The 70,568-nt window shown below is 39.9% G+C and overlaps 4 protein-coding genes, 7 non-coding genes and 1 pseudogene across 11 annotated transcripts; 7 read left to right on the top strand and 5 right to left on the bottom strand.

Moving 5' to 3' along the window:
- Positions 1 to 28,772: 28,772 nt before the first annotated feature.
- Positions 28,773 to 36,312, bottom strand: znf346 (zinc finger protein 346). Its single transcript, XM_084940772.1, has 7 exons — positions 36,203 to 36,312; positions 34,542 to 34,645; positions 33,771 to 33,866; positions 32,658 to 32,805; positions 32,341 to 32,568; positions 32,110 to 32,209; positions 28,773 to 30,523 (listed from the first exon to the last, which is right to left on the bottom strand). Exons 1-7 carry the CDS (start codon positions 36,258 to 36,260, stop codon positions 30,322 to 30,324), a joined length of 936 nt encoding a protein of 311 aa, XP_084796898.1. The 5' UTR covers positions 36,261 to 36,312; the 3' UTR covers positions 28,773 to 30,321.
- Positions 36,313 to 36,661: 349 nt separating this feature from the next.
- On the top strand, positions 36,662 to 36,734 carry trnav-aac (transfer RNA valine (anticodon AAC)). The gene has a single exon. It is a non-coding gene; the product is annotated as a tRNA-Val (tRNA).
- Positions 36,735 to 37,394: 660 nt separating this feature from the next.
- Positions 37,395 to 37,467, top strand: trnav-cac (transfer RNA valine (anticodon CAC)). The gene has a single exon. It is a non-coding gene; the product is annotated as a tRNA-Val (tRNA).
- Positions 37,468 to 38,175: 708 nt separating this feature from the next.
- On the top strand, positions 38,176 to 38,248 carry trnav-aac (transfer RNA valine (anticodon AAC)). Its single transcript has one exon. It is a non-coding gene; the product is annotated as a tRNA-Val (tRNA).
- A 2,126-nt stretch (positions 38,249 to 40,374) lies between these two features.
- On the top strand, positions 40,375 to 40,447 carry trnav-aac (transfer RNA valine (anticodon AAC)). The gene has a single exon. It is a non-coding gene; the product is annotated as a tRNA-Val (tRNA).
- Positions 40,448 to 40,946: 499 nt separating this feature from the next.
- On the bottom strand, positions 40,947 to 41,828 carry LOC146379492 (uncharacterized; annotated as a pseudogene).
- A 2,307-nt stretch (positions 41,829 to 44,135) lies between these two features.
- trnav-aac (transfer RNA valine (anticodon AAC)) lies at positions 44,136 to 44,208 on the bottom strand. Its single transcript has one exon. It is a non-coding gene; the product is annotated as a tRNA-Val (tRNA).
- Positions 44,209 to 44,369: 161 nt separating this feature from the next.
- Positions 44,370 to 47,430, bottom strand: LOC146379490 (15-hydroxyprostaglandin dehydrogenase [NAD(+)]-like). The gene is made up of 7 exons (XM_084941111.1): positions 47,410 to 47,430; positions 47,158 to 47,305; positions 46,963 to 47,068; positions 46,589 to 46,686; positions 46,399 to 46,475; positions 45,353 to 45,510; positions 44,370 to 45,241 (listed from the first exon to the last, which is right to left on the bottom strand). Exons 1-7 carry the CDS (start codon positions 47,428 to 47,430, stop codon positions 45,106 to 45,108), a joined length of 744 nt encoding a protein of 247 aa, XP_084797237.1. The 3' UTR covers positions 44,370 to 45,105.
- A 2,357-nt stretch (positions 47,431 to 49,787) lies between these two features.
- On the top strand, positions 49,788 to 49,860 carry trnav-cac (transfer RNA valine (anticodon CAC)). The gene has a single exon. It is a non-coding gene; the product is annotated as a tRNA-Val (tRNA).
- Positions 49,861 to 50,725: 865 nt separating this feature from the next.
- Positions 50,726 to 50,798, top strand: trnav-cac (transfer RNA valine (anticodon CAC)). The gene has a single exon. It is a non-coding gene; the product is annotated as a tRNA-Val (tRNA).
- A 2,140-nt stretch (positions 50,799 to 52,938) lies between these two features.
- Positions 52,939 to 58,862, top strand: LOC146379487 (15-hydroxyprostaglandin dehydrogenase [NAD(+)]-like). Its single transcript, XM_084940771.1, has 6 exons — positions 52,939 to 53,527; positions 55,139 to 55,262; positions 57,254 to 57,360; positions 57,450 to 57,546; positions 57,710 to 57,786; positions 57,901 to 58,862. The coding sequence occupies exons 1-6, from the start codon at positions 53,435 to 53,437 to the stop codon at positions 58,051 to 58,053; spliced, it is 651 nt and encodes a 216-aa protein (XP_084796897.1). The 5' UTR covers positions 52,939 to 53,434; the 3' UTR covers positions 58,054 to 58,862.
- A 2,796-nt stretch (positions 58,863 to 61,658) lies between these two features.
- Positions 61,659 to 69,637, bottom strand: LOC146379486 (15-hydroxyprostaglandin dehydrogenase [NAD(+)]-like). Its single transcript, XM_084940769.1, has 7 exons — positions 69,388 to 69,637; positions 67,179 to 67,302; positions 66,381 to 66,487; positions 66,069 to 66,165; positions 65,894 to 65,970; positions 62,018 to 62,175; positions 61,659 to 61,874 (listed from the first exon to the last, which is right to left on the bottom strand). Exons 1-7 carry the CDS (start codon positions 69,478 to 69,480, stop codon positions 61,742 to 61,744), a joined length of 789 nt encoding a protein of 262 aa, XP_084796895.1. The 5' UTR covers positions 69,481 to 69,637; the 3' UTR covers positions 61,659 to 61,741.
- Between the last annotated feature and the right edge of the window lie 931 nt (positions 69,638 to 70,568).

Raw genomic sequence — 70,568 nt, 5'->3', positions numbered from 1 at the left:
CATGGGATTACTATAAATATAAGTAGTAAATTCCATGACTAATTCAAGACTTTTATCTATTGAGGGTAAAACTAAAGCAGTTGTTCAGAGGAAGTAAACAACAGTAGAATTTGTCCTGTGGAGACGAAGAATACATTAAAATATGTGTATTTATATTTTTTCACTCAACAAACTCAATGCAGCTGACTCAAAGTCAATAAGTAATGTGACCCTGAGCACACAGTGGGAGCATTCTGCATCCAAGTGTGAAACAGAAAGTTGGCATCATAAGCAATGTCAGGATCATGTGTAGAACCGATGGTATGATGTAGCAAACACATGGATCATATACCGTGAAGAGCTCAGATATTCATGGGAAGCTTGTAGTAGAGCTGCTATTTCTTTGTTTTGAAAGCAACCAATATAGCTCGTTCATGTATATGACTTGGAAATCTCCAGGGTGCCTTTCTTTGGAGGGTTTACAGCATGTCCAGTTGGGAGGAGACCTTGGAGTAGACCAAGAAGCTGCTGGAACAATTATGTATCTCATCTGGCCTGAGAATACCTCCCCTAGGAGAGCTGGCAGTGAGACAGATGTCTGGAATACCCTCCTTAGCCCGGAACCTGAAATCAGATAAGCTGAAGAAAATGGATAAAAGTCTTTGAATTAGGAAGACTGAGTAAATGTGATCTTTAAGAATGTGCATTGTATGTCTTTAAAACATGTCTATAGGGGAACACTTCAGCTGGTCAGAAAAATCTCTGTCATCCACTCTTTCACAATTCATAGTTGCATAATCCCCCCTCCCCAGTTTCCATGGCTGAACCTTTCCTCCTCTCCTATCTACATCTCTTCTTCACTTCTTCACAGTCCCTCTCTCTCCTTCCGTCCTGCCCTCCCTTATCTCCCACGCTTCCTCCATGCCAGCTGTTGTTTTGAAGGCTGTGAGTGGAAGGTCTGTAGGTCAGGACCTGGGCAGGACCTCTACAGTCATCAGCCTGGATATAAGCAGCCATTGTAAGCGGAACAGAAAGTGCATGAGTCATTCTAAAACAGCGGTCCCCAACCTTTTTTGCGCCACGGACCGATTTATGCCCGACAATATTTTCACGGACCGGCCTTTAAGGTGTCGCGGATAAATACAACAAAATAAAACTAGTACCAGTACCGAAAAAAAGAAAATTTATTCATAACACACGTGAAAAGACCCAGGAAAACCGAGTTAATGATAAAAACAATAACAAAATAACGCTGAAAACCGATAAAAACCCTGAAAACTATACATTTCACACCTGAGCCTCAACTCTCGCGGCCCGGTACCAAACGACTCACGGACCGGTACCGGTCCGAGGCCCGGGGGTTGGGGACCGCTGTTCTAAAAGATTACTTGTTGTTGTTGTTTTTTTTTTTGTTGTTTTTTTTTTTATTTCTATTGCATTCTGATTATTCTGATTTTCTTTTGAGGGTGTTTTACACATTCTAAAAAAGGGACTAAAGGTATGTTGTGATTCAGGTGGTGCATGTTTTAAGGTTTGGGTTTTTTTTTTTTTAGAAAGCAATTTAGAAAGCATTTTATTAAATATACTACCATTAATCAAGCATAGCATTAGTGCAGGCATGCCAGAAGGTCAAATTCAGCTGCAATCCCTCTGATCAGCTTCCAACATCTTCTTATGGCTTAGATGATATTGTTCTGTACTTCCAATTGGCAATGTTCACATACTATTTAAGTTTACAGTATAAGGTTACTGTATATCTGCAAGCCACATTGCAACCCTCCAACAGTTTGAAAGGCAGGGAGGTAAGGAAGAACTGAAAAAGGAGCAGTGTTTACAGTGTATAACTAACAAGACTAGACTGTAACTACAATCAAATACAACTGCCTTCAATCAACTCAACTGTGAAACACACATACAAACCACTACACAACAAATATGCGCCAATTTCTCTCAGGAAAAAGGAAGACGTGTTGGTGTACAGGAGATAGTAGTCCACCACGTTACATGACAATACTTTGATATACAGAGGAGTTCATAGTCGATTTAATGACAGCAACATGGTCATATCCTGTGGTTGCAAAACAAACCCAAACCATTACCCCTCCAATACTGTGCTGACAGTTGCTTTGAGATGTTTGTGCTGATATGTCATGTCTGATTTTCTCTAAACACTTGGTCCACTTTAATATCGTCATTTCAAAGGACATTGTTCCAGAAGTTTTATGGTTTATTCAGCTGCAGCTTAGCAAACCTAAACCACTCTGCTATGCTCTTTTTAGAGAGCGGAGAATTTCGTCTGCCAACCCAAGCCATACTTGCTCAGTCTTTGTCTAATTGTACAGTCATTAACTTTAACATTTAACATGCTAATTGAGGCCTGTGGAGTCTGAGATGTAGTATTTAGGTCTCTGTACAGTTTTTCTGAGCATTGCACAGTCTGACCTTTTGAATTTGTACTTAGTGTTTTTCAGGATTGCATATAGTCCTATTTTTTCTGTAGTGATGTTTTTTAAGCTAAAGGTGAATTGCCCCAACAGAAAATCACTATATCCTGAAAAGGCGCTTTCTGACTCTCAATGTGAGCTTTGTCCTCAGCATCAGGGTGGAAAAGGTGAGCCTGGCCTGTCTGAACATTGAACTTTGAACCTAGGGTCACATGTCCCTCGAAGCTATTTGGAGGCCCAAATCAACATATAGCAGCTGGAAGGTCTCTATGTCAAAAAACAGTAAGAATACAGAACTTTTGTGAAAGTTATTCCTTGGAGGTCTAACCCCAAAGGTGAACAGAACAATAATGTGTTTCCCCTTAATAGCATTTTAGTTTGACATGGTCCCAATTTTCCCATCCATCCGGCCTCTGCTCGATGCTTTCTTCTTCTTTGGAGAGGTCACAGTTGCTATTGAGACCCAAGATGTGGCATTGTAACTGAAAGTCTTGAGCTTACAGCACTTTAAAAGGCAGAATTATAAGAACTGAGAAACAAAACATTAAGAAAAGTTTCCATCCAGACTGAAAAAATGTCTTCCTCACTATTTGAACATTTTATGTACTTGACCAAATACATCTGCCTAAAATTAGTGGTAAGTTCAGAACAGCAGAGGCATGATTTTAATGTAACACTGGCATATCTTGAAAACTGTGACTGTGACACATTGAGTATTTGAGTATTTGTCATAACCTAACAGATAAACTGGTGAAAAGTCTGACTCATCCCCAGTGGGTGTTTGTCACCGATTCTGTTTAATTTTTTAAATATAATTTTTATGGACAGAATTTTTAGGCGGTGGAGCATCTGCACTTTGATGTCTTCAGGATCTCATCTTTGTTTTTTGTGGACAAGGTGGTTCTGTTGGCGTTCATCATTTGGTGACCTCCACCTTGTATTGGGGTCATTTATGGCAATGTGGTAGAGCTGAATAGTTTACCACTCAGTCTACATTGCTGCTCTCACATGCTCTGGTTAGTTATTAAAGGAATGAGATCCAGGACACAGTGAAAATCTCTTGGCTGGCCTTGGAATGCCTCTGTGTCCCCCCAGATGAGCTGAAAGAGGAGAGGGACATCGCAGCTTCTCTGCTTTGGTTGGCTGGCTGGTGAGATGGATGGAGGATGGCTGGATGGATGGATATCAGGTAAGCTATGACAACTCAGAAAGACAAATAGTGGCCTTAAATGGTGAGAATCTGAAATGATGGAGGATTGAACTGAGATGCTGCACCAAGGGACAGTATATGCCAGAAAGCCAGAGTCCATGAGTGAAAACGTGGAGCTGGAAATGAGCGTACTAGGTCCCCTTTAATTCGGCCATTACATAGATGCAACGAAAGAGGAAGCTTCCAACACACGACCCAGAAGCCTTCACTATAATGACCACAGCCTGAGAGTTCTGAATGGGGCTTAGACTTAAGTCACTGAGCACAGTGGTATGGCTTTGCTGCTTGACTTGGCCATATCCTGACGCAAAGACTGCTAGGAAAAAGGCATGACAGAATCAAAACATTATGGGGATCTGGGAGGGATTTCTTTTTGTTCATTGTTCACTCTGGGCCCCGTGGCTTGACTTAACAGCTTGAATTGAACTTTTTCTCGTCACTTCCTTCCACTGGTTATTGGACCACCCAGGCATTCAATTGATTATGTTTAATTGCCTCTGATTTCCCTTTTAAATAAACACGCAAAGTCAAAATTATTTTGTCTTCTGTTGGTCCAGTCACACTTTGACATTTTCCAAATGAATATAAATTCCTTTTTTTTTAATGCAGATATCACCAGACAAAGAAATGTTTGTCAGAAGACCTTAGCATATAAAGGCATGTGACTTCTAGGCTAAGACGGGGTTAAAGGTCAAGGCTTAGCTCCCTTTGTCTGACAGAATGACCTCATCATCAGTGCAGCTCGGGCTTTAATCTATACTTCAAGAAAGACAGAATCACATGGAGAGCGTTAAAGTTCACCAGAGCTAACGCTGCACACAAAAATAAAACAAAAACAAAGCACTGGATGTTGCCATTGTTTATTTCGATCATTCTAATATTTCTATCATGACAGCAATAAATAAGAGCTGTTTATTTAGAATTAAGCTTCTCCTGTGTAGTTTTGGGCACATCCACCACCTTTCTCACGATCATCTTCACCCCATGAGGGAAGATTTTGCTTTGAGCTCCAGAGTGAGGCTGATTGATGGTCATTTTCTTCCATAACTGTTGGCATGCTGCACCAACAGTTGTCATCTTGTCACCAAGTTTGTTGCTGATGGTCTCGGTTGAAGGTTGAAATGGAAGAAATTGATTGATTGCTTGAACAATCTTCGACATGTGCTGAAAGTAGCTGTTATAAATGCACTCTGAGCTCATTTAGCTACATAAAGAGGCTGCAGCTAATTTAAAGAAGGTTGTAGATTTAAGCTTAACCTTTTTGACACCAGTGTTACAAGATTAGCTGACCAATACGACCAGTTAAATAGGCCAACTGAGTCACGAGGCTTTAAAGCGGATGTCGCGACAAAATGATTTTTGTCACCCTGATGTGTAAGGTCGCAGCAGATGGAGGTAAGCAGAACTGATAACACACTGAGCAGTTCAGCTTTTTGTAGTTGCCATGGTTTTGCATTCAGATAAATATATGCCATCATGTAGTTGTCAGAAAGCCTCTATCTGGTGTATTTACAAAATGAATCTCTCGCAGGAGGAGACGCATTTTTCAGGAAACCTTTCTGCAGTGAAACCTGCTGGCTAATTTAACTTGTTTCCTATAAGGTACAGTAGTGCACCATCATCTGACAGCAAAAGGGTCAGCTGGGGTGTTTGTGCTCCTTGTGCCTGTGTGAGTAACTCCAGGTACTCTGGTTTCCTGCATGTTAAATTAAACGGTAATTCTAAATTTGCTAATTTGAGTGTAAATGCTTGTCTGTCAGAGAGACAAGCTTGTCTTGGCTGTACCTACATCCCCCTGTATGTTTTATGACTGTAGGGTAATTCCTAATAGGCTTAATTGCCTTGATGTCTTAGACTGATGTCATGGAAGCATAGACATGGTACTGATGCCACAATTCCAGTCTCAGGTGCACAGACTTGCACCTGGTGGCGCCACCTCTGACATATTTTGGCTTCATTTATTACAAAGTTTAGTCATTCCACAAGCAACACTCAGACAACTATTAACTGTTGTATAGACAAGTTAAACATCTACAACTCCACTGCATTAGCTGCTGCAACTAAAGAACAACTAACACTAATGTTTCTGTGTTAGTCTGTTTTGATTTCTCCAGCCGTACATCTGGTTTCCTCGTTTTTGTTTTTTGTTTTGCTTTGTATTGTCTCTTATATCAATCTGGATATTCCAGAAGTGTTCAGGTTAACAGTGTGAAAAATGTCTCACCAGACTTCTGTACTACTGTGCTACGTTAGCTGAATAACACACAATATCCTACCAAGCTGCTAGCAGTGGAGTAATGTAGCTGTCAGACTGTGACTGGGAATTTCTGATTATAATTCCTGCAGGAGAAATTCGGTTATATTATAAGGGAATTTGAATTCAAAGCTCTTACTGTAAAACAACTTTAGACATCCCACTAAAATGAATGTGACGTACCTCTGGTTTTCTCAAAATGTTATTGTGTTTACTTTCAAAATAAATTGAAGTTGTTTAGATTTCAGTACTGTGTCCTTCTGGTTTTTGTTACAGACTTTGGAATCATCCAAGACAATACAAACACTCTGACGCGTGATGCCAAGAGACCATCAGTTTTTTCCCCGATGACTGATACTGTGGCTTGTACTGAAAGTCGAGGCTGACATCCTGCTATGAATAATGTGCTAATTAGATTTAGCCTCTGGTTGTTGCCGTAATCAAATCTATCCGGTGCTGCGGGCCGAGAGGCTGAAACTTAATCTCAAGTCCAAAATATGCACTCGGACTGTTTCTTCAGTCTGTTCCCTCTCGGCTTCTGGCATGCTGCACTTAATGCCCACTGCAAGTGTGTATGTGCAAGAATACTATACACGCGTATCTGTTATTGTGAGCGTATGGGGACTATTTGGGGGGGTTGGTTTATAAGTACAGAGTTTTATTCATGTGTACTGTGGAAAAATACTACTGTGTTGTACTTTGTTAGCCATGAATATGTTAATCAGTTCCCAATAAACTAATTTATATTGAACGTGAAATAGTTTATCAGAGAGAACTTTGGAACTATACTAATGCTTAAAGGTGGACTCAAATTTTAATATGTCTTGGTTTAATAGACACAAAATATAAAGGTTACAACTATCAACAACTATCTGTCCAGCCCTCCTCCAAAGTTTCTTAAAGTTTCTTCTATGGTCTTATGCTCAGCTCACATGCATGCGTTCCATTTGTCTAACCAGTTTCCATTTTTCTTTTACATTAGAACAAGTTGCTGTTTTCACTCATTTATAAGTAGTTTCTCAGTCTTAAGCGAACACGCATTTCCTCTTTATTAAGGTAGTTTTAATCATCTTCGATAAAAATCTGCAGTCTCTTATTGGGGACTTTGAATTGTCCCCGTTGGCCGCAGATTCAACAGGCAGCAATAGAGAGTGACAGTTTACTTTGTACTTTCCTCTTCCTAGTCATTTGATAAAAGGCAGACTTCTTTGTCAGACAGAGGTTTATGTTCTGCAGTGTTTCCTTTTACAGACTAGAGCAGTTCAGTGTGCAAGGCACAGTAATGCATCCAATAGTAATACATCCAGTATATATATAGTTTTTTTTATTATAGCATAATTATTATTATCTTGGGTGAAGAGTGGAGTATACCAAAAACAACGAAGAAGAAGAAGCAATGACTATAACTGAGTAGAGCTGGTTAGAGACAATATATCAGAGCAGAAAAACTAAGAAGTTAGTGGAGTAAAGAATAAATCACAGCCCTCTGCAAAGGCCTTCCCATGCCTTCCACCTGTTCCTCGTGCACAGAGCTGCTTCCTGATCCGGATGTGGGAACGTGAGAATATGGATGACTCTGCAAGGAAAACAAGTTCAGTTTTTTTAATGTGTGGAGTCTCTCTTATTATTCTCCGGATGGGTTTTGTGGTGGAATGCAGCAGAGCTGAAATTATGAAAAGACTTGCTATGCCTCTAATATCCCAGAACAAAGAGTGTGCTCGCTTTTTGTGTTTTTGTTGGCTTGTATTTTCTTGTGTGTTTTGCTGTCAAATGCAGTTTTGGGCTTCCTGTTTCGAGGACATAAAGTAGACCTCACAAATTACCAGTTGACTTTTTCCTGTTGATTGCCATATTCCATGTTTTTAAAAAGAAAAAATACAAATACAGACAGTCAGTTTCTGAAGAACAAATAAGTCTATAACAAAAATATATCAAACAATGCAGAGAAAAGGCAAAAATGATTATAATAAAAGGTTCTACATAAACTTTCTATGAAATATTCAATTTTTTTGGGATGTAACTTTTGATATTGGTGTGCGATGAGGGGTTGTTAGGAATGTCATCATCAGCTGCAATTAAATGTAAAAATACTGTAAGATATTATATGTCCAAAGCTGCACAGCTATCCATCAAAACATCCATCCTTATCAGGGTCATGCAGGGACTGTAGCCCCTCCTGGACAATTTGCAGAACCATTTGGATTCACACCTATGGGCAATTTAAAATCACCAATTAACCCCACTAACTGCATGTCTTTGGTATGTGGGAGGAAATTGGAGTAGCTGGAGAGAACCCACACAAACAAAGGGGAGAACATGCAAACGCCACACAGCTGCTAACTGTGATTTCCAGTTACAGCTATATAAGCTCTATTTTTGAAGAATGGTTTATGTGTAAAGAAAGATATTGCAAGGCCTTCAGACAAAGAGGAGTAGATAATGAGGGGCAGAGAGCAGAGGGATTGCTGTTTCTATTTTTTTTTTTACTGGAACTGGGGAGGGTGAAGGGTTGAAGGTGGTGGTGATGGTGGGAGGACCAGATTATGCAGAAAACCACTTCCAGAGGAAGTGTGTTTTAATGCTGACAGGGTTCCTGTGGAGGCTGTTATGCTAATCTGACCCCCTTGTTAAACACTGCAGAACGTCTCCTATGGAAGAGGGGAAATGCACTATGAAAACCTACAGCTGCGGCCCACAGAGAGAGAGGGGGGAGAGAGAGGACACAGAGCACTGGAAGCACACAGGAAGCAAACACGGCGTGTTTTTATCCCTTCAGTGCCAATGCTTCTACACTCTTACCCACTCTGACCCATCCGAGGGGGGGTTACATCTTGTTTTCAGAGTGAATTGCATCCGCCCTCATAACACCCACACCGCTCACAGACACACACACACAAACATGCACACTTAACCACCACACCAGATTTTACAGCTGGATGAAGAGTATCAATGGGTGCAGTGAGTGAGCAGCCAGACAATGGACACCGCGTCCAGGCCAGCATGCCAGCCCAGGATTTCCTGGCTTAAACCACAAAAAAAAATCAGACTTTTCCGGCTGCAGAAAAAAAAAGAATGAAACTCTTGTATGTACCAGAAAAACGAGCATGTTGGGTAATCCCCACAATCCAGGGAAGTGGTGTTCCTATCTGCTTGGGGGGTTTAAATGAGCAGTTAGCGGGGCAGATATTGTAGGTAGTTTGTTTTTGACTGTCACTGTGAGTTACTGGATCGGTTTGCCTGCCCCAGCGCCGGTCAGATAGGGCCGTCTGACACAACAGGGCTTAAAAAATCCAAACAGAGCTGAAATGAGCGGTGACTTCAAACTCAAGCGCCACCCTAACATCAAACGCTTTGAGTCTGACCCGATCCTCGCTTTCACTGTCGCATGAGCCTGCATGGAAGCTGTCAGGCCTCGTTAATGGAGGGACACCCACCGCCAGTCTGTCTGCCGTCCCAGCCGTCTGACTGTCTGGTACCAGTTTTCTGTGCACGCATCTTGTCCCTGAAGTTTCTGGAGGGCAAATGTCAGCATCAGGGAGGCTGGAGCGGGGATGAGGGGAAGGGACCAAGCGTAGATTATCAGTTTGTCCCAGAACAGATTAGAGCACATTAGCCAGCAATGTCATCTTAAAATCTTAAAACCGTACTAGCACATCTGTATGACTGGGTTTGGCATTTGAAGAATTTACTATGAGGTCATTTGCATTTGCACGTCATTGCACTAGTAAGATTACAAGCCGTTTTTGAGCATTTGATCAAGACTTAAGCTGCGCAGACACTTTGCCGATTAAGCCCGATTTTAGCCTTAGATGGGTCACCCCCCACTAACTTTAGAATCCGGTCAGTCTGTAAGATTAGTTGATGTTTGACTTGCATTTTAAGGATGACACGATTGTAAAAATGCGCTGATTGCCTTCCTCTTCAGGTGCTTCCAACTACATATTTTCCTCTGACCAAACTTATACTCACTGCTGCAATCACCTTTGTTTTCCTGTAAAGTCCTGTGATCTCCTGATGAGCATGACATTGGGATTCCCTCATCCTTCCTGCCCTCTCATTCTCTCTCTCTCCAGCCCCTTATCCTTTACTTCCTTCTTGTCTTTGCAGGGGAAGATAAGCCTCTTATTGAGGGGGTTTAGGGAATTTGAGTGGCCCACAAACTGTTTACAACATACTGCTTTAAAAAAAAAAAGTTTGTGTCTGAGAAGGAAACAACAAATTTGCCAAAAGCCTGGAGGATTTTCTCTTTTCTTGTGTCTAAACTATAAAGAAATTCAAAGTTCTTTCCTCCAAAACCTGATACTGGTTTTTTTTTTCACTTTTTTAAAATAATGTTGCAGATAAAGGAAGGAGTGAGTAACCAAAGAACTGCTGAACCACATGACAGCTGACCGGCACTGGTAAAAGCTGAAAAGACCAGAGCAGCTTCTTCCTCCTAGAGTATAAATCCAAGCTTACAGGTGGCTCAGTCTCACCCCGGGGAGGTGAAAACTCTCCTCTGAGAATAAGGAGGCAGACAGGGGAGGTTTTTGTGCTGAAGGGAAACGAGAGAAGCCGCCGATTATCAGCACCAAAGGCAAAAAGATCCCTTCATTCCTAAAACCCTCAAACAAGGCTCTGAAGTCTACCATGCTCTTTTATCCCTCCTGATTTGAAACACAAAAGCGTCTCATGAGTGTGACTCCGAGGGAGAGCTGGAGATGTGGAGAGGTATATTGTGAAAAAAAAAAATCCTAATCTCGCTCTTAATTTCTCAAAGTACAGTTGAGTGTTTTCCTTTTTTCCCCTACCTTCATAGAGACTTTTTGTTGAGTGATAACGGGAACTTCAGTGTTAAAGATAAATGCAGGAATTCAAGTTGACTCGCTTGTTGTTCTGGGATGTGGAAACTCTTTCAGACGTAGTTTAATCATCGAGTCCGCAGGTGATCAAACAGGTCTGACAATAAAAAAAAGTCAAATCTGGCAGGAGGACGGAGAAAAATCCGACTCTAACCAACCAGAGTGAAAGCTGAGGCATCGAGTGGATGAAAAACGAAGTGGGACCATGTTCCTTGCATTTGACTCTTATTATAACGATTTCATAGTTAATATATTCAAAATGAGTTTTCTGTTTTTTTGATGATTTTATTTCCTTATTATTCTACTGCGACTTTGTTACTTTGTTACATTAACGAGTCTCTGGCTTCTGTTTATGTGTTTTACACTGATGAATTTAGATCTTTGTGTTTTCCTCAATATGATTATCAATGTTTCAGCATTTCCTTATCTTAATTATGGCTGTTGTTCCTTTGCTGTTTTACTTTTAGTTGTTTCCTTGTGTCTTATTTTGAGTTGCACGTCCTCCGCTGTCTTCACTTTTTTCTCGTTGTCATCCTGTGTCCCAACACAGGGAACCAGTCAGTTCCCTGTGTTGTCAGCATATCTCTGGTCTGTGTCGGTGTTAGTTCCTTTTTGTGAAGCCCCAGTGTTTTGGGTTAACTTCCTCGTGTTTTTGGAGTCTGGATTTTCTTAGGAGTTTTTTATATTTTGGATATTTTGGAAGGTTGAGCTGGAGATTTTCAGATTTTCATTGGGAGTGAGCAGGATGGACAGGTTTAGAATTGAATACATCAGAGTAACAGCTCATTGTGAGCAGTTAGAGAGACAAGCTGAGATGGTTTGGATGTGCAGAGGAGGGATAGTAGATATATTGGACAAATGATGTTGAAGATCGAGCTAGATAAAGATAAAATACAAAGGGTCCAAGGGTTAACTGTACTGCTCACATGCTCACAGTTGACACTTTTACATAAACTATAAAAGCTGGAGTCCACCTCAAAAATGAACCCAGTGTGCTAAACCTGTTTTCTTTCTATTACTAAGCCAGATTAATTGGTTAACAAGGTAAACTAAGCATAAAGTCACAGTTTTCAGTATCATGAAGGTGGCTCTTTTTTCACATCCTACTTCACCATGGCAACATATGTTGAAGACATAACCTGATGGGGACCACTGGGTTTCCATCCATTCATCCATCTTTTTAACCACTTAAATTAAAGGTCATGGGGGGTGTTGGATAGAAGGCATCCCAACTGTCTTGAGGCGAATGGTGGGGTACAGCCTGGACATGCCACTTTTCAATCACTGGACCAAACATCCTGTAGCATATCATTACAGCTCAACTTCAAGAATTCAAAAACACTCCTGCGACTTTAAAATGACTGTTTACCTTTATCATTCTTTCCAAACTGTGTTTTTGAGTTCCTGAAAAGACTCTGCAGGTTTACTTGGACTAAGAATCCAATCATCTCTAATATAGGATATTCGATATCTGTGGTATCATAGGTATCCATTTATGTAAGGGGAAAAAAGCAAAACATCTGCATTTAAAGAACAAAGGTCATTCTATGGAGGGGAATGTTCACATTATGCACTAAGAAAAACAGATTTGAAAGAGGAGTAAAGGAGACCATCTACATCCACTGTGTTGAAGAGAAGAGGCGGCTTATGACACCACCTATCAGCCACCTACAATGCAGTCTTGTGATCAGTTCCCAGGTGCTTCAACCCCCCACTCATACCTTGCCTCAAGTGACCTCAGGAGGCCATATGATGGAGTGGGGCGATGTCTCACAGTGCTTTCACCCTTAACCCCTGGTGATGGTAATGACCCATGCCTTTTTTCACACTTGGCTCATGTGATGACGCACATGATCAATACTGGGTCAACAACCCTCAGGACCACATCCAAGGGGACGACCCCCACTAGGGGTTAAATACCTTGGGTTCTCCACCCTTTGTTTTTAGAACTGAAGACGCCCCTTGGATGAGACGAGAAACGTTTTCACAAACTTGAGTTGAGAACCTGCAGAAATCTCTGCATCTGTAAAGTTTTTCACAAAGGAGAACCTGCTTTGTTTGTTTTTTAGACATTATGTATTCACCAGATGACTCTAAATCATTTTACAGGACTACACATGAAGGACTGTGCAGTCCTTTTTATATATTTAAAAGTTCCAAATCTCCAAATTACATTTTCATGTGTTAGCTATAAACTGTGAAGTCCTGCTTTCACTTAAAAAAACATATTTATTTAGATAGGAGGATTTTTCTCTTATTTGAACAGTTTAAATACTTCTTCTACAAGACAAAACAACCTGCTTATGTTATTTTCCACAATCTAAGTCTTGTTGAACTGAGGATTTGATTCATAAGTGGCTTCTCCAGGTATTTCGCCAGCATTTAATCCCTCTTCCAGGAAAATATCTCCACCCACAGGTGAGGCAAAGATGCCTTGTGCAGTGAGCGGATGTCCGCAAACCATCAACCTGAAAGCGGGGAGGGAAGTGAACCATGGGTCTTTAAACACACAGAGGTCAGACAAAACAAAGGTGTTGTATTCAGGTGAGGCTTCATTTCACCACAGCATGTTTAGGGCTTGACTAAACTCTGAGCTGCTGCCTCCTGAAAGAAAGCCATTGTACTGTGTGACTCGAGAAACCTGCCTGCCTCTCCTTGTGATTGTTTTCACTTTCATCTAGTACTAATCAGTAGGATGATAAAACATGCCAATTTTGAAAACCCAAAGTTACAAACTCTATTTAACTGTAATATAAATTACCCTTCTTTAATACAAAAGAGTCTGTATTTTAAGTTTGATCTACAAACTAAGTAAAACGAAGTTAAAAAAAAAATTACTGTAAAATCCAGTTACAGTAAATTTACTATAAGTACAATTATATATATATATACTGTAAAAAGATTTTAGAGTAAATTACTGGAATCCGGCAAGTTGCTTAGGGTACAGAAATAATATCGGTATGCTGCAGGAACGCATCCTTTGTTTTTTGTTTTTTTGGTGAACACATTTTAATGGTGTTCTCTTTTTTACTCTTCAAGCACTCACTCACTCACTCACTCACTCACAGGAATGGACATATATTTTCACGTATTTATCCTCAGAGCCTCACTGGTCATATTAACTGCCGTTCAACCTCGCCTGGGATCTGCTTCACATTGAGAAGATCAAAGCCTGCAGTTGGGGGGAGAGCTGTAAGGCAGTAATATGTTTCCACAGGGGAGTCCTCTCTCTGGGAAAGAGCAATAGGTTAGAATATCAATGAGACGTGCCCGAGAGCGTAACCGCTCACCTGTTGTCTGACTGCGGCTTTGGCACTGTTTCTCTGCGGTCAGGAGGCCGCCTCAGTTTCCTCTTGACTTTGTCTGCCCCGTGTTTCCCGGCAAACAGTTTTGACACTGAATAAATCATGAAAACAGGGACTGAACTGACTGAACAAGTGGAGCAAAGTGTATCTTAGGGAAGGCAGACCATGTTATTAATGTCTACAAGAAGAAAGAGAAGCAGATAATTAAAAACAGTCCGAACTATACACAGTCAGTTAGTACATAAAGTGGTGTCAATTATTTAATTAATTAACAATTTATTGGAAAATTAAAATTATTAAAACACACATTGTGTGAATAAAAGCAACTACAGTTAAACACTGATGTTTTTAAACTGCTTTTAAATTGACATTAGTTGAAGCGATTACTATTTCAAATAATGTTTTTTACAAATAAAAAACATTTTGGCTGTTACCAAGTTTTGTAGCAAAAAGTGATAATAAAAAAAGATATCCACTGATGCTCGCTAACTTGGTTGTTCAGATACATTAAGTAACTATACAGCTATATTGCACTGACACACATATTTGCTAATTACTGCTAACAAAGTCAGGTTAGTTAGAATTTTACTCGCTAAAACTAAAATACAAGCTTCTTAGACTAGAATCCTATTTTATTTCGTATTTGTCAGATATTCCCAATGAGGGAACAAAAGCACAAATGTAGTGGTTCAGTGATTTTAGTTAGACGAGGTCAGACGAAGCAGACAGCTGCCAACCACAGCTGCTTTTGTCAGCATACTTAAGTCTTAACAAAATTCAAATCAGTGAGTTATTGTATGATGTACGGTTGCTATGGCATTTTTCTCCTTTACCACAAGTTCCAAAACGTGTTTTAATACGGAGGCATTTTAACACCATCAACCACGACACAAGTGGCTGTTAGAGGAGCTGCACTGTTTAGTCATGTTGTTCAAATAAAATGTACCTATTTAACCTTTAAATCAAATATAGGTGATTTAAGCTGAGAGATGTCTATTAAATGCTTATTTTAGCAACATAGTATCATTTGTGGGACCTAAAAATCCTTTGAAAAGTTATAGTCTGCAGGCTAAAACTTTCAAACACACATTTTTGCTTCAGATTTCAAAATTTACATATTCGGCATGTACATATTCAGCAGATAACTTCAATTCTAGCTATAAAAGGCTCTAAATCTAAGTCAGAAACCTCAACATCTGGTAAAATGTAGCACGGCATGTCAGTGTTAATCATCAACCATCCTGTGGTGGACAGAAGTTAGTAAAACTCGTCTCTCCCTCCTAGAAACAGTCCTGACAAATATGAGACAGGAAACAGAAAACGGAAACATTCAGTTGATCCAGCTGTTTTGTCCCTAGCTCCCCTTCCTCCTCCTCTATCTACATCTGTCTTACACCCTTCTCCCTCTCTCTACCCCACATATCAAGTATCCGGGTGGGGAAGAAGTGGGCGAAGAGGAGGAGGAGGAGCAGGGGGTCGGGGTTCAAACAGGTGTCTGCTGACAGCCCCAGCAGCCTGTTGGATGCAGGTTTTACCTCGTGCTCCCAGCTGCTCTCTCATGCACACACAAACTACCACCACCATTTGTCCATCTGTCACAAGAATTAGATCTAATCCACAGGAATTTTCTGATGCCATAGAGGGAGAGAGGGTTGGTGTGTGTGTGTGTGTGTTTGCATATATGTCTTCTTGTGGAGATATGAATCTGTTTACTGAGTCACCATATTGGAACAAAAAGAATGTTCCCATAATACCAATCACTGATTATTTACATAATGTCCTCTGAAAGGAGGAAATGCTACTTTCTCTGTTTGTGTGCGAGTGTGTGTGGTTGAGAGAGAGAAAGTGTGTGTACTGTCAGGGGGGTTGTAACGCGACCACCCAGCCACCTGCAGTAGATGGCTGAGAAATCTCAAGAAAAAGAAGCCTGACTGTAAATAGAGATTTCTCACGTGATGTCATGCGCACATTGAGAGTTGCCTCCCATATTTGACGGGATACAACCAACGGTCTCGAGGAGAAAATGTGTATTCTCCAGCTGGCTGGCGAGCGGTTGCCGAAAGTTTCTGGCTATCACTGAGTGAAATAAAGTCACAAAGAGGGTGCTGCACTACAAACCTTTTTTGTGATTGCTTTGGTCGCTGGAAGATTGCCACAGTCACCTGTAGTTTGACTGGAAGACGCCAACTTGTCTGCAAACACTTGCCAACCACCAGCTGAGCTGTAGTAAAACCTGAAAAAAAATGTGCCAGAAACCGGAAACAAGTAATATTTACCTTAAAAAAAGCCAACACATTTCAAAAAGGGGTAGCTTTTGCTTTGAAGGCAAACTCCTTTGTGTCATGTACAGTTTCACTATGCTTAGAGAGCAGCTGGGGAATGTTTGTTGACAAGTTGGTCTGTCCATGCAAACTACAGGAGACTGCAGCAGTCTGCAAGCAACCAAAACTCTTGCAAGAAACAATCAAAGTGGTCATGACTCAACCACAATGTAACCATCTGCAGGAAGAGGCCTTTAGCAAATTGATTTCCCAGCAACTTCTATCAACCTCAAGCAACCACTTACCAGCTGGTTGGTAAGTGTCCACCATGATGTGGACAAGTTATTGTCACATGGCAAGCAGTCACATGTCTGCAAGACCTCAGCCAGCTTGAGTAATTTGGATGAACTGCCACTTTAAATAAAGCAGAAGGAGAGATGACACTGTATAATTTCCGTGAAGCCTAGACCAAGTCAGACTTTTAATTCATTTGAAAGCCTGATGCTTAGCCTTGTCCACCCCAGCTGTAAAACTCAGAAACCAGTCTTATTTGCTATCATCTATCGTCCACCTGGGCCTTACACAGACTTTCTGTCTGATTTCTCAGACTTTTTATCTGATTTAGTGCTCAGCTCAGATAAAATAATTATTGTGGGTGATTTTAACATCCATGTAGATGCTAAAAATGACAGCCTCAACATGGCGTTTAATCTGGTATTAGACTCAATTGGCTTCTCTCAAAATGTAAAAGAACCCACCCATCACTTTAATCACACTCTAGATCTTGTTTTAACATATGGCATAGAAACTGAACATTCAACAGTGTTTCCTGAAAACCCTCTCCTGTCTGATCATTTCCTGATAACATTTACAATAATTGATTACACAGCAGTGGAGAGTAGATTTTATCACAGCAGATGTCTTTCTGAAAGCGCTGTAACTAAGTTTAAGAATATAATCCACCCACTGTTATCATCTTCAATGCCCTGTACCAACACAGAGCAGAGCAGCTATCTGAACACTACCCCAACAGAGGTCGATTATCTTGTTAATAATTTCACCTCCTCACTACGTACGACTCTGGATACTGTAGCTCCTGTGAAAACTAAGGCCTCAAATCAGAAGTACCTGACTCTGTGGTATAATTCTCAAACACGTAGCCTAAAGCAGATAACTTGTAAGCTGGAGAGGAAATGGTGTGTCACAAATTTAGAAGATCATCATTTAGCCTGGAGAAATAGTTTGCTGCTTTATAAGAAAGCCGTCCGCAAAGCCAGAACATCTTACTATTCGTCACTGATTGAAGAAAATAAAAACAACCCCAGGTTTCTCTTCAGCTCTGTAGCCAGGCTGACAAAAAGTCAGAGCACTGTTGAGCCAACCATCCCTTTAACATTAACCAGTAATGACTTCATGAACTTCTTCACCTTCCCTAACCTTAACCTTCCTTTCATATCAAAAATCCTTGAAAGAGTAGTTGTCAAACAGCTAACAGATCATCTGCAGAGAAACGGCTTATTTGAAGAGTTTCAGTCAGGTTTCAGAGCTCATCACAGCACAGAAACAGCTTTAGTGAAGGTTACAAATGATCTTCTTATGGCCTCTGACAGTGGACTCATCTCTGTGCTTGTCCTGCTAGACCTCAGTGCAGCGTTCGATACTGTCGACCATAATATTCTATTAGACCAATTAGAACATGCTGTAGGTATTACAGGTACTGCGCTGCAGTGGTTTGAATCATATCTATCTGATAGACTCCAATATGTTCATGTAAATGGAGAGTCCTCTTCACACACTAAGGTCAGTTATGGTGTTCCACAGGGTTTGGTGCTAGGACCAATTCTGTTTACATTATACATACTTCCCTTAGGCAGTATCATTAGAAGACATAGCATACATTTTCACTGCTATGCAGATGACACCCAGCTCTATCTGTCCATGAAGCCAGGTAACACACACCAATTAGTTAAACTACAGGAATGTCTTAAAGACATAAAGACCTGGATGGCTGATAACTTTCTGCTTCTTAATTCAGATAAAACTGAGGTTATTTTACTCGGCCCTGAAAATCTTAGAAATATGGTATCTAAGCAGATTCTTACTCTGGATGGCATTACCTTGGCCTCCAGTAACACTGTGAGGAACCTTGGAGTCATTTTTGACCAAGACATGTCCTTCAACGCACATATTAAACAAATATGTAAGACTGCTTTCTTCCATTTGCGCAACATCTCTAAAGTTAGAAATATCCTGTCTCAGAGTGACGCTGAAATCTAGTTCATGCATTTATTACTTCCATGCTGGACTACTGCAATTCATTATTATCAGGATGTCCTAAAAACTCGCTGAAAAGCCTTCAGCTAATCCAAAATGCTGCAGCAAGAGTACTGACAGGGACTAGAAAGAGAGAGCATATTTCTCCTGTTTTGGCTTCCCTTCATTGGCTTCCTGTTAAATCCAGAATTCAATTCAAAATCCTGCTCCTCACATACAAGGTCTTAAATAATCAGGCCCCATCTTATCTTAATAACCTTGTAGTACCATATCACCCTATTAGAGCACTTCGCTCTCGCACTGCAGGCCTACTTGTTGTTCCTAGAGTATTTAAAAGTAGAATGGGAGGGAGAGCCTTCAGCTTTCAGGCCCCTCTTCTGTGGAACCAGCTTCCAGTTTGGATTCGGGAGACAGACACTATTTCTACTTTTAAGATTAGATTAAAACTTTCCTTTTTGGTAAAGCATATAGTTAGGGCTGGACCAGGTGACCGTGAATCCTCCCTTAGTTATGCTGCAATAGGTGTAGGCTGCTGGGGGATTCCCATGATGCATTGAGTTTTTCCTTTCCAGTCACCTTTCTCACTCACTATGTGTTAATAGACCTCTCTGCATTGAATCATATCTGTTATCAATCTCTGTCTCTCTTCCACAGCATGTCTTTATCCTGTTTTCCTTCTTTCACCCCAACTGGTCGCAGCAGATGGCCCCGCCCCTCCCTGAGCCTGGTTCTGCCGGAGGTTTCTTCCTGTTAAAAGGGAGTTTTTCCTTCCCACTGTCGCCAAAGTGCTTGCTCATAGGGGGTCATATGATTGTTGGGTTTTTTTCTGTAGCTAATATTGTACAATCTACTGTACAATATAAAGTGCCTTGAGGCGACTGTTGTTGTGATTTGGAACTATATAAATAGCCTCCACAGACCATCTTCCACTGGTATACAAACAAACTTTGAACTGTTATTTAAGCAACACGTACAGAATATGGGGCATTTGAAGCTTTATCGGCACAGAAATTGGCAGCTTCATTTTTGGCTTACCAAAGAAACAAACTCACACTGGGATCACAGCGAGGACAGAAGAACCTTCCAAAGAATCCACAACTGCAGAGAATAATCAGACAGCTTATCGAAAAGGCTACAAGCAGATGACGCAAGATGGCAGCTGGAGTCACAGCAGTTGCATCAGCAGTGGTGCCAAAGTGATCAATTAATATTAACCTTTTAAATGAAAACAATAACTGAATAAACAAACAACCCTTTCTAAGCAGCCAAGACGCTCGTGTTGCCCTTTTCTTTTCAAAATTTGCCTTTCCTGGTTCATTTTGGCCCATTCATGAAACATGTAGTCCAAGTATGTGCATTTTACAGCTGCACTGTCACAGTTATTAAGTCCTGCAGTATCAGCCTGAGCATGAGAAGGATCTGCTTACTGCATGAGCTGAATATGAAAAAAGGAAATCGTGATGAACAGCTGTTTTTATTTTGCTCTCCTTGGGGGGGACACAGTATTAGGTTTTAATGCACAATCGTGGCTTTAAACAGAATTAACAGCAACTGTGTTGTTGGGATAGCTATAAAAATTATTCATGTGTGTGTGTGCAGGACCTCTTTTTAGCTCTTTTTTTGGCGAATGAATTAGCCACACTTTTTGGTGTCTTATTGTTCAATGACATCGTGTTTACGCTTGAATATTTTATTTATAAAATATCAAACGTATTATTTCACACCTTTTACTTTTTCACTGTTACTTCTCGTCGTCGCTTCTATCAGTCACACTCAGATTAACTGTGACGCCCTGACAACACAGCAGATGATCTATAATCTATAATCTGTGCACGAGCAGCTGTCATGAGGTATCAGGTGTTGAAGTGTTACATAATTGGGTTTTTTTCACATTAGGGGGACTCTGTATATCGTGGGTACTGGTGACGTCCTTAAAATGAAACTGCCATGAGAAACAAAGTCCAACAAGAAACGGTGAATCTCTGTAGAGCCTATGACTGACGTAACCTAGCACAACCTATGTTAGTGGACAACATCATTGCTGACATTTATGCTTTTGCTGGTGCACTATGTGCTAATTACTGTGTGCTTATGTCCCAGTTTTTATATTCGTTGCCAGCTGATAGAAAAAATAAAACACTGGGACTCTTTCTCTTCTGGGTCGTCGCTCTTTGTTGTGTTTGTGTCATTTTTCAGGGCCAAACATGTTTGTCTCTCAAACTTTTCTTCTTTGCATAGTTCTAACAATCTACCCCCGCCCAGGAATTTGCTGACATTTGTGAGTCCTTATATTAATGTTGTGGCGGACCACCAGATGGCTCCACTCACACCCAAGTTTAAGGGAAGTGTTGGGTTGGAGATTCTGGCACTTTTTGTATGTGGAGTTCTGGTGGATCTGTTGGAGTTGGAGTGAGACACTGAGACCTCTCCTGTCGTCTTTACATACCTCCACAATGTTATGATTATTATTCCCTATATTATGACAGTGACTTTTTTATTTTATATTAAACTGCTGTGAAAAACAGCCAGAAATGCACAGGAACAAGAACGTTTTCCAATCACAGCAGCTGTGAGCTGCGTCAGCATGATGTGTAGGTGCATTTGCATGTCAGGTTGTGTCGAGTATGTTGCTGGAACAGAAGCATAACTCCAACTAAATGATACTGAAAAATTCAGTGAAAGCTGGTTTAAATCTGGAAAACCACACTGTGTTTGTAAAGGATTCATAAACAGTCACACATAGAGAGTTGGTAAAAGAGACAAAACATCAACACAGAGACACAAATACACACGTAGACACACAGATGAAGTGTTGAAATTACTACTGAGCAGACAAAACTTCACATACTACACCTGTGTCCCACAGCTTCTTCTTCAAGGCCAAGACCTAGATATGGGTGCTTCCTGTCTGTCAGTAATAGATTGGCTCACTGACTGATGGCTGATGGGAAATATGCCTGGTGCATGCTGGGGAATGAGCTGCTGAAAGCCTGAGCCACCCACCTCCTTTGATTGGCTGTTTTCTTTCTGCAGTGTGCACGAACAACAGTGCAGCAATACAGGGGCAAAAAAAGAGTCCCACATGATTGTGCACAAATATAACTTTTGCATATTGTAGAATAATATGCAAAAGTGTGTCTGGAGTGGCAGAAAGAGTTGCGCACTCTTAAATACTGTCAACTTTTAAACTTGTTATAGATAATAACCACTGGGTGATTGGTTGATGGTTAAGTTTAAATATCCATTTAAAGTTTGATCATTATTCTTTCTTATGAACATTTGATTTGAGAAATCGTCTGAAGGAAATATTTGGCTCTTCATTTTCTAATGTCTGACTATGTTTACCAGCCACTGCATGGGAGGCCATCCTAACAGCTTCTTTAATGTAAGAGAAAGTTAGTAATAAACTAGAGGTGCATCTACACAAACAGTGTCAAATGTCAAGCATATGTAACCTATTACTTTTTTACTATGGCTTCTAATCCCATATAAACTTATAACAGTCCCATTGGTCAAGAAGCTGAAAAACACCCATGGTGCTTGAGTTTGATGACAGCAACCAGAGCCAGTTGTTGCGAGACTGTTCAGTTTAACTTCATGGTACCAAAATTGTCTGAAACTAAACTATTTAAACCCACTTTAAGACAAAAACCTCAACCTTTATTTTATCTTTTGCAAAATGCGAACAATTATCAGTCAGACTTGTTATGAGAGAATAGTAACGATGTTTCGTTTTTGCCATGAAACGCCAACATTGTGCTGAAATCTGCTGATTGTTTGGCTGAGGATTCATGACTGAATCCAACAGGATCCCCTGAAAGAATACCTGAAGGAACATTTATGGATCATAAGAATTTCTATGTTTTTATATTTCAGTAAGATGGTTTCAGGCATGGGGGCTGACTCAATGAAGTCCTATTAACATCCCATAAATGAATACTTATAATTTTTTCCATGTAAAACATCCTAAGCTATCTCCTACGCACTCGCAAACTACAATAGCTGGATGTTAACTTTGCCTGGCTGCTGTGTGGTGCTGATCAGCGTGCAGTGTTCTGAAAAAGATTAGTGAAAGTGAGAATTTAAATAACACTTCAAGATTTAGTTCATGGGTGGTAAAGCTCTCTGAAGCGCTGAGCAGATCTGCTAAAATTATGAGGGGAGTTGTCATTACAAGCTACTCCTTTTACATTCATTGTTAAATAATTGAGTATCATTTTAGTGCATTAGCAAATTAGATATGTTAAAGGGGCTGGTACTTATATAGCACATCTCCACTCAATTTGAGCACTCAAAGCAGTTTTCTTACCACAAGCCTCATTCGCACATTGACACACACATTCCAAGTCCTTTACCTAACACTCACACACACTCACTCACACACACAGATGCATCGTGATTCAGTATTTTGCCCAAAGATACTTCCCGAGCTGCAGAGATCGGGATCCAGGATCAAACCAATGATCATATGATGTGTAGATGACCCGCTCTGCCTCCTGAGCCACAGCCATCTGGTTGAGATAATTCAATCAATTTTCTTAATGGATATAAAGACTAGGCTGAAAGCCTCACGCTTGAATTGATTAGAATGTTAAATACCAAGTGGAGTATCAACTGCAGAGATAATTATTTTATAGCCTCGGCAGTAATAGAGGAAAAGTACAATCTACCACCTTATCTAATAAGAATTCATCACCCTAATGCAATCCCGTTATGTGCAGTGCAGCTCCTGCACCTGTGCCTCAAAAAGAGGATTTTTTTTTTCTGTTTTGTTCGTTGTTCATTGAGATCCATTTGGCCTGGGGATGGCTCCATTTAAAAAATCTTCCGAAAGCTGTTACAGAGTGCAAGCCCGCAGTCTGCCTCATTCTGCTCTTTGACACTTTTTGGTCTCTTTGTGCTTCTTTTTTTTTATCATTTTCTCTATTCTGCTCTTAGAAGTTTAGTGTTTAAAATGTGAAATATGATCACAGCAACATAATATGCTCACAAAAACTCGCAAACAAGCTATGCAACAAGACACGTAAAGCCATGAAATACAACATTTCTGTCATAGAACAAAGGGACTTTAATGAAGGGAACAATACAAAAATAAATAAAAGCAAATCTTTTTAGTTATGGTGCTTGGACCTTCCTAAAAAGCTCTACAGTGACACTAAACATGCAGAGCAGCTCCTGCTTCACAGTGTCAGAGGGAGGGAAAAGGGGTCTGTTTTAAATATCTAGAGTTACATCAGGATTTTGGAGGTTTATACTCTTCCTTCCTGAGTGTGTAGTTCTGCGTGATTAAATAAAACAGAGTCAGACACTGATGTTTTCTTTTATATCTGAGATGTAAATCAAAACCCCCATCCTGCAAAGAGAGGAGGCAAAGATCCGATGGCAGAAAACCTTCAGCAACTTTGCCGGATTGATTTTTCTTTTGATCCTTTGAGGACACCAGATTGGGGGAAAAAAGCCACGTACTGTACTTTCTCCCTCTGATTTAACCCAGAGACATGAGCTGCTTCTCACTGCATTATTTAAAAGAAATTATCAGTAATCAAAAAGTTATTGCTTAAATGCAGTAATAACTAACAAATACAAAAAAAGTCCACATAGATAAACATTAGCCTTTTCTGATTGGACACCTCTCTCAGTGACGCACAACCATATTTGCAGAAGAATAGATCTATTTAGTGATGTCACATTCATTTGTTTGGAGATAAATCATCGTTTGGATTAAAAGACTAGCCCACTTTTGCCAAGCAAGCTTTTACCATTCTGGATATTGCAAAAATTTAATCTCTTATGTAAAATAAAAATTATACAGGAAACAGGAAGGAAACAGTAAAGTTTTGTTTTTAGACAATTAAATCCACCAAAGTCTACTTGAAATCTCATTTATGTCCTGATAATCAAATTACATTAGTCACCCGTCTTAGCACACAGGTGTAATCAGAGACTGTATATAAAAAAAAGGATGGACATCAATGCAGAAGAGACTTAAAACGTCAGCAGGGGTCACCGCTAATTTTACCAATTCTCCTGAGTAAAATGCTTTTGCGCTGTTAGACCAGCTGAGAGTTAAATGGGATCAAAAGGACCACTACGCAATCTTTAATTTAACTTACCTGCTAATAAACACAGAGTTGAGGGGAGCCATTGATGCTGTAGGTTACCAACAAGCTCAGCCAACTCATATCTTGAGTATATACCTTTACAGGTAAATGTTTTTGGTATAATAAATAAAGGAAACACAGAATTCCAATTAAACATTAATAGGACTTCCACAATGACTTTTCTCTACCACACTACTGATAGAGTTACCCTGACCATGAAAAATCAGGCTGCGTCTGGCTCTATATTATTGCAACCAGGCAAATTATGAAAATATTGTATATATTTTTTTTTGTTTGTTGGATTGGAGATGATATGAAATGTCAAATGTGAGTTGGTCTTGATAACCACCCAAAGATACACACATTTGCACCACTAATGTGCCAAAAACTACTACTAGTGTCATATTTTATATTCCCTCTGTCATCACATACCGAAGCAGCATTAGAATAGTCATTTTTGGGTCATGTAAAAACAAACCAAAGGGCGCTGTGTCCGCCCCTATCAGACTTACTTTGACATGCTGTACGGTGCTCTAATTGCATTCACCGCACTGTTCTTCTCTGACGCTTCCATAACTGGAGCAACATGCAGGGAATTTCTGTTCTTTTATTCTCATCGCTAAACAGAAGACAGTTTTACGATACAATGAGCACTCTATTTGAAGCTTGCTGATGCTGAACTCCTAATCCAATGCATCTGTTTCTCTCTAAAGCAGAAGCAACATCTGGATGCAACATATGGTGCACTTAAAATGCAAATCAGTAGAAACCCGCATTGTGTTTAAATACAGACAATGATGAAATTTAGAGCTCCAAGGCAGCTAAAGTGTCTCTCAAACACAAACTGGCAACCAGAGCATTTTTAGGGCAAGTAGACAAATTTAACTGACAATAAAACACAATTTATTCAGCATTGTCTGTTGGCGGATGCTGTAAAAAAAAAAAAAGATACAGATGCCATATACAAACCAGACTGGGAGCATTTTAAACTGACATTCCTCTTTTAATTGAATTACAATGCTGGTGAAACCCATTCAGCCTGCAGCGGACCAAGACAAATCATCTTGTCTGGCAGCTCTTAGACATTATCCCGATGTCACCCTGTGTGCTCCATATACTGTATGCAAGACACTCATACGTACTGTACAAACAGCTGCAGTGCTGCACTATGAATGCCTTTCTGAGCATCACATTTACGCTGGTAAAAGTGATACAAATGCACAAAAGGGGAGAAGGTGATGCTTCTTGTTTCTGCATTGTTCAGACACTGAGTAGCAGAATTGCATGTAATAAATAATTTGATATTTATTACATTAATAAGCGATTAATAGAAGATTAGTAAGACTTGTGATACTCATCAACTTAGGCCGCTCGCGACTTTGTTTGTTTGTTATAGTTGTATAGTTTCCTTGGGCTTTCTGTAACTTCCAGAGTGCAAACCTTTATATTTCAAATGTCTGTCTGAAAGGACTTTGGAGACATGCAGTGCATGATTTTTGTCTTTGTAGAAGCATTAATTTACATTTATTTTACTGCAGGAAAATTTTTAAATTCGTGCCAACCTGACCTCCTTTGCATCAGGACCAGGTGAAAAATAAAACAGCATGCAGGTGTTTGTTCAAAATGTGTCAGTGAAGTGTCCTTTCTTTGGGATACATTCATGGCAGGTCTCACATGACATAGCTGTACAAACCTGTCCTTTTTTGACTGGGTTGAAGTGTGAAAAATCTGGATTTAAACCCAAATAAAATAATTATTTTGGGTTGTTTGGTTATAGTTTTATAGATTCTGTCAAACAATATGCAAATCTACGGGCTGCATATTCAGAATTTGTTAGTTTGTGCTTATGCAGAACCAGGAAATTGCATAAAAATCCTGCGATGATGTCAAATTAGAATTGAAAAGAAATAAAACAAGTTGCAGTGCATTAAGGAAAACATTCATGTTTGTTTTTAATTTCAAGTATTTTTCTGGAACCACTAGCATTTTTCCTTCTTTTTTATGGAAAAGTGTCTCATCTCATTCTGACCCAGCACTAGCAAAGAGCTAGTGCGCCACCAGGTGGATGAAGTCTTGCATATAATCTTGTAGGAAGCTCACAAAGGTTGGGACACAATTTTCTCAAGTCATAAACACTTGATCAGTTTTCAAGCACAGATTCTGTTTGGCCTTTGGTTTTTTACCTTAAATGTTTCAGTTTTATTCTCTTTGTTTTTATTATAATCCTTAAAATAAATCGACCCATGTGTGAGAGCTAAACTTCTCCTTCCAAAGACAAATCTACTGTCTCAACAACCACACAAGTGTGAGAGAGGTCAAACTGCTCGAACCGCTCTGGATCACAGTTTCTGTGGAGACCGGTCAAGCTCTTTCACATCAAACTGGGAAATTATCAGCAATAAAAGGTCAGCAGGTGTCCCATTGTAAGTTATGGAAAGCTATGCATTGAGAAAGACAGGAGATGATCTTCATCCAGTCTGTTCCACCTCCTCAATATAACACGAAGGATGTAATGTCAGCCTCCTGAAACCAGTTTACTTTTCACAGTGATGGCCTTTAAACGTCTAAAAACAATTTAAACTTTATCTAAATATACAAGAGAAAGGCCTCTCATCGCCTGGGTGGACCTTCATCACACCCCAAATGAAACCATGGGGATTTTATCCATGCTAAAGAGGAGAATGAAGCACATAATCAACCCCTGGAACAAACCTCACCTAAAAGTATGTTTTCCTCAAGGCCCTGCATGTTTGGGTCCTGTCGTATCTTAAAGGCATCATATTATATTACCCACTAAAGTACTTTTCTCTCAGACTGGTTCAGTAGAAACCCAAAAAGATCTTTAACACCAGCTCTATGTATAATTATGGCAGGTTTAGGTGACCCTGAACTAGTCCTTAATTTATAGGCTCAGGCTACTAGGGGACAGCTATGATGGACTGATGATTTCTTCACCTCTTTCCACTCCCCTTGTGTTCACATGTTACTGCTGTATGTCATTAACTGTAATGTATTCTGTTTTTCGGTTGGTTTTATCCTCTTTTAAGCTTGTGGTCTTTTTTCTGTTCTAGTGGCCCAGCTGAAAACTAAAGGGGGAAGGAGCATTTGCAGTCAGGGCTCAGAGGCTTGGGAAGAGCCCGTCTGTGGAAATCAGGTCAGTCGACTTGTTCGCTTCTACTCAACCTTGTTTCTGCCACTGAAAACAAACATAACAATTTGTGCTAACCTAGAGTCAAAATTTCAGATTCCTATTTCAAAACTGTAACTTTTGGAAAAAATGACTTAAAAGTCGACTTAAAAAGAATATACTTTCAAATTTTGAATCATACAAGTGTGGTGTGTATTGTCAACATATATCACTTTTGATTTGGGATCTGAAGGTCAAAGTTTTATCTTTAAAACTGCACCTAAACTTTCACTTTTGCAGTTCAGATGTGCCTTTCTTTCAAGATGACCCCAAAATATGTGACATCTTTAAAGAAAGGATTGTCATGAGCTGCCTAGTTAGAGATATACTGTAGTCTATTACATAATAACTTATTCATGTCAGTATTTACAAATCAATACCCGTTATCCATTACCTACTCCTACATATGTTTATATAATCAAAATAAACATAAGTCATGCTACCCTAAAGTAAATACTGGCCACAGAGTGAGCTGCCTTGGCAAAGGTTCGCGATCTCGGAGTGCTTCCTGTTATTACTGCTTTATTCTCTTGCCCTTGTAAAGCACTTTGTACTGTGGAATTTGAAAAGTGCTTTATAAGATAAAGACTTTCTTTTGACATTCATCTGTTAAGCAGATTCATATAAACTGATTGAGCGTGTGGGTGCATATAACCATTACACACCTTTTTCCCTTTAATGTTCCCGCTCTACTTCATAGATATAAACTATTAAACTGAGCCTGAATTAAACTCCTTCCTTCTTTTAGAGTGGATAACAGGGTGCGAGCCACACTGATGCTGCCGGTCTGTGAAGTCTCCAGACACTTGTCTCCCTTGTGATTTTGTTTTTCCCCTACCTCACCTCACACCTACATGCACATTTCTCCACTGAGCCGTGCCCTCACACATCACTGATTTTTCTTTTTAGAAGCAGATGCATTTAATCATTTTATTTCTTGACATTAATCTCCTTTGTGTTCCTCCTTCTTGAAAAGACTCATGAAACTGTGAGCTCTTTTAAAACATGTCTCTACTTTATACACACCTTTGCAGCATTTTTTTGTACCCTCAGCGATACATAACTTATCGAAAGCAAATCTTAATCACAAAAACACAGAACAATCAAACGATGAGGGTAAAAACAAAAAGCCCACTTTTGTTGTTTTCTTTTTTGCTTTTTAAATACAGGATGTACTGTACAGTATGTACAAGCCCTCTTGGTATAAATTACATCCAAACAAAATCTTTTTTTCCCTTTAGCCAAAAAGTTGAAGACATTCATTATTAAAATATTGAACCAATTCTTTATGAGGAAAAGCAGACTAATAAAACGTTATTGTCATTCTTATGTTGACATCACTTCCTAATTTGACATCACTCTTTTCTTCTCCTTGGTAAATACTGTGATCTCTGCTACTGACAGTAGTTAGAGCTCAGAAAGCATCTATCAGTCTCTACAGAGTTTGGACACTTGGGATAATTAATAACCTCACACCCTTAAAGAAAAGGAGACTTTAACTAAACAGTACAAAAAAAGAAAATTATACTTTGTTTCAAAAGTCAGTGATGATGTTCAAACTTTGCATGATAACATTTGTATGCTTAAATTCTAGAAAGATAATGTTTTATAAAGCAATAATAATAATAATAATCAAATACTTTGAATACAATGGTTGTTGTTGTTGACACATTTGGATACCATTTGAAGTACTAAAATTATCTAATTGAGGCTCACCTACTCTTGTGTTTTTACAGTAAAAACTGCAGCTACCAAGACAAGGGGAATAAAAAAGAAAAACTGTGGGCCACTTGAACAATAATATCAGCTTTGTCCAGGACATTAGAAACATCAGCTTTAGTCTGTTAAATCCACACATAAAGCCTCAGTTTGACTCAGCTACTGTGTCTTGAGACATGAAAAAGGCGCGTGTCTCAATAAATGAATTTACAGGAGCTACAAACCAAACCGAAGAGGTGACATGAGAAGTATGAAGCTGCTTTGCTTTGTAGAGTTCACTGCTTGCATGTGGCTCAGGTATGAGATGTTAATACTGGTTAGTTTAGGGATAAACATGGGATGACTGCTGCCAACCCTTAAGACAAAAATTTCAAAGCAGACTTTCCCCTGTTAGTGTTTGGTGTTTGTACACTAAGCCCGGATGTTGGACTACACTTCCTTTATCACGCACTGAAGGGTTAAATAACTTTCCATGAGTGAAATGCTTCTTTTTTTCCATTAAAAGAGAAATAAATAAAAACAAACAAACAAAAAGAGAAAAAAAAACTTTTCGGTGAGAAACTCAAAATGTTGTTCCAGTATCCAAAGCTACATTACTCTGTTCCAGGGAAACACCTACTCAGAAGAGACTGACAGGAGCTGAAGGTTCATAGAGGTTGATTTTTTGTTAATACGTTAAAGGGGCTGGTTGTTGTGTGTCATTCAAAGTCCTGACTGAAACCTCTTTAGTCCATCCCAGTCCAGCCTCAAGTGTACTGGTACTCCTCTGTGTACGCCGTGTCCTCTGGAGCATACTGGTTATTTCCGCCTACGTAGTTGTCGTCTCTGCCAAACTGCTCCTCCTCGGGCGGGTACTGGCCATCGGGGGCAGCATACTGGTTATCGCTGCTGTACGATTGATCTGCCGGGTGTTTGTTCTCTGTGATCTTCAGGCTCGATTTCTTCACTCTTTGAAATAAAAGAAAATTATTTTTAGGACATTTCTCTTTTTCCAGAGGATGTGTTGTCTACATGTTTTAGCTGTGCACCATCAACTTGGGTCTCAAAAATGCACTTGTTCATGTGGGTGTTGGTGCTTTAGCTTAGTCCCTGCCACAGGGAAGACAGGATCCACAATATGTAAAGAACTTCTTGGTGGTGAAGTAAAGAATGGAGACTGCCCACTGTCTTCCATCTGTGGTTTGATGGTTTTGTATTTATTTTTATTTTTCAGTTTACTTTTAATTTCTGTGCCGGCTTTACTCTTTTCAGTTTTGTTACTATTGTTTCAAAGGGTCAGATGGCCAGCCTCAACAGCTGGATCAGGCCGCTATGGTATCCACCCTCGACTGCCGCCTGACACACACTGCACCCTACCCCTACAGCGCCCCCTGTGGGTGGTGGGGCTTCAAAAGGACGGGCCAGGCCACCAGATGCTGCTCCCTCCCCTGGCAGAAGGGTGGGGGGGGGGCTGGTAACCCTATCCCAGGCAGGGTTGCACTGGTAAATTTGAAAGGAGCCAGCTGAGATGGATTGGGCATCTAACAAGGATGCCTCCTGGGTGAGGCTCTGGGGTAGACCAAGGCCAGCCGAGAGCTGGAGGAGGTGGCTGGGGAGAGGAAGGTCTGGGCTCTTCTGCTTAGGCTTCGGACCCCACAAACCACATAAGAAGAAGAAAATGAATGGATGCTATTATTAGGCAAGAGGCAGGGTACACCCTGAAAGGGTGTCAGTCTATTTCAGGGTTAACACAGAGACATATCAGATCTGGTAAGTTCGAACCAGAAACATTCTTGCTGTGAGGCTGCAGCGCCAAGTTAGTTTTCTATATTAATATTAGTCTCACCGGTGCCCTGATTCTATATCTGAAATTCCAACGCAAAATACCACGATATATATCATTTTGTATAATATGTTTCTATACGCCTGGTTTCGGGCTCAGTTTCAGTGTCTGTAACTTTAACTCAAACTGGAACAGCTGCTTGCCTTCAGGTCTGTGTGTAACCCTGAGATGCAGCCAACGGGAGCTACTCAGCTCTTTTAGTATATACTGCCACACTTAACTGCTATGGCTCCAGCTCCATGGTGTGTTAACTTTCTCTTTGAGCAATAACTTTAATTTTACATACAGCCCAATTCTCAGCAGTCTTTGTTTTTAACACATGTGAGTGTAGGGTTTGTCTGATGTCACAGCAGAACAAAGTGGACTAGTTAGTGTTACGGCTCCCTGTAGTTTCTGGGCTGTGCTAAAAAAAAATAATAAATTTTAAAAATCAATCAATCAGCATTTCATTGTCATCTTGTTTTCTGACAACAGGAACAGAAAATGTGTATGTGATAAAAGATTTATTGTGAATTCGGCTAAATCAAAATGCAGAATGAGTGAGAGTAGAGTAGGAGAGAAGCAAACATGTACACAGCCAACACAAAAGTAGCTACACATCTATGTTATGTTCTGTTTGCTCGTTTGAGGACTCTGTGGACTCTTTGTGGTAACCACATGGTGCCAAAAAGTTCTGTTTTCAAAACAAAACAAACCCCAATGTTGTACTTACTGATTCTTATGCTTGGCTCCGCTGATATGTGACTGATACTGCTCCACAGAGTTCAGTTCAATGTTGCAGATGGTGCATGGATAGCCATTTATTGTGGAAGCTGTAGATCAATGAAAAGTAGGGAATAATTTCAAACAATGTGCTCTTATTGCATATTGAAAGTTAAGTTGTTGTTTTTTTTTTTAAAAAAACAAAACAGAACTGCACAAACTCATGCTTCTGCAGTCGGACCTGGTGCTGTGGATGGCCCGTACGTCTCCATCAGTTTAAGCTTTGTCATCTGTTTTCTATGCTTCTTGCCTACATAGTGCTGCTGGGCCATGAGCGGGTTGTTGAATGAGGCCTGACATATGGAGCAGAAACGGTCTGGATTGTTGTTGTTTCCTGTCACTGGAGTGCCGCTTGAATCATCTGCAGGTTTCTTCTTTAGTTGAGGAGTTGGCGCTATTTGGGAGTTTACTGCAGAAGAAGACATAGAATTTAAAAAAGACTTCATAAAAGGGTAACATAAAGGATACACACAGGAAATAAAACCAAAAGCTAAATACCTAGAGCTTGAGGTCCAACTGCTTTCAACCTCAGGTTCTTGGCGTGAACTTTGCCCTGATAGTGAGACTCAGCCACTACTGGAGCAGAGAAGGTCATGTTACATACATGACACACCTTAAACCGGTCTGTGTCTCCATTGTTACAGTCCTGCACAGGAACATAAATCAATCAAATTTTACTGCAAAAAAAGCCTCAACCTTCAGTAGATTGTCAGCAAGTTTAATTTCCACAACTTGTATGACTTAATAATTGATCTCTGAATAAAAGATCCACCTATCTACCCATCAACCCTTATACAGATTCAGGTTGTAGAGGCAGCAATTTAGGCAGAGATACTCAGATTCTGTACCCCAGCAACCTGAGCATTCCCAAACCAGCCGAGAGACATAATCTCTATAGAGCAGGGGTAGGCAACTCCAGGCCTCAAGTGCCGGTGTCCTGCAGGTTTTAGACATCACCCTGTGTCAACACACCCGAATCAAATCATTAGTTCATTCCCAGGCCTCTGGAGAACTTCAAGACATGTTAAGGAGGTGATTTAGCCATTTGAATCAGCTGTGTTGGATCAAGGACACATCTAAAACCTGCAGGACACCGGCACTCGAGGCCTGGAGTTGCCTACCCCTGCTATAGAGTGTCCTGTCCTGGGCCTCCTACCGGTGGGACATGGCTGTAACTATTCCCCCAGTTCATGAGGACATCCTAGTCTAGTCCTAGTTTAGGCATCCTGATGGTGAATGAAGCAATCGTGAAATAATTCTCAGTGTGTTCCACGACTGCTGGGGAGCATTTCAGGATAAACTATTTAGACTGTGTTCAATTCATCTGAATAATTTCATCACGATTTTTGAAAGCCTGACAGCCCCGGCTAGCTGATGTGAGCAGGTTTTATATAAACCGAAGAGCAGGCAGATATGACTGGAACATTCACTGATGGTCTTAAAATACACAAACCTCCCGCTGAAAAAGTGCAAGACATACTGGGAGAGCCAACTGCTCAAGATCAAAGATATCTCTAAAAGTACTTTGTTTCAGATTTATAGTTGGCGAGGTAATAGTGACTCATAAAAAGTTTTCTTCGTGCTGGTTTGAGTTCTCTACTTTTTACTCACACTGTCAGACGTTAAGGGCTTCAGCTTTTTGAGTGCTGGCTCTTTTTCATTTTGGATGGAAAGATAGCGCCGCACTTTGTTGGCATGCTTCTTGCTCTGAAAGGACAAGCACAATGTTTATTCCACAGTGGACACAAACATTCCCTGCACATTTCTAACCCATTTATGTCTCCAAACTTTAACATATCAATATTTCAACTAAAATATAACTGTATTTAATATAACCATTTCAGTGTTGCATTTATGGATCGACATCAATCTACTACTGCTAATTTACTACACAATAAATGCCAAACACTGCAACTACACGGTTTTAGATGTAAGTATTTCCTACTTTTCTTCAGTTTGGTTCTTTGCAATGAGAGCCAGCAATCACAAATGAAAGTATAAATCAAACAATGTCCAAATTTAGAATAACTTAGAATTGTCTCCTCTTCATCATCCTCTTTACAGCAGGGAAAAAAACAGAAGTGCATCACAGTAAACATCTGGTCAACAGTGTGGCCAAAGGTCCACTTACTCTCAGCTGGTTGAACAGCCCTTCTGCCCTCTTTTGCTATATTTGTGATTTACTGGACAGCCTTATGATGATGTGCTATTACAGCTTAAATAAACTTTTAATGTAGTGCCAAGTCTATTCAATAATAACACCTTAAAAAGTGATAAGTGTGCACTTTTTCTCTCGTTCCTGAAAACTGTAGCACCATCTAATGAAAGCTAAGTCCCCTGACACCAACACAGCAGCACGCAGCAGACCGTGGGCTCACTGACCTGATAATGAGTCAACTTCTGAGATTCAGAAATTAGGACAGCACTGCAGACTTTACACTGGGAGTCAGAAAACAGGTCGCCATGCTCCTTTATCATCTTATTTACTGCAAAGGAGGGGAAAGGGAGAGAGAGAAACTTCAAATCAGGTTACATCATCTGGGAAAATGCAATTATAACACAACGTGAAGAGACCATTTGTGGCAGCAGTTCAAACAACATATCTGCTCGAGCTACTCCTTTTACTTACCAAGGATGTAAGAGCTTAAATGCACTATTTTGTGTTGGTTTTATTTAATAGTGTTATGGAAAATACAAACAATTTTCTGGATTAACCATTATCTTGCCTATGGGTTTACGGCAATGCCTGTGCAAACATCTGTGAACAACATTTTTAGTCTTAGTCATTCTTGGCTCATACCAATTAGATCACTAATTCACATTGATATCTCAAAAGTAAAATATATATGTATAAATAATTTTTTTTAAACAGGTGGTGTATTATCGTGACAGGCAGCCGAATTGGTTGGTTACAGCTCTGTAGGAGGATGGCATGACATGTCACGTCGTCTTTACACATGTAGGAGCACAGTGTATTTTTAAGCATTTACAATCTGAATGTGTCACATTAGAGGATTCAGAATCCTGTTAAAGTCACAGCTTTTTGTTATTCAGACTTGGGCGTCTTGTTATGCAAACACTCCTCACAGCTTTGAACATGACAGGACCTCAACAGAAGACGCTGCAATGCTCGTGTGGAATTTGGAACCAAAATGGAAAAAGGATCAGAAGGGAAAAAAAACTGCAGTTTTTTTTATTATCATTTCATAGCCAAACTGTGGAAAGGTTTTAGGAATTACAAAGCCCAGTCTTTTTCGAGGCACCAAAATTAAATGGACAATTGAATCTGTGGTTGGATCGCAGTCACAATTTCCATTTAGGCTGCAAAGAGTGTATAGTGGGAATATAAGTCGCCCAATCAACGATTTGATGTATTCCGAGACTGAAAGAACACACTGGAGAAAAAAATCTGTATGTCCACCAAAGAAAACACACTGGATGGTCGTGGCATCCTTTCCAAAGTAGAGGGGGGGAAACAAACAAAACAGACTCTCCAAGACTAACATAAAGAGTATGTACACTAAAGTCTACACCCTGGATAACTATCTGGAAATACATCGAATCGGATATTGACACGCATAAATTTAAAACAAATACTTTTAGATAATTCATACACTTGCGATTATGACACTGTCCCGAGCTGAAATCTCACATGTATCTTGCTTGCATTACTAAACACACAAGCAAGACCAGCAGAAGTGCAATCCGCATGGCGTGAAAGACGCATTTCAGCTGATGCCAAGCCAAAGATGCCTCCCTCTGTCCATATTAGTAACCATTCAGGCGAAATGTTTCACAGTCACTGAAAAGCGACATCGGATGCAGACGTGCTCTTGTCGACCTTGGAGCCGAAACGGCTACAGCTAGCATAGCACATTTTAGCAACTCGATGCGCTTATTGCTTAAGTACCGGCTAACGTTAGCTTTGCGAAGGTAACAACAGCGCCGGTATTTTAAGCTATAACAGGGAGGGCTTTTACACAGTGCAACCGCGCCTTTTTCTTCTAAAACACACGTTAAACTGTTAAATAAACAGGACATACTCTCTGCTGGTCCCGAAGGTAAGTAAGGAAAATCGTCGGTCTGCATCGCGACGGCCATAGATTCTACTCACAGCCAGCGGCGTCCTACTACGCATGTGCAACTCGCAGGCAGAGGAAAAGGACTTCCCACTGTGGTCTGTTCTCTAACAGGCAGCCAGCACAGACAGTTTTCAGTGCATTTGAGCCTGTTTCTTAGCTGTCACACTCAGTTTGGACTTGCGTATATCCGTACTGGAATACCACTTGTAGAAATACCTTTTATTCACATCTCATGTGGGAATATTTCCCCGGTAGCATACAGACCAGGCAGTCGTCTCCACAATGGAGAATGATTTGTTACAAATGACAAGCCATTCGATGCTTTTTCAGGACATTAAAAAACAAATTTTCCGTATGTAGTGTTGGTTTTTGTGTGTTTGGATTTTTCAGGGTGATGAGTTCAATTGCTACGTAGCAGAGGTTTCCGTAGTGTAGTGGTTATCACGTTCGCCTAACACGCGAAAGGTCCCCGGTTCGAAACCGGGCGGAAACATATGAGTTTTTTTGTGTGTGTTGTATCGTTTCTACGCAAGAGGATTAGGGCCCAGGGAAAAGAAGGAGTGGGAATGTCTTTTTTTTTCTTACCAGAATTCTGAGATTAAAGTCAGAATTCTGACTTTTTCGCTCAGTATTCTTCTCAGAATTTCTCTCAGTATTCTTCTCAGAATACCAAAAGTCAGAATTTTGACCGTGAACCGACAGTTCTGACTTTAATTTGAGAATTCTGAATTCTGACTTTTTTCAGAATTCTGACTTTTTCTCAGAAAAAAGTCAGAATTCTGACTTTAATCTGAGAATTCTGACTTTTTTTCTCAGAATTCTGCGAAAAAAAAGTCAGAATTCTGAAATTAAAGTCAAAGTTCTGACTTCAGGATTCTGACTTTTTTCTCAGGATTATGGAAAAGAAAAAAAGAGGTGCCCACCTTTTTTTTCCAGTGGACCTAATCCTCTTCTGTAACTACTTGTATGACTTGAATGACTTTCCGGTTCGAAAATGTCTATATAACATGTCTTTTGGACTGTATTTTCGCAACAGCAGGCCTGTAACTTTATAAAAGTGAGTATTTTTGCCTGTCGCCAAATCATGTGTGACAATATTAGATCGTGACATGTATATATATTATCGTAAAATGACAAATTCGTATCACAGCGAGTTTCCGTAGTGTAGTGGTTATCACGTTCGCCTCACACGCGAAAGGTCCCCGGTTCGAAACCGGGCGGAAACATTATCACTTTTTCTTTATAATTATTCTTCACATTATCAAGAAAACAAAAAGTAATAAAAAGCCACCTGACAATTTATTAGGTACATATTGCCTTCAGATCTCCCTTGGTTCTTCATGACATAGATCCAACAAGTTGCTGGAAACACACCTCGCAGATATTTGGTCCACACTGGTCCTAAATTGTTGCTAGGACAGATCCATGCTTTCCATCTGTGTCACAGCAGATACTGAGACGCTACACAGTAAGCACAGTTTATATCATATCTTAGTGTCTGATTTTCTCCAACATTCAACCATTTATACGATTTGTTCTTAATGATCGCAGTCACACGTGTTTCTGCTGAATCCGAGTCAGTCACTAGGTGGAGACAAATAACTATTAACAAAAAACTCAACGAAGACGGAAGGAGAGTTGCTGTAGAAATATACTGGTTAATGGAAACTGCATTTGGAAGTTTCCGTTGCATAATTTCTGCAGCATCGTGCAGCTTTACGGTGATAGGAGTTTTAGCATTATACAGTAGTGTATTAACTCTGCGAGAAATAAAGTAAATTTGCGCAGTCCGTATGTGCCGACGAGATGAAGAATGAATGCAGCAGACAGGGTATGGCTATGTAATACACAGGTTTAGTAGATAAAACTTTAACCGAGAGCTTTTATTTTTGTACTGACCTGTTCCCGGTGACCTCTTGGCGCTTTCATGAACGGTTTCCGTAGTGTAGTGGTTATCACGTTCGCCTAACACGCGAAAGGTCCCCGGTTCGAAACCGGGCGGAAACATATTTATTTGATTTCCCTGAGTCACACTTTTCATAAACATTACGTTATTAACTGAAGTAACAAGCCATACTGGACCCACGGCCACCCAGTGGGGATTTACTGAATTTAATTCCCTCATGGGAGCCTTTTAAAATATCCTCGATATTAATATAGCACCCAACGCCTGGCTATTAGACACTAAACATTAATCTTTAAACACATGCAATACAGCACAATCCAGTATACTCCAAGCACACCCCCAATCTTGGATAAATAGGAAGAGTTGTGTCAAAAAATCATCTGATGCAAAATCTTACCCAAATCAGACATGCAACTCATAAAGAAAGATGCAATCTTGAACAACAATAGCCACTATTGCTGGCTAACAGGGTGTTGTAGAAACTATACTGCTGGTTAAAAATAGGTAAGAGGAGAGGTGGAAGGTATGCTAGGAGATGGTAAGAAAGAAGGAAAGGCAGGAGTGTGAGGTGCGATTAGGGACTCTAAATTTAGTCCCGAACAAAAGTTCAAGACCATTTGAAAAATGGCAAAATATCATATTTTGCATGGCTGGATCTTAACAAGGTTCCAAGTAGAGCTTCAACATGCAACAAGAAGAAGTGGAAGTGAGACTAAACATTTTTTGAGCATGCAATTATTGAAAATGACGCTTAAAATGAAACGGGTTGTTTGACAGCTGATCAAACGTTTAGGATCGCATGCCTTTGAAAGGTCTAATCTGTTCAAAAAGGTGGATTCATTGTCATTTTCTGTCAGGTAGTCACACTGTCATGACATTCTGATGGCAAGGCAAAAAAACCTTTGCTTTTTGAACGTAGTCGGGTTGTTGAACTGCATAAGTAGGGTCTCTCACAGCGTGCCATCGCTGATGAGGTGGGACGCAGTAAGACAGTCATTTGGAATTTCTTAAATGACCTTGAGGGTCATGGAACAAAAAAGTCAAGTGGAAAACCCAAAAAATTTCACCAGCACTGAGCGGGAGGATTCAGTTGGCTGTCTGTCAAGACACTGGACGATCCTTGACCCAAATTAAGGCTGTTACTGGTGCTGACTGCAGCTCCATAACTATCAGACGGCATCTGAGACTGAAGGGCTTCAAAAACAAAAAACGTCCTCAAAGACCTCGTCTCCTTGAACGCCACAGAACTAACCGTTTGGACTTTGCAAGAGAGCACCAAACATATGACATTGAAAGGCGGAAAAAAGTTGTATTCTTTGATGAGAAAAAAAAACAACCTTCATGATGGTTTCCAACGTTACTGGCATGACAAGCAGATCCCACCTGAGATGTTTTCTACACGCCACAGTGGAGGGGGCACCATATAGTCTGGGGTGCTTTTTCCTTCAGTAGAACAACTGAGCCTCAAGAGGTGCAGGGGCGTCAAACGGCCGCTGGCCGTGTCCAGATGTTGCAGAGAGCATCCCTCATGACTGAGGGCCCTCGCCTGCGTGGTAACGACTGGGTTTTTAAACAGGACAATTCTACAGTACACAAGGGACTTCTTTGAAGTGAATAACATCACTCTTTTGGACCATCGTACGTGTTCACCTGATCTAAATCCAATTGAGAACCTTTGGGGATGGATGGCAAGGAACGTTTACAAAACTGGACAACACTTCCAGACAGTAGATACCCCATCTTTAACACGAATTGTGTTCCCAATCACGTCATGGGAACGCAGATACTCAGGCTATCACAGCATATCACAGTTCGCAGTCACACGTGTTTCTGCTGAATCTGAGTAAGCCACTAGGTGGAGACAAATAACTATTACCCAAACACTCAACGGAGACCGAAGGAGAGTTGCTGTGGCAATATACTGGATAATGGAAATGCTTTTGGAAGTTTCTGTTGAATAATATTTTCTGCAGCATAGTGCAACTTTACGAGGATATACAGAGTTTTTATAGTGAGGTGATTTTCATGGCCACCTACTATGATATGCAGTGTATTAACTGAGCGATAACTAAGGCAAATCTGCGCAGTCCGTGTGTGAGACGAGATGAACAATGGAAAATGAATACAGCAGACAGGGTATGACTATATAATATACAATATTAGACTGATTAATTTTCTTTAAACGTTATTCACTTTCTCTAAATAACCCATCATGTGCACTAAGCTGGTTTCCGTAGTGTAGTGGTTATCACGTTCGCCTAACACGCGAAAGGTCCCCGGTTCGAAACCGGGCGGAAACATATTTATTTATTTGGTTTACTTGAAAGAACTACTGTAAAGTTTCAGTCTTCATAAGTATTCCATGACGTGAAATGGTAAATCTCCTAAGATGTTGTATAGTTATTAGCCCCTAAGATAAGGCTTTGAGTTTTCACAAGATTGTTGGACACCAAAGGTATCAATATGGTAACTCTCCTAACAAAAACTTGTCTCAACCCCTCACTGAAGTCAGGCCAGTTTCTTCCACCTCTTATTCTCTTCCTCTTTTCAATTTCCAAAGTCATCCTACAGACTGCTATCCGATGCTGCCTAGATACATTCTCACCCATCTCTTTCACATTGCACCTTCTGCATAAGATATCCTCCTGTGTACACCTTCAATCACTCTTCTGTGTCACCCCGTGTTCCTTCTTCTTCATAAAGGGCATGTTCACCACAGTAATTTCCATCCTTTCTGCAAAATACAACTGGCCCAGCTTGACTTCTCCACTGAAGGAAGAGCGTTCACCCCTTCAGAGATCAAGACCTCAAGACCTTCACAGCCCCCCTCCTGGACCCCTGCAGTTTGCATACAGAGCCAACAAGTCTGTAGATGATGCTATCAACATGACTCTACACTTCATCCTGCAGCATCTGGACTCCCCGGGAACCTACGCCAGGAACCTGTTTGTGCCTATTTGTTTCAAAACCAAGCTTCCAGACCATCTCCAAGGCAAGCTTTCCCAGATGAATGTGCCTGATCCCATCTGCCGGTGGATCATTGACTTCCTGACAGACAGGAAGCAGCATGTGAGGCTGAGGAAGAATGTCGTGGACTCCCGGACCATTAGCACTGGCTCCCCCCGGGTCTGTGTTCTTTCTCCTCTGATCTTCTCCCTGTACACCAACTGCTGCACCTCCAACCACCAGTCTGTCAAGCTAATTAAGTTTGCAGATGACACCACTGTTATCGGACTCATCTCGGACAGGGATGAGTCTGTTTACAGGAGGGAGGTTGAACGTCTGGTGTCCTGGTGCAGCCACAACAACCTGGTGCTGAACGCCCAAAAGACAGTGGAGATTACTGTGGACTTTAGGAAGCACACAGCCCCACTCTCCCCCATCATCCTGACTGACACCCTCATCACCACTGTGGACTCATTTCGCTTCCTGGGTACCACCATCACCCAGTACCTTAAGTGAGAGCCCACCATCACCTCCGTCATAAAGAATGCCCAGCAGAGGATGTACTTCCTGAGGCAGCTGAAGAAATGCAACAAGCCAACACGGACGAAGATGCAATTCTACTCTACAATCATCAAGTCCATCGACATCTCCTCCATCACCATGTGATACGCTGGAGCCACTATCAGGGACAAACAGAGACTGCAGCGTGTTGTGTGTTCTGCTGCAGACTCCCATCTCTGCAGGACCTGTACACCTCCAGGACACTGGGGCATGCAGCTCGGATCACAGCTGACCCTTCTCACCCTGGACACAGTCTGTTTTACCTGCTCCCTTCAGGCAGGAGGTTTCGGTCCATTCGGACCAGAACCTCTCGCCATAAGAACAGTTTCTTCTCCTCTGCTGTTGGACTAATGAACAATAACCATATGACTCTTCCCACCACAAACACACAACCCTACACTGTGTTCTCTGCATCTGTTCCATTTTTGCACTGATCATTACCTGCGTACATGTATATATCAATCTGCTTAGCACTTTTAATTTTAATTTTTATGAGTTATTTAAGTGTTTGTCTTACAGTATGTTTTGCACTAAGTACCGCAGCAATTTCCTAATGTTGTAAACCTGCCCAACATTTGGCAATAAAACCCTTTCTGATTCTGAGCGATTCAAAGGTAATAAATCAAAAGCTGAAAATTGCATTTCTGGTTGATAGAAAAAAATTATGTTTTCCTTTTTTTCTGTGATGCAAAACTCCATTCTGCTTTTTAAAAATGTATTTTTATTGGGAGATCTGTCTTCCTCTCCCTCTCTAGATCTCTCTCTTCAAAAACAGAAGCCACAAGAAGATTAAATAGAGCATAAATAGAGTAGTGGTTTTCATGTTTGCCTGACATGTGAAAGGTCAAAGTTGAAACACACTTTTCCTTTTCTTCACGCTGGGATTAAACGGTGCGGGTTTCCCAGAGCTCAAGCAACGTGTTCGAACTTGATCATGCACACAATATACCAACACCCACAGATCTAATGCCTGAGTAACGTAATACATTAAGATTCTTTATTACAGGATGGTTTCTATTTACACTCCGGACACTTTTTTTTATCTGCGCCCTGCTAGCTGAACCTCCTCTTGCATTCAGAACTGCATTAATTAACCAGACTTGTAAGGCGAACATGATACCACACTACAGACACTGGTGGAGTGTCACTCTGGGGTCAGTTTCTGCCACAGACATGGGTTATAGTTAGACTGGTTTTGATGTTGTAATGTTTTTTTAGCAGTCCTTTAAGCACAGTTTGAAGATAAAAGACATTTTATGAAAATTTGGCCTTATTTGACCTTGAAAGAGGGGTCAGAGGTCAAATGTGACATGATATTAAAAATCTTTCTGGGGTACTTTCTATAAGTGTTTACATACAGAATAATGAGACACAATACCAAAAACATAACCTTCTTGGCAAAGAAGGCAAAACCAAAAGAAAACATGGTTTGAGGAATTTTTTGTTTGTTTTATTTGTTTGGGTTTTTTGTTGCTGGTTTTTTTTTTCCAAGCATCTGCCAAATACCTAAATAATGATATCAGATATTGACATGAGGCTTAGCTTTCCCACTCCCATCTCCCCATACTCACACTCCAGACACTGAACCAGTCCCACTGATATCCGAAGAAGCAGGTGAGTTTATTTATGTCAAAAAATGTGTCTAATTGCAGGAGGATGCTTGGGAATTGAATATGTTTTTCTACACACTATTTATTTTGTAGTACTAATACATTGTCACTAAAACTCACATAAAGAGAGAATTTTTGGAGAAGTATGTATTGCTGTCTATCACTGTTGTACACTGTGTCACTCTGCCTGACTGTTGCAGGTGATGAGAGTAAAATCAGATTAAAACCTAAACAGAATAAAAAAACAATGTTTTTTGGCCTGGCATGGTTTTTGGTATTAAAGTAGTTTTTTCAACCAGTGGTTGAAACAACTACCACTGGCTGTTCACAGTTCAAATCATCCCAAACCGGTTTCTTGAACATGCATGCCTCCGCAGTAACCAGATCTGAGTCAATTAGAGCATCAATAGAGTTTTGCATCAGTGACATGCAGCCAGTAATCCTGCAGCAGCTGTGTGATATCAGGTCAATATGGACCCACATTTCTGAGAAGTGTATTCAGTGCCTTGTTGAATCTGTGCCACAAAGAATTAAGGCAGTTCTGAAGGCAAGAGGAGGTCCAACAAGCAGGGTGCAGATAAGAAAAATGGCCCGTGTGTGCGTAAAGAGCATCCTGTAATAATCAATCCTAATGTGTTACATTCCCCAAGCATTACATCTGTGGCCCCTGGTATATTGTGTGGGAGACTTTTGACACACACACACCAAACGGGAGGAAGTGCATTTCAAAGCAGACTTATAGTGACATTTTTGCAGACTCCTTCATGGGAACTGAAAACTGCAAAACAGTGTTTACAAAGTTTACAATATTTATGCACTGCATTCTCGCTGTACATGTGAAGCCATGTTTGAAGAAGAAAAAAAAAAAACATGTTTCCGCCCGGTTTCGAACCGGGGACCTTTCGCGTGTTAGGCGAACGTGATAACCACTACACTACGGAAACTACGCATGCGCCACAAAAGGGTCAATCGGAATACAAATGCAGGACATGTAAAGAAACAAGCGAATATGATGCATGTTTTAATTGTAGAGTATTATATTATATTAATGATATACAAAATTGTCATATGTTCTAAAATAAATATGATTTGTGACAGCATCCGAAGAAGAAAATGATTAGATAACATTAAAAATGTCATGTGTTCTAACATATAAGAATAGAAGTCGCAAAAATGTTCTCCCAACAGTGACAGATAATATTTTATTGAAAATTAGTCAAAAGAATCTAGTCTTGGCTGTTTGTTTGTATAACTTGTATAACAACATTATTTTCCCATGATACTTAATAGTGTATTAGTAGAGGAATTTAAGCAGTTCAGAAGCCTCATTGTTCATGAAGATTGTTAGTTCACTGTAGTGATCTGAAACCAGACTTTCTTGTGCAAGGTGAACATGATACCACACTACAGTCGTTTAAGCACAGTTTAAAGATAAAAGACATTTTATGAATATTTTAACCTTATTTGACCTTGAAGGAGAGGTCAGACATCAAATGTGACATGATATTTAAAATCTTTATGAGGTGCTCTAAGTAATAAGGATTTTTGCCCATTTTTAACCAACAAATCATTAAGTTGACCATGAAAACCTTGTTGGATGTAAGCCAAATTTTAATAGGTTGTTAACATGACCCCACTCCAAACCCTTACAAAGTTTTACCAGAATTCATTCAAAACTTTTCAAGGTACAGAATAATGACACACAATACCAAAAATCTTATGAGGGGGGCAAAACCAAAACAAAACATAGTTTGAGGAGTATTTTTTTTTGTGTGTGTGTGTGTGTGTGTTTTAACTTCAAGTATACTTAAAGAATGATATCAGATACTGACATGATGATTTTATGGTTTGTCACTGCTCTTATCCAGTGTTGGGAAAGTCACATAAAATTTTGAGTACTTTACGACCACGGGGGCCTCTCCATTTTTGGTCTCATCTGTTACCAGCTCAAGGATGCACTCTGCTACCTCGGTTGCACTGCGTCAAAAACATACAATATGCATTTTAAGATGATTTTAAATCCAGTTGTAGAGGGGGAAACCCCCCAAAATGTTGATGTTGTAGGGGTTACTACAAACAAAGACTTACGTTAACACCCCAAGATTCTCTCGTATCTGTAGTCTTGCATCTACCAGGTGGGCAAATTGGCCCGTTTGAGATTTGATTTCAGAGATCAGGTTTGTTTGAACAAAACCTGGGCAAATAGCATTGACCCGTATACCATAGTCTGATGCTGCAAAGGCAGCCTATTGGAAAAAAACAACACATAGTTAGGCTTTTTAAGTTACATTTCATCTACATAGAAAGCGTAGTGTGAGGATAAACAACAAGTGCTCTTTGTTTCAACATTTGCATTTTTGAAGTTCAGTGTCCAAAGATTCCAAATTTAAAGATGAAGTCTGAAAGATTCTGCACATATCGTGCATGTGCACAATGTTTGCACATTTTTCTAATTTTGCCTCTGTACACCTCCACACTGGATTACAAATTTAACCATCCAAAGAATTGTAGTAACCGTTTAGGAACATTTTCAGACAAAAGTAATTAAACAAACTACCACAAACTGTTTGCCAGTGTAGAAGTAAAACCAGAGTCAAATTTGGGGCTGTCTGTCCAGAACCAGTACAGGTTTGTTTAAAATTTGTTCATGGAACAGGACAATGCTCCCAAGCAGCAAATCTACAACAGAATGGCCCAAAAAGAAAATAATGAAGGACTTGCAGTCAAAGAGATCAGTGCATAGACAAATACCTGCAAACTTCCATAAACCTGAAAAAATGTTGTAAAGAAGAGCAAGTTAAAATTTCTCCCCAACAATGGGAGTCATACGTGGATGGTTACTGGATATTATTGCTGCTAAACGGTGGCTCTACAAGCTGTTGAATAATGTGGTGTTTTTCACTGCAGAGTCCTGTGAACGCTTTCTTTTTCACTTGATGTTATGTGTGAGCGCTGCCTCAGACTGAACTGTGAGGTCAATGTGCAGGAAATGCCAAACAATAAAGTTAAAAATGAAAAAGTAAGGCAAACATTTTATTAGTATTAAATTTGCTCTAGTTTCAATTAATTTCTGCAGAAATTTGATAGATTTTTTTAAATCTTCTTAAACAATCTCATGGGAGAATCTCTCTTACTGCAATGGATCGAGTGAATCCGACCAGCCCGTGTTTAGTAGCCGAGTAGACAGGAGCTGTAAGCAAAGGTCCAAGACCTGTTGGATGGATTATATCAATCATTGTACAGGGTTTAAGTTTAGTGTTGTTAATGTAATGACATTTACAATCCTAGTCTGGTATGTCTCCAATTTGAATTTACAGTATTTACCTGCCAAGGATGAAATATTGATGATGACCCCTCCTTGACCTCCCTTCAATTTGTTCATGTGCTCCAGAGCCAAATAAGTTCCCCTAATAGAGCCCACCCACAGGAAAAAAACGTCATTTTGGCATCAGTTCATACAGTGAAAATCTGTTTTCTCTCTGTAAACACTTCATACAGTCATCTGCATACAAAACATTGTGATGAATAACAGGAAGAATAATGTAACCCAAACCTACTAAATTTGGACTTTCTCAGGTTGCCAATTGTTTATTTCAGACTAACTAATAAAAGGAACAACATCTTTCTGAATGAATCAGCAATTCATAAATTTGAGGTATTAGAAATATAATTAATTGTTGTGCTTTCTCTTTCTCACAAGGTTTGTGGAGACCATATTCTCCCACTCAGACTCATCGAACATGCTGGCATTGTTGCACAAGATGTCGATTCCTCCAAAGGTTTCTACGGCTTTCTGAAAGGCAGCTGAGAGAGGAGAAAACAGTGCTTTACAATTATGCTAACCTTTGTACCTCCAACATTTATAATCTGATTTCCAATGTCATGTGTTTTACCTTTGAACTCCTCATCTGATTTTATGTTGCATTCCCTGAACAGCATTCGATCTGGTTCGTACTCTTTGCTCAGGGCTTCGACCAAACTCTCCCCTGCGGCTTTATTCTTATCCAGAAGTACAACCTGTTGACAGAAAGGACAGACATGCTGTCAGTTTGTTAGGTACCCATCTACGCTATTTGAAAACATATGAACTACTTTGACAGACTTGCAGTAATTAAAGGGAGTTGGTAAGTTCCGACACCGCCTACAGGAGTTGTGAGGTCGACCATTTTTTATAAATCTTACTTTATTTTTGTGATTTTGCCTGTAGCTTGGTGAGCTGTGATGAAGCCTGGGTTGGGCATGCAGGCCACTGTTACTGTTGCTCGTAGTTTAATTCTGCACGTACGCATAGTTAGATTTCACACCTACATCTCTGCATCTTATTGCACACATATATTTGGCCACGCTATGCCTGAGTATATTTAGAAGTTGTTTGTGCAGACCAGTGCGAAGGCTGGTACAGAAATGGGGAACTATGGGCTGGGAGGTCAGTTAATATGCCAATTTTCGTGACAATTGATCTTTCACTATGCAAATGTACTGTTTATAAGATTGGGGAAAGATGAGACTGAAGAAGTCACTTGGATGAGTGACGAAACGTGTCTCCCACTGATACGCTACGTCCAGATGAACAGAATCAATTTTTACTTTCACATAAGACTTTAGACTTACGTGAAAGAAGCACAGTTCTATATATAATCCTGTGTAATAATAAGTAGGTTCATCTTTCAGGAAGTTGGCTACAGTGAACTGCTTGCAGACTGACTGGTTTTCTGATTGAAGGAGAATCCATGTATTTGTTTTGTTTGAACTGCTTGAGGCAAATAAATATTTAAAGACTAGATTGAGGCTATGTCCCTCTTTTATCTCAGAAGTAAAGAATCACATTCAGCCTTTTAGCCTTTCTTTTAGCATGATATCATAAAAAACTCTTGTTTGGTTGTTTTCTCTGGGAAAATCATTCAGTTTAATTTAACTGCACCACGACTCCACCACACCCCACCCGCACCCTCGCAGGTTGACAACCACTAAATCAACTTGTTTACTTTTCACCTCGTTTTTGGCATGATGTCAACAACAACTTTCTTAGTTGTTTTTTCCAACTAAAGGGTGTTAGTAAGTTTTCTGTGGAAACGTACACCACCAATAAAGCTGCTGCATCTTCACGTACAGTTGAGATTAGTTTAATAAGAAGATATCTTTATCTATGAAGAAAACTAATATTGATCCCCAATGCCCTTTTCCTGAGCTGATCATATGATCCGTATGCCTGCAAAGAAATAAGAGAATGTGAAACAAAGAGAAGTTGGTGGCTTTTTATTTGTCACCACCCATCAGGAAGACTAGCAGGTTCTAACGTATGACATGCCAGAGAGAGCAAGTGAATGTACAAGCAATAACAATGTGTCAATCAATGGACCACAGTCAGCAGACTTGTCTTGTTCTGGAGAACACAGCTTGGCCAACTATAGTCTAACTGAGCCAAATATGGCTTGCACTCATTTTGGGGTGGACTTTCTTGGGCTGTTTAGAGCTGCCAGTGAAGAATGCGCTTTGCATTTTAATCCATTTATTCTAAAGCTGCAAGATTGCTAAATAAATTAGACTTCACAATTTCCAGAGAAATTACGGTGGGAATGTTGCTTCTGCCAGACTTGATCTGTGGCTTGCTGCTGAAAAGAGGAGGCAAACAGGCTGGCCAAACAAAGCTGAATAGAGACAGCAGTTGATACTTTTACTGTCAGAGGTTCAATTAAATTAAAAAAAAAAAAAAAGTAGACATTTAATTTGAAAATCTGATACATTAAAGCATCTCCACTGGCAGAACACTTTTATCTTTAAAATTAGACGTTTCTGGGAATTGTGTTCATAAATGTCTCATATCGGGATATGAGATTTTGGTTATATCGCACAGCCCTATCTGAAGGGTTGGGTGTTTTGAGAGTCAGTTCTGTTTTCATCCACATTCTTCGTTTGTCAGAGTACTGTAGCTCTGCTGGCTCGGTGCGTGTCATGATTTAGTTGAAACCGGACTGTGTTTAACACATCAAGCATTAGAAAAAGGCATTACAGTCACGATACAAAGAAAGTGCACTCTCCTGAGTGAGAATGTATAATGTATAGCAGCGGTCCCCAACCTTTTTTGCGCCACGGACAGGTTTATGCCCGACAATATTTTCACGGACCGGCCTTTAAGGTGTCGCGGATAAAAACAACAAAATAAAACTAGTACCGGTACCGAAAAAAAGAAAATTTATTCATAACACACGTGAAAAGACCAAGGAAAACCGAGTAAACGATAAAAACGATAACAAAATAACGCTGAAAACTGATAAAAACCCTGAAAACTATACATTTCACACCTGAGCCTCAACTCTCGCGGCCCGGTAACCAAACGACTCACGGACCGGTACCGGTCCGAGGCCCGGGGGTTGGGGACCGCTGATGTATAGAATAACAATAGAAGACAATGCTGAAAACTACTTTCGCTCATTTGTCCTTGTCGTTGTAGGATGTCTTTGAGTTCAGTGATCTAGCTATAGTTCAGTTTTTGGAGAAAGGACCCCTTGACAGCTCTCGAGCGGTTTCCGTAGTGTAGTGGTTATCACGTTCGCCTCACACGCGAAAGGTCCCCGGTTCGAAACCGGGCGGAAACACATTTATATTACATTTCAGTATATCCATTGTTATACCAATACATACAAAAGTCTTACGTGAAAATGTCCCCAAAATTTCATTCTGTTCATCTGGACGTAGCGTATCATTTGCAGACACGTTTCCTCACTCATCCAAGTGACTTCTTCATTCTTATCTTTCCCCGATCTTATAAACAGTACATTTGCATAATGACTGACCACTGATCAATGGTCATGAGAATTTGCATATTAATGATCAAGGCACTGACCTCCCAGCCCATTGTTCCTTCAGTGGTGCTAGTTTCACTCATTATGCAAATATACTGTTTATAAGATTTTGGAAACCTGCTGAGACTGAAGAAATAACGTTGATGAGTGACGAAACGTATCTCCCACTGAAAACGCTACGTCCAGATGAACAGAATCAACTTTTGGGGATTTACTTACCTGGATCACTGAGCATGCATCAAGATGTGACGTGCAAGTACTATGAGTTACGTAATCACAATCAAAATATGTACTGTATATGTGTTATATACTACATATGTGACAGTCACTCCACAGAAAAAACAGTTTCTGCTGAATTTTCGTCAGTAGAAACTGGACACAATAATAATGAACATCAGCTGAACCTGCAAACACATAAATGCAGAGATATTATTTTATTTAAATTATGACAATTTCAGTGTAATGTGTTTGTGTTAAGAGGGGATTCAGTCAAACTTAACTGCAGCTTACCGTGCCAGTTTATCAGACGGTCTGTGCCACTCAAACTGTGTGCGTTGTTTCTTCAGAGATGCACTTCAGAACTGCAAAATATCGCGCACAGCGACTCCCGCACTTCTGAGTCTTCTAATGCTCTGGGGATGAAAGCCATTACGACATGGTTTCCGTAGTGTAGTGGTTATCACGTTCGCCTCACACGCGAAAGGTCCCCGGTTCGAAACCGGGCGGAAACAGTTTTGGTCCGTGTGAAAGAAATGTCTTGCCGATGGGCATCTGCAAAGGTCACTCAGGTTAATTAAAAGGAGCAACTTAACAAGGAAGATTAACTCAGAAGAAAAGCTGACCACAGAAACTGGGATCCACAGTTAAAGCCGGATAGAGATTGATTACACAAAAAAAATGTTCATTTTCATCGCTGACACCATTACCCAATCAAATCACTTAACGCCAACGGCCCCTCCCCTACCTTCGCTCTGCTCTTATGCCGCTTGTTGAAGAAGTTTAGAGCCATGACAGAAAAACAAACTGAAAATAAAAGCAGAAAAATGTGTGAATTTAACCAAAATGTTAGCTGCTGGGGATGCAGTGACTCCATGGAGAAGTGCAGGAGGATGGACAGCAGTCCCAAGAAGACAGTGAGGACGAGACAGCGCGAGGTCACCTTAACAAGGTAAGAAAATAGATGGATTCAAGTACAATGAATGAGTCACCATTAACAGCGTTAATTGTAGCTTTTAATTGTCACGTGCTGCACTGCTGCAGTGCATAAGCAGTGTTGGTCAAGTCACTTGAAAAAAGTAATCAGTAACTAATTACTGATTACTTCCCCCAAAAAGTAATCCTGTTACTTTACTGATTACTTATTTTCAAAAGTAATTAATTACTTAGTTACTTTTTATAAACACAATTTACAACCTGAATAGGTAATAAAGCTATAGATCTTTCAGCCCAATTCTACTTTTTCTACATAATCCATCATACAAAATGTAATCAAATGGAAAAGTCCCTTTTTAAAACTTGTTTTATTAGTTTTAATCTTTTAACTTTATGCATCAAGCAAAAATGTAATTAAATTTTATATGCAACATTCTCTGACTGGAAGAAATTTGTTTAATATTTAAACCTATTTTCTGCACATTCCAGCACATAAAATAATTTTTTTGTGTGTGTTTACACTCACTCTTTCAAATAGATGCAAGTAAAACACAGCAGAAAATAAATAAAGTCAAAGGCGAGCGGTCCTTTTGCTCTATTTTCACCTGTAAAGCAGGAGTGGGGCAGGCGGAGGTTTACCCTGGTGCAGGTGTGCCGCAGCCGTCAGTTGAAGAATCCGCGAGTTTCTCTGTGAATTTCCCATTACGTCATAGCGCACTCTGTGCTTGCTTGGAAGTTTAGGGGGGGGGGGGGTTTCGCTGTAAAAAGAAGTTTTCTTCCCACGCACAACGGACGCTAATGTTTTTGTCACTTTTTATGGAATCAAACTCAAAGTAAGGTTAGTACTTCCACGCTTTAAACGCTGCACGCTCAAAGGCTGTATCCCAATTCAGGGTCTGCAGCCTTAAAGGCCGCATTTTAAGGCCGATTACGTCACCGCGACGCGACGAAGGCTGTCCCAATTCGAAGGCTGCTCGAAATGCGGACCTCAAATGCGTCCTTAATTTCCCTGAATTTTAAGGACGTGGCGGTGTAGACTTCGTGGCCCAATATATCACAGAATGCATAGCGCGGCGGTGGGTGTGGATAATTTTGCCGAAAAAAACGGCGGATGAGGGGCGCCCGAAGAGTAAACTTTAAGTAAGTACTGAATATCATGTCACTTATTTATGTGCAAATGTTTAATAACGAAGAACATTAAAACATTACTGTTGGCCACATGTTGGCAAAGTTATGTGACATAAGTGACGTTTGTACTAACTTGGTTTTACAGCCTTTCCTTTAAAATATACGCCGTTCAATAGCTGACCTTAATCTTACAGAGAATGATCAAAGCTCATGTAGAAACAAACAAACAAATGAACAAAAGATTTTCTCCTTCATTTCTGTCAAACAAAGCTGTATGAAACGTTTCCAGCTGTTAGTATCATGGTTGCTAGGCAACCTGGGCAGCGCAACGGAGGCTAGACCGTCCCATTTCACAAGCCTCGCACTTCCGGCCTTAGCGGTCTTTAAGTACGCGGCCCTTGAGGATCGTTGAGGCTGCGTACTTTAAGGCTGCAGACTCTGAATTGGGATACAGCCATACTCTCTCCGCACTTGATATATTATCCATTGTTGTCTGCACACAGCTGTTGTCACAAACGTCGCACTCGCTTACGTCACTGTCATGAGACATTCTCGCAAAAACAATCACGGTTTTAGTAACGCAGTAACGCAGCGTTCCTACGGGAAAGTAATGGTAATCTAATTACAGTTTTTGCAATAGTAATCCCTTACTTTACTCGTTACTTGAAAAAAGTAATCGGATTACAGTAACGCGTTACTGCCCATCTCTGTGCATAATCAATCATGATGGGCCACCTGGACCAAAAATGCCAGGGCCGATTTTGTGTCCAGGTCCAGCCCTGCCCTAGAATTTACCCGATTGATGTTTAACCCTTTAAGACCTACCATAGAATCAACTCCGCCAGAGCTTATATTATATTTTTACATGCTGTAGTACCATTTTTGGGAGCATTTCAAGTTGCAGTTCTACCGGGATTTAAAAATAGTTACGCAAAACGGAGCATGCCCGCTCCGACTAGCTTTAAAGGGTTAAACAGCTTTCCCAGCAGGCTGCAGTAGTTTAATATTAAAGCACACCGACTTGTCTCTGTTCAGATGTGGATATCACACAGCACACCTCTGACTGTCTTCTTACTGAAGAGCAGAAATGGCATTAAATGGGAAAACTGCAGTAGTGACCGGAGCAGCGCTGGGGATAGGAAAAGCAATAACTGAGATACTTCTGCAAAATGGTGCCAAGGTAAAGTTGGACACCTGTATATCTTTGTAGAGGGGAAAAAAGAAGCTAGAAATGATTTTACATAAGTGCTAACTAGGGCTGCCACGATTAGTCGACTAGTCACGATTACGTCGACTATTAAAATCGTCGACGACTAATTTAATAGTCGATGTGTCGTTTGAAGCTTTGTAAGATCCCAAAAGACGCAGGAATAAGTAGTAGTATTTAAGAGTGTAATAACGGATTGAAACAGAAGATGGCAGCACTGCATGTACAAGGATGCCAGCTGCCGTTAAACTCCAAAGAAGAAGAAGCTGTGTCTCAGAATTTATAGCGAGGCCCAGCGCATTTGCCAACAATGGCGGCAGCTAGTTAGTTTTAATATTACTCTTATTATTCTTTCTGGGTCACAAAATAAAGTTTAACATATTTTCAGGCGAGAATGTAGCTGTGTAAACCTCAAATATCTGCTCAGTTTATCAAGACACCACATATTTTCAAAAGCGCTCCAATGTTTTCTGAGACATCTGTTACCCACTAGCTCGATAGCTAGCCGGGGGAAAGGCTCACTAGAGCCCGTGAGAACACCGGACTCCCAGCAAATCGTTTTCAAACCCACCGCCGTCTTTCGCTACTCAGGTTAAATATTTAATATAAGTCACTTAGATAACTTAAAAATGTTATTGTTTGGCTTTTTTTTTAGTATTTTATTTGTTCCTGAGTAAATCGGTTTGGCTGAGAAATAAAGTTATAGTTTTTACACAGCTGAATAAACGTCAAGCAGACAACTGATTATCAGAAGTGTGAGATGCTCGAGAATATACTCCGGTGTCCCGTTATATTTTAGATAGCAAGGAGCAGACGGCTGAGTTTATTAAACTCCACCGAAACAATCTGCAGATGTCATTAAAATTTAATAAACTATCATCTTGTCTTTATTTTTAGTTAGCGCATACCTTAAACACTTCAAGCTGTAAGCTAATGATAGTTATATAAGAGCAGATGCATGCTGGTGCAATAAGCTGTATGTTTTACGTCCAATGGATGCATGATCTGATTAGTCGACTAATCGCAGAAATAATCGGTGACTAGTCGACTGTCAAAATAATCGTTTGTGGCAGCCCTAGTGCTAACCAGTTTTCTGTTTAGCATTTTATCCCGTTAAAGATTATATCAAAGTTTCACATATCTTTTGTGGTTATCTACATTGTCTTGTTTTCTTTTTGTGGCACAGAAATTAACAAAACTACTTAAAATGTAATATCCAAGTTGAACAGTATTTGACTGCACTCCTTAGGATTATTTTTATTTTGAAACTTCAAAGAAAATTATTAATACAGTTCGCATAGTCTCTGAAACGGAACATATGCTATAAAAAAAAGGCCAAATGTTTGTTTTTCACTGAGTTGGTCCTTGGCTGGCACTTATTTTTCAGAACTCGGTGCTTCGGTCAATCATTAAACACTGGACCAATGTACTGCAACCATCTGAACCCCAAGCTGCAGTGGGTCAGGGTGGAAATTTTAAATGCTGAATGAACATTAACTATTAAAAAATTGATCTGTAAACTATAAACAATTCCAAATGTAGCAAGCCACAGGTGTTTATCTCTGCTCGCCTTCACCTGTTCAGGTAACCCTTTTGGATATAAATGAAACTGCAGGGAAGACTTTAAAGGAAGCCCTCAACAAACAGTATGGAGAAGAGAGATCTCTGTTCTTCAAGTGCAATGTTGAGTCTGAGGAGCAGATCAAAGGTAAAGTATACACAAAGAAAACAGTGGTGATTTTTTTTTTGGAAACATCACTGTGTTTAACAACATAACTATTAGAAAAACACATTACAGTCATGATACAAAGAAATTACAGCCCAAAATTATTTAAATTTAATGTCAGGTGTCCAATGGCACACAAAGTATTCTATTTTTTCATTACCAACTTCGGCACACTGTAAACCCAAAGATGTTAGCACAACTTAAAGAAATTTGGGAAATGGGTTGTCTTAATGTTTTTATTAAAAGTTGAAGCTTATTGGAACTTCAGTATATTTTGACTACAATAAAACTAAGATGTTTAGTCATTGCATTCAAAAAATATTCAGTAACTGGTACTTAAAGTTTTCAGTCATGTCTCCCATGGGAATAAGTTGACATAACTTAAAAGGAATGAGTATAACAGGGTCACTTTTTCAGTTTAGCAAAACTCTTGTTCACTTTTGTAATCCTTTTTAATTAAACAAAAAAAGTTAAAAATCTAGAGAGTGAAAACTCCAAAACATTTCAGGCAAAACTTTTAAAAAAATGAAAGGAACTAAAAGCTACAATTGCGTACAATTGAGTACTGCTAATTATAACGCCTTAAGTACATTTCTTTAGTTCAACATTGTTTTCTTGGCGTCCACCAATAACACACTGCACTATCAATATTTGAGAAATATCAAAAAAGCAATATGTACTTTTGAATATATTACCTCCATGTGACTGAAATAAGTAAAATAAAATGGCATTTTTAGGTAGTAGCTACTTAATATGCAAAAAAAAAAGTTGAAGTTGATCAAAAGTAATAAGTTGAACTCATATGGAAGAAATGTGGAACTTTTCTGTATGGCTTTCACTTTCCCATGGTGTTGTTGAGTAAATATTCACTTCATTTTCTTGTTTGTGGATATTTCTTTATAGACAACTCTTATAAGGTCCCTCCACAGCATTCCAGTGAGGCTGAGGTCTGAACTTTGACTGGGCCATTGCAACCCCTTGATTATTTTCTTCTGGTGTAGATCTGCTGCTGTGCTTCACTCGTTAACCTGTTTATCCAGTTTCAGGCCAGCTTTACCTGCCGGCCTCACATTTGACTCTAGAACACTTTGGTATACAGAGGAGTTAATGGTTGACTTAATGACTGCAATGTGTCAACTTTGTGTTGACTTGTTCTTTTTGGAGAGAAACCATTCCAACAAGTCTATCAACCCTTCCAAAAAGGAATACTTGTTCAGTCTTTCGTGCTAACTGAGGCTGATCTGAGATCTACAGTCTGACTTTGGGGTGATGTCCACAAAGTCAAATGTCTTCATCTGAATGTTTCCTACTTGTGAATCATTTTGCAGTGAGACAGTAATTCACAAGTACCAGACACCGGATGAGCTTCACATACTTAACCTCTTAATTCCTATGGAAGCAGAAAGGACATACTTAGTTTTTTGTAGTAGTTACTTAGCTTTTCATTATAATCCTTCTGTATTTTGACTTTTACACAGAAAGATTTAAAAAAAAATAATGGCAAACACACCCAGCCTTTCATGTGACGTCAAAGAAAACATGATTCATCAGAGCAGGCCACATACCAGCCCCCTGACTGGTCTGCGAATATGTAACCCCGCACACAACAAACTGCGATGCACTGTGTTCTGACACCTTTCTATCAGGACCAGCATTAGATTACAGCTACAGCAGCACGTCACACAGGCACAGCCTTCCCTCCCCATGTACATGAGCCTTGGCTGTCCATGACTCTGTCATTGGTTCATCACTGTTCCTTCTTTGGACCCCTTTTAATAGACACTGCAAACTGTGAACACCGCACAAGAGCTGCAGTTCTTGGGGGGTTATCATTTCCTACAAACAGCTTGACAGCTAGGTCAAGTGATGGGTTTTTTAAGTAGGTGTTTCATTACTTTCAGCTTGAAGGCCTGTGATAAGTAGCCCATTAATGGAGATATAAAAACAGAAAACTGTTCATTTCTACTTTCCAGCTGCCTTTCAGAGCACAGTAGACACATTCGGAGGGATAGACATTGTATGCAACAATGCCGGCATCTTGAATGAGAAGCAGTGGGAGAAAACGGTCTCCGTAAATGTGGTAAGGATTGAGTTTCACTTTTACATCATATAAAAAGAAATGTTCATAGTGGACCACAGAGACTTGTGCATATCTGTCTTGCTGTCTAGGTGGGTCTAATCAGGGTGAGCTATGTGGCTTTAGAGTATATGAACAAGTTGAATGGAGGAAAAGGAGGGACCATCATTAACGTAGCATCTTTGGCAGGTAACACCACATGGCAGGTCTTCATTAAGCAGATGGAAATGACAGGGGACATTTTATTTCCTCTCTGAGTTTTAAAACAATTATCTTCTAAATATGGGACACAATCCTCCAAACAACAGAAAGGTCACCTGCTGTTTGGGCTGTTCCCTCCTGTATCCTGCAGGCCTCACTCCAGTACCAAGTTGTCCCGTCTATACAGCCACCAAGCATGCCGTGGTAGGCTTCACTCGAGCCATGGCTGTAAGGATGATATGATAAGTTATAATGATTAAACAAAGTAATTCATAGAAACTTGACTTTATTTTGGTTTTGTATTTTAAGATGCGCCTCAGTCGTATGCGTTTCTTTTACTAGGCTGCCTCGTCCGCCTCAGGCTACGGTTTATGCTTCAATGCAGTTTGCCCAAGCTTTGTCAAAACTGACCTCTTTGCCTTGGACAATTTGGGACAATTCTCCCACCTGCTTTATTCTACTCAAAATCCTGCAGTCAAAAGGGCAATGAAGTAAGTGACTTTTTATTGTGTTAATTATTTTTTTCATGCAGCATTTTTCCCCTAAAGTTTCAATTCCGTATGGACTGTATGGCTACTGCTTTCCCCCTCCTCTGAATGTCTTCCAACATTTGTCCTCAGCACTCTTCATCCATGTATCAATTACTTAATTCCCATCTGAGAGAAGGAGGCTTTTTAACATCTGACATATAGTCCCTTGGAAAAAGTACTTGTCTTTTCCTGATTTATTTTTTGCATCTTTGTCACACTTAAATGTTTCAGATCATTGAACTAATTTAAATGTTAGAAACTGACAACACAAGTAAATGTAAAATGCCTGTTTTTAAAAGATTTCTTTTTTATTAAGGGGAAAAAGCTATCCAGACCTGCATGAAATTGGATGACTTGCTGTAGCTGATGGATCCATGAAGTCTGCTCTTAGAAAATCTTTAAATGTCATCAGTTCATGCCTTTAAGCTCAAGAACTCTTGATTATGCATATGATTCAAACCACAACTGAAAGTTCACCTCTGTTTGGTTCAAAAAATAAAAATTAAGGTTTTGGAGGGGCAGAGTCAAAGTCCAGTCTTAAATCAGATAAAGATGCTTATTGTCATTGTGTTTAGAGGGCAATTACTTTAGGTTGGGATAGCTTTTTTCGCCTTGATAAATGATTCATTTAAAAATTGTATTTTGAATATACTTGAGTTATCTTTGTCTAATATTTAAATTTGATGATCTGAAACATGTAAAGAAGAAATCGGGAAAGGAGCACATACTTTTTACTGCAGTGTGTAAAAACAGCCAGTGGGTGTCATGGCAAAGAAGGAGGTTATAACTCTTGTTTTTCATTCAATTCAAAGGCGCAAGGATGATTAATTTGGCTCAAACTATTCTTCTTCTTGCGTCTTCTGTTCAAGTATGAAACAGGAAACACTATAAAGGAGTCGAGAAACTGAGACGCGACAAAAGAGGATCGATCGGTTAAAATTTGGGAACCTGTTTACATCCTTTTTCTGTTAAATCACTGTGTGTATATATACACTTTTCATTTCAGTCCATCGGAGGTTGCTGAATGTGTCTTTGAACTAGTGACAGGTGAGGCGAAGAATGGAGAGATCCTCATGAAGAAACCAAGCATGAAGAAATATATGACCTTTCCCACACTTATCTAGTGGCTCCTGGCAAAGGCAGTGAACAACCCGAGTAATGTCTGGACCTAAAACTATTAGAGGAAAATGCTGCAGTTCACAGTATTGTTTGTTTTGTTTGTGAAAGATAAATCAGTAAATCCCCACAAGTGATTAGGAGAAAGAAGCAAACAATAAATGAGTGAAAGTCCAGTTTCTGACTAAGAGGAGAAACGACTGTGACTGTGCTTAAGACTTTTTGGATCTTTCATGATGCAGAAAATATTTCTTATAAATTTAAGAAAAATGTTAATAAGCGCTTCCATACTAACTTGCACTGACGAAAGAAAAGTATCTAACATAACAACAAAAACATGGTTTGTAGTGGTGTGCGGATCGATACTGAAATATCGATTCTTCCGATACCAGCAATTTATGTTCTAGAATCGATTCTCATATTATAATATCGATATTTTAGTACTCTGGGGTAAATTTGTAGTTTTTCCATTAAAATGAACACAGTGGAAAGAAACTATACCATTCGGATCGTCTAATTTGGAAGGAACTACTTCCTCTTACGCCTTTCATAGTCATATGCAAAATACGGCTGTATTAAATGTGTCGCAGCCCCTGGCGTGTGCACTCACAACAATGGCTGAGCGCAAACAGAGTCATGTGTGGACGCGTTTTACCTCCACAAACAGCCCAGACGCGGTTTGTGATATATGTGGCAAGACCACTGACCTCGTCAAACACCTCGGAGTAAATCACATCACAGAATATGATAAGCTTATGTTGAGGCGAACTGAAGAGGAGGAGAGGGACAGGTGCTGCTAGGGCGAGACAGACGTCTCTCGCAGAGTCCTTTAGTGCTGCAGGCAGGCAACATGCTCAAATAGCGCACAACGTCAGTTTTTTTTTTTATTTCTATATGATTATACTGCATTATTAAGCAATAAAAACAAGTTGTCTGATGTCCTCTAATCATTATGAAGCAATATGGTTATGTTATTATTACAATTACATAATACAATTATATATTGTATTATGAAATGCAATGAAACATTAAGTTTTTGTACAGAGTATCGGTATCGGATCGGTATCGGATCAGTATCGCCGATACCACCCTGAATTTTACTTGGTATCGGATCGGAAAGGAAATCAGTGGTATCGCACATCACTAATGGTTTGCTCTGCTTGCTATAGTGTGCCCTACATGTTATAAGGAAACACAAAAAATCCACTATATTAATTAGAAATATGATTGTTACTGAAAAATGTTTAAAATTAGAAAATGAAACGTAAAATCCTCTGTGCTGCTTTATCGTGTGGCTAAACGTCACCTGAGATATGGTAAATGTTAAGAAATTTAGTGCAAAACATAACAGTTGTGTCCCACCTAAACAAACTGGTTACTTCTGTTAAACTATGGCTGACTGATCAGAAATGTGTCTTACCTGGTTTGCAGTTCTCTGTCCCAGTAAACACTAAATTGTCCAAATTACACAGACAACTTTCACATAAAGTACTTAAACACGTTGGAAGCTGAGAAACTACTATGGGAACTATCTTGACTTCAAAAGTCCTTACTTTTGATTCTAACCACTCTTCTTCTTCTACTGTCCTGTCTTTCTTACATCTTTCTCCATCTCAGAGTGAAGTTATCTCACACTTGCTTGGGAAATATAGCAGCTGTACCTTTAGCTAACAGACACGCTGCACGACAAACTCCACAAAAGCTTTTGTGTGTTTGCTGATAGTTGGTGAGCTGATAGAACATTTCATGTGAAATTATCTGCCAGCTTAAATGAAATGTACTCCTTTTATCCGCATTCCTCTTCAGTAATGCTAGCTAGATGCTAAGTACAGTGATCACAGCATATGGCCATCTGCCCCAAAGAGCCCATTCCAGATTGTTCCAAGTCTGTTTTGAAATTGTAAGGATCAAGGACTGGTTAAAGACGTCATTTACGTGAAAAGGGAAAGACTATTTCTGACCCAAAAATGGGCCTAAGGGTAGATCTTTCACCATGTTAGTCAGTGATTCTAGTTTCAGTCAATATGCAAATGTCCTGTTTATACGGATTGGGAAACCTAAAGTGTCAATGGGATGAGTGATGAAACATTTCTCCCACTGAAAACGTTACGTCCAGATGAACAGAATTAAGTTTTTGGGTAAACCTAAGACGATTCAGTTTTATCCCTATATGCCACGACCCCCTTCGTTCTTGGCTCTTTCTCTTCCATACACTGTAGTTCAGGCTCAGTTGGGCAGGGCAGGAGTGCCAGATATGAGTGCATCCTCCCTTTTGCCGTGGCAAATAGATGTTACACAAGCACTGCTGCACTTTCTAAGAATGAACCAGATTCATAAATGGGATTGTAATCTAGCAGAGCAGGTGCAGTTTTGGTCTCCTAGATAACCTTTTTCTACTTTCGTCAGATTTCCAGTTGGTTACAGCAGTTTAAATAAAGACACAAGAAATTATGCTTGAAGGTTTTTTTTGTTTTTTTTTATTATTCACATATCTGCTACATACTTAAGGAATGATATCCGATGTCGACATGATGGTTTCAAGGTTTATCGGTGCTACTTAGTGATGGAAAAGGGACGTAACCTTTCATTTCTGTGCGCACCATGAAGGCCTCTCCATTTTTGGTCTCATCTGTCACCAGCTCAAGGATGCACTCTGCTACCTCAGGTGTACTGAATCAAAAAGGTACAGTGACATCAGTGAATATGCATGTACGCATTATTATATCAAGTTATACAGATGGAGCAGAGAAACAAAATGTCAATGTTGTAAGGTTTATGACTGCTTTAACAAGAAACAGAAGAAAATTACTCACTTTAACACCCCAAGCTTTTCCACAAGCTGGTTGGCTACACCCTTCAGGTGGGCAAATTGTCCCAGTTTGTGTTTGATTGTCGTAAAAAGTTCGGTTCCAACAAAACTTGGACAAAGAGCGTTGACCCGTATTCCATAGTTTGATGCTGCAGAGGCAGCCTAGTAAAAAAAAAAAAAATTCACATAATTAGCCTTCTTGGTTTAAGTAAAGCATAGCACGGACATAAACATTAAGTTACTGTTTGTTTCTAATCGGAGGCATTAAAATGCAGGTTATATATATTTCTCAAGTGTTCGGAGACCAATAGATGAGGACTATTTGGGCATTTTAAATTGAAAAAACAGCAGTAGGTTGGAGTTACACATAGAGTGCATGTACATGTTGATTCATAACTCTGCACTGAATGAACATGAGCAGCAGATTTTTGGACAACCCATTGTTTTTGTCTCTAATACACCAACACAGTAGAGTTTAAACACAGCCTCCCACTTTCAGAGGCTCGAAAGTAGTAGGATAGAGTAACATTATTTTAAGTCTGAGGCTTGTTTTTAATACTTGAGTGAGAATCCACTGCAGTTAGTGACTACCGTATTTTCCGCATTATAAGGCGCACTTAAAATCCTCAAAAATCAACTGTGCACCTTATGTATAAATTCTGGTTGTGCTAATGACCTCAAAACGATTTAACTGGCTTCTGGCGAACCCCAAGACATGTTGATGGGGTGATTTAGCCATTTAAAGCAGCTGTGTTGGATCAAGGACACATCTAAAACCTGCAGGAAACCGTCCCCTGAGGCCTGGAGTTTGACACCCGTTGCAGTAGACACACTGGCATCTTCATTAATATTACACTCAACTGACTGCGTTTTGTCTTCCCATTGCACTGATGGGTGGACAGTTCTCAGGTGCCTGTGCATGATATCCTTTTCATGCACACTCTACACTCTGCCTATGTATTGTCAATAAAATTGAAATGGTTCCAGATTTTGCTTCTTTTCTTGGTATCACTCATTTTCACTACTATAACTTTCTAATATGACAATGTTGAGCAGGAGGGAGAGAAAGAGAGCCAGGGGCAACAACAAGAGACAACATAATTTACACAGAATTTTGTGCATAATTTTATATTGTTGTTGATAATATAAAATTATCAACAAAACAACCCGAAGAGCCGGTTGGGAGCTGAAAGAGCCAGTTCTCTAAAAAGAGCCAGAATTCCCATCGCTGTAATGTTGGCCTCCTTCACTTGTGTCAACATATAATTGGACGTCACATTGAGAGTTTGCAAGAAATGTTAAAATCCACTTTGTTGGTGTGAGGCGTGAGTTTCTCAAAATGGGCTCATTGAGTCAGCACGGATAAGATCTTGGAGAGGCTACGGCTGCTGTGAATACTCAGAATAAGATCTCTGACTGCAGACTGGATACATCTCGGAAGGGCTAGCCCGGAATAACATCTCTGGGCGCAAAATTGGATGACATCTCGGGGAGGCACATTGCCGTGAGTTCTCAGAATCGGCTCCTTGAGCACAAGAAATGACAACATCACAGAACGCAAGTATGGCGAAGCTCGCAGCTCTCCAACGGGAGATTGAGAGACCAGTGTTGGACTGTAGAACTGCTTTGAAATTCATATGAGCTGTTCGCACTAAAGTAAAAAATAACATCACTTCATGTAGATACCCTCTCGGCGCCAGCTGCAAGGCCGGAGCTGAAAACACCCTGATAATGACTGTGTTTAGTCTGTTCCTTCCCATTCCATGCAAGGCCACCAGGGTTGGCTGGAAGACTGTTTACTTAGCCTGGCAGGGTGAAGGACACTGTCTCAGCTGAACTTTGGACACGCACACATATACTGATACTGATAAGCACTCACCGACGCATCACCCTCCCTACCCCGGATCCAACGCCACCTCCAACGCTTACCTCCCCTCTGATGTGGACATCGGGTCAGTTGGAGGCGCAGTCGAAAGATTGCAGCGGTCCCAGATCAGATGTACACACTGGAACTCTTTCCCATGTTGCTTGTCTGTGTTTATTGTGCTATGGTGTGTTGATATCTGTGCATTCCTGTATTATCCTTTTGTGTTACACATTTCCGTGTTTTTTTCCTCGCTATCTAGCCTGACCTGTCTCCCCAATATGATGTTTGTGTATTGTATGTACGGTCGGCAAGGTCTGTCATCTCGGTTGTGGGCAAAAGACCTGCAACTGACAAATAAAGGCTATCTCATCTCATCTCTCATCGTATAGAAGAAAAGCTCTTATTGTCCATACAGCTACAGATCAGATACTACACGACCATAGCATCTTTCAAAAACTGACATTTGTGGTCACTTTAATAATAAATGCATAACTGTGTTCTATCAGATGAATGACTCAACAACATAGCTCTAAGGCTTTCTGTACAGGGGGGGGTAGTATCTTGAGGAAGGATTTCAAAATAAAATAATGACACTGCCTTGACAATTCCTGGTACGACTAATTTGCAATGACACTTTCTTTTTTGTGTGGTTAGTCACTTATATGGTGATGGATGTCTTCATTTAGCTTATACTTATTCTAATGAAGTACCATCTGGCAGCACACCAACACACCAGTGTACAACTGGTTTTACATATCACTAAATCACCCAGTCTTCATAATATCACAGGAACACTAACAAAAATAGCTGTTATAAATGATTTCATTGCACATATCATAAATCTAATTTAATCTAATGTATTTTATTAAACTGGTATTAGACCTACTGAACCAAGGCACTGCCATTTAATTCAATGGAAGAGAATAGCTTTATTGCCACTGAAAGCAGAACAAATAACAACAAATTAAGAGTGCAGCTTCTAATATCAGTTGTGTGTGTTTTATTCGATATCTTTGTTATCCAACAGAAAAAACAGAGTAATCATGGATAACTACTTTGCATTGTTGTTTGCTAAGACACATTACGCAATATCCTAATATGATAATAATGCACATTTTCTGAGAGGGCAAGTTAGTACTTGCCCTGCAAAAATGTAGCTTTGCAAGTACTACCAGTAAAGATTAGCTTGTAACTTTATCATCAGACCTGCAGCTTCTTAATGACTAAAGGAGCATTCACACATGCTGTCATGGTCCTGGGTGCTGGACCTTGAGTTTTTGCTAAATTTTAAATTCTTGTTTATTATTTGATGCTGTTTCATTCTTAGTTTGTTTGTTGTTTATATCTGATTTTCAGCACCGTTTGTAGTTTACATCCCCGAGTTAGTTGGACTTGACTAGTTCCAGCTGTTTCTTGTTACCCAGCTGTTTCAACTCATCAGTTATGCTCAGTTCTAAATAGTTATGTCCTTTTATTACATTTTTGCTAAGTTGCACTGTGTTCTGCCTGCTTTATGTGTTTCTTAGGTTTTAGTTCTAGTTTTTACTAGTCTAGTCTAGTTCTAGTCTTGTAGGACTTTTTGTTTTGGGGATTTTGTGTGTGCGTGTACAAGTATATGTCTCACCTCTTCTCATTTAATTCTGCCTGATGATGCATATGAGTTGTGTCCATGTGTAGTTGAAGGCTGTTTAACTATCAACTATGCTGCGACAGAAACAACCACAACGCACAAGGCTAGCTACCCTTCTCTAACTTAGATCATAAGAAACAGTGATTATTCACCACACCAATCAAATTTTTGATCAACTCCACCATTTTGACACAATGACAGGCCACACCAAAAAACACCCTGCACTTTCAGATGTTTTCATAATGTGATTACTTAATACAAAAAACTAAGGCAAAACTTGCATCACGCATGCATGTTCATAGAGACTGCTAGCTAGCATATCACAAGGCAAACAAATATCGTCTTGATGTTCTTGAACAATATCATGGGGAGTTCTTTCTTACCGCAACGGCTCGAGTAAATCCGATCACTCCGTGCTTGGTAGCCGTATAGACAGGACAGGTAAGCAAAGGGCCCAGACCTGTAGGACGGGTTGTATCAATCATTGTAAAAGTTTAAACCCGAATTTCATGACTTCTAACACTCTTGTCTGTGAAGTTTTCATTAAACAGTATTTACCTGCCATAGATGCTATGTTGACGATGACCCCTCCTCGACCTCCATTCGTCTTGCGCATGTGCTCCAGCGCCAGGTAAGTCCCCCTAATAACACCCGCCTACAACACAAACTTTATATTTGGTGAAAATCTTTCAACTGTCTATGAACACTTGCCTGCATATAAAATGTTGTGAAATGAATAACAGGAATATTATTGTGACATTATTATGTCAGACCAATAACTGTCCTAAATGTCGCTCTGAAATCTTCAGCAATTAATCCCATTTGAGACAGAGCAAATCTAACACATCTGTTGTGCTTTCAGCTTCTTACGAGGTTTATGGAGATCATATCCTGCCACTTCTCCTCATTCAAGATGCCGGCATTGTTGCACAAGATGTCGATTGCTCCAAAGGCTTCTGCAGCTTTCTGAAAGGCAGCTGAGAGAGTTTACAGGAGTCACTTAACTTTGCAAGAGTCACTTCACAACTATGCTGACCTTTCCCACCCACCTTTATAGGGTTAGGCTAATTCATAAACTGGCAACCCTGAGACATATTTTGAGATTAGGACAGATTTTATGGAAAAGTGGCATGGGAAATGTTATGATAAAGACCTGCAGTTTTTTTACACGTAAACATTCTGTTCTAAACAATGCTAGGAAATATTAAATGTTCCTGTATCTTCCAACACAAAATAATCTGACTCAAATGTTCCTCTGAGCTCTGATGAAACAAACAAGCCCAATTTAGCTGTTGTTGGATAAAAATCTTGCTGTGCTTTTCTCCTCTCCCTTGTACCCACAGTTTTTCCAGATCTCACTGACCTCGTTCTACTCTCCCTTTTCACTGCATTTCATTGAATGTGGATTTCCAGCCGCAAACAAATGCCACTGGCATGACTCAAGACAAAACGTCCCCAAATTTTGGAAACTTCCTTTCATCTGGTGAACATCTGCCGCCTGGAACACATACTATGAAATCACAGCGCGTTTGATCAGTTTCATGTGTTTCAACAGTTGTTTACTTCAGGACGAGCCGGTGACCCGTTTACTATAGCATTTCCAGCTGTTTCCCCCTTTTCGGTATCTCCACCATTCACAATTTGTTTTTCCAAGTTTTTGTGCTTTACCTTTGAACTCCTCATCTGATTCAACATTGCAGCTCAGGAACAGGGCTCGGTCTGCTCCATACTCTTTATTCAGGTCTTTAACTAGATTCTCTCCTTCAACTTTATTCACGTCCAGGACGGCAACCTATTGACAGGAAGGTTCAAGGACCAAGGTTCAATGTTTACATGCATAGTTATACAAGTATAACACACAGTGAAATGTAACCTGACACGTTCCTCGACTTGTGCAAAAGGGGGGAGAGAGAACATTATATATAATATATACATTAGGTGAATGTGCAGTAGTAGCATGTATTCAGCAAGCAGGTGAATTCTGTACATTAAGTGAATTAAATAAGAATAGACAATCTATTTTACAAAATAGACAATATGAACGTATTTAAAATTAAAGGAATTTGAAATGTACATTGTGCCGGTGGGCACAATGAAGGAGAGATCAGTTGTCAGTTTGTTAGGTACACAACTAGGCTACTTTTGTTTTGCCTTAAGAAGCTGCACTTGAAATATGTTATTACATAATAAAGGCCTTATCACATCAGCTCTTCAAATAAGAGTTATCATGTCACATGTGTGCAGTGTTGGAGAGTAACGGAATACATGTACCGCCGTTATGTATTTAAAATACAAAATATGAGTAACTGTAATGGAATACAGTTACTCATTTTTTAAAGTAACCTTCCCAACACTGCATGTGTGTCACCTCTGCATGTGTCTTATTTTATTTTCTCCATAAAACTCAATATTTTGCCCACTTTTCATCCACACCCAACTTTTACAAACTAAAAATACATAAACCACAACCACATAACAAATGCAGCGCTGACACAAAAACAGACACGGCAGGTAAAAAGAAACCTTTTCCTTAGTCTTTTGAAGATGTGTATTGTATGCCGTCTGCTATGGTTAAAGAAAACTTTTGTGTATTTCTAAGTGTCAGGGAACCCACAGTCACAGTCCACTTAACTGGGTTTTTCCACACACCTAAGCTGCTACAACCTCAGTTACGAAACCCAGAAAACTGCAAACAGGCAAGACAATGCCTGGAATTTCATACCTCACTCAAACGGCTTATTTTACCATTTATTGAAACTGGTTTAATTAATCCTTAATCTAAGATAAGGATTAAGATTAAACTTGGCAGCTTTGCAAGGTGTTTATGTTTTTAAGTAAAGGGCACACCTACATGTTCAGACATACCCTAAATATACAGGCTCTTGCTGACTCCTTCGCCAGCTGCTCTCTGCCCCACAGGCTGATTAAAAACTTCTTGGCTGTGGGGCGTGAACAACTAAAAACACAATATAAAAGAAAACAGCAACAAAAGAATAAAAAAAACGTAATTAAATAAAAAGAGAGACGTGTGCAACAAGTGAATTTCCACATTTAGTCATGGATTAAATGCTGTTAGTCAAGTGTTACCAGTTTATGTGTCACAGTTTGGCATGGTGTCAACAGCTTGGCAACTCTTCCACGGTTGTTTTGTAGTTGTTATTTTTTCAACTAAAGGGTGCCGGTGTTGTGCCAAAAAGTGATTGTCTGCCAAAAACTGATTTCCGGTATTTTTCGCAAAAACTGATTGCTCGTATTTAAACTGCTACAAGTAACTTGTTGGGCTATAATATGCGAAACATATGTCAAATGCATCCCTTATGGATGACACAAAGTCATATTGAGCCACAAACAACATTCGTGTAACAAGGTAGAAACCGCAATCAGTTTTTGGCAGCGACTTTTATATAACCTTTATTTATGCAGTTAAAAGAATCTCATTAACATTAAAAATGTCTTTTGTAAGAGTAAGTTGGCCAAGAGGACAGCAGCAAATATTACGATAGTTCAGTAAAAATATTTTAGGTGGGGATAAAGGAGCGGATTGGTTATAATGTAAGTACAATAACACAGAGTTGTAAAGATACTTGAAAAAAACAGATAATTTTTTAAATTCTATATAAAAACACTTTGTAAACGCTGTTCACCAAAGTCTATTTACCAACATACGTAAAGATATTACACATAAAAAATACACGGAAACATTCGAAATCAGTTTTTGGCAGGCAATCACTTTTTGGCACAACACCTGTAAATGTAAATTAATATTTTCTACACCACTGTTTAAAACAAGCGCACACATATAATCTCTCTCTCTCTCTCACACACACACACACACACACACACAAGAAAGAAATCCAAGTCCGAGCTTAATCTTTACCTTAGCACCGTTTTTCAGAAGAATCTCCGTTATCGCTTTCCCTATTCCCATCGCCGCTCCTGTCACTATCGCAGTTTTACCGTCCAGAGCCATTTCAGCTGTTTATTAAGAAGAGCCGGGAGGTGGTCAGCTTCCTTACACACGCAAAGAACTGAGAGAATGTTAAATAGAGAGAAATTGGTCGCTATTTTAATCTGCCCATCTGTCGCCGCCCACCAGGAAGACGCGCGGGGCTTCAAACGTGTGGCAACCGTGCGGAGGTTGAGTGAGAGACTGGAGGCGGTCAGAGTGAGTAACTGGTAACTGCACAGTTAACGACCAGCCTATTCATCCCAACTGTGCAAAAACTCTTCTCGCGGTCATTTTTCGATGGTGCGTGCAGCAGGGACGTAACGAGAAGGGAGTCGGGGTTATACTGGAGAGTACAGTTATTTTACAACCCCCAATGCCACTGGATAAAACACATGGATAGGACCAGTGATTAGTCATGTTACCAGACCACTGTGCGTGGTGTCATTACACTCTCAGGAGACAATTTAATGGAAGTATATTTTAAGTACTGTATGGCTTCGTAATGCTTGAAGGGGTATTAGGGCCATATTAAGAAAAACAAATATTACTGACCATTTTGAGACCAATGTTGGTCAAGTTACTTGAAAAAGGTAATCAGTAACTAATTACTGATTACTTCCTGAAAAAAGTAATCCTGTTACTTTACTGATTACTTATTTTTGAAAGTAATTAATTACTTAGTTACTTTTTAAAAACACGATTTACAACCTGAATAGGTGATAAAGCGATAGATCTTTCAACCCAATTCGACTTTTTCTGCATAATCCATCATATAAAATGTAATCAAATTAAAAAGTCTCTTTTTAAAACTTGTTTTATTCGTTTTAATCTTTTAACTTTATGCATCAAGCAAAGATGAAATTATATGCAACATTCTCTGACTGGAAGAAATTTGTTTAACATTTAAACCTATTTTCTGCATATTCCAGCATATAAAATAAAATATTTTTTTGTGTTTGCACTCAGTCTTTCAAATAGATGCACGTAAAACACAGCAGAAAATAAATTAAATCAAAGCGGTCCTGTTGCTCTATTTTCACCTGTATAGCAGGAGTGGGGCAGGCGGAGGTTTGCCCTGGTGCAGGTATGTGGCAGCGGCCAGTGTAAGG

The sequence above is a fragment of the Perissodus microlepis genome, chromosome 10 (assembly GCF_051167445.1).
Source record: "Perissodus microlepis isolate ML-2025 ecotype Zambia chromosome 10, ASM5116744v1, whole genome shotgun sequence".
Classification (NCBI taxonomy): domain Eukaryota; kingdom Metazoa; phylum Chordata; class Actinopteri; order Cichliformes; family Cichlidae; genus Perissodus; species Perissodus microlepis.
This window is presented reverse-complemented; position numbering and strand designations above follow the sequence as displayed.

Bases quoted from the DNA above. Each gene is read 5' to 3' on its own strand.
- LOC146379487 (XM_084940771.1), top strand. From the start codon at position 53,435: ATGGCATTAAATGGGAAAACTGCAGTAGTGACCGGAGCAGCGCTGGGG. The intron at 55,263-57,253 runs GTAAAGTATACA...TCTACTTTCCAG, and splicing joins GTCTGAGGAGCAGATCAAAG to CTGCCTTTCAGAGCACAGTA. The intron at 57,787-57,900 runs GTAAGGATGATA...TTCTTTTACTAG, and splicing joins GCTTCACTCGAGCCATGGCT to GCTGCCTCGTCCGCCTCAGG.
- LOC146379490 (XM_084941111.1), bottom strand. From the start codon at position 47,430: ATGGTCGACCTCACAACTCCT. The intron at 46,476-46,588 runs GTAAATACTGTA...TCCATCCAACAG, and splicing joins CAATATTTCATCCTTGGCAG to GTCTTGGACCTTTGCTTACA. The intron at 45,242-45,352 runs GTAAGTCTTTGT...TTTTTGACGCAG, and splicing joins GAGAATCTTGGGGTGTTAAC to TGCAACCGAGGTAGCAGAGT.
- LOC146379486 (XM_084940769.1), bottom strand. From the start codon at position 69,480: ATGGCTCTGGACGGTAAAACTGCGATAGTGACAGGAGCGGCGATGGGA. The intron at 65,971-66,068 runs GTAAATACTGTT...CCCGTCCTACAG, and splicing joins CAACATAGCATCTATGGCAG to GTCTGGGCCCTTTGCTTACC. The intron at 62,176-65,893 runs GTAAGAAAGAAC...TTTTTTTACTAG, and splicing joins GATTTACTCGAGCCGTTGCG to GCTGCCTCTGCAGCATCAAA.
- znf346 (XM_084940772.1), bottom strand. From the start codon at position 36,260: ATGGCCGTCGCGATGCAGACCGACGATTTTCCTTACTTACCTTCGGGA. The intron at 32,569-32,657 runs GTATTTAGCTTT...CTTCTTCTGCAG, and splicing joins AGTTGGACCTCAAGCTCTAG to TAAACTCCCAAATAGCGCCA. The intron at 30,524-32,109 runs GTAAGTACAACA...TTTATTTCAAAG, and splicing joins GGAGCCAAGCATAAGAATCA to AGTGAAGAAATCGAGCCTGA.